At 45.6% G+C, this 60,170-nt stretch overlaps 2 protein-coding genes and 11 non-coding genes across 13 annotated transcripts; 6 read left to right on the top strand and 7 right to left on the bottom strand.

Annotated features, from left to right (window-relative positions):
* Window positions 1–1,633: 1,633 nt before the first annotated feature.
* LOC137309998 (zona pellucida sperm-binding protein 3-like) lies at window positions 1,634–5,202 on the top strand. The gene is made up of 9 exons (XM_067977997.1): window positions 1,634–2,033; window positions 2,925–3,040; window positions 3,128–3,231; window positions 3,323–3,500; window positions 3,586–3,712; window positions 3,794–3,873; window positions 3,956–4,077; window positions 4,149–4,283; window positions 4,370–5,202. Exons 1-9 carry the CDS (start codon window positions 1,848–1,850, stop codon window positions 4,486–4,488), a joined length of 1,167 nt encoding a protein of 388 aa, XP_067834098.1. The 5' UTR covers window positions 1,634–1,847; the 3' UTR covers window positions 4,489–5,202.
* Window positions 5,203–10,079: 4,877 nt separating this feature from the next.
* Window positions 10,080–13,866, top strand: LOC137309999 (probable G-protein coupled receptor 139). The gene is made up of 2 exons (XM_067977998.1): window positions 10,080–10,149; window positions 12,959–13,866. Exons 1-2 carry the CDS (start codon window positions 10,080–10,082, stop codon window positions 13,864–13,866), a joined length of 978 nt encoding a protein of 325 aa, XP_067834099.1.
* A 12,030-nt stretch (window positions 13,867–25,896) lies between these two features.
* Window positions 25,897–25,978, bottom strand: trnal-uag (transfer RNA leucine (anticodon UAG)). The gene has a single exon. It is a non-coding gene; the product is annotated as a tRNA-Leu (tRNA).
* A 2,796-nt stretch (window positions 25,979–28,774) lies between these two features.
* On the top strand, window positions 28,775–28,846 carry trnad-guc (transfer RNA aspartic acid (anticodon GUC)). The gene has a single exon. It is a non-coding gene; the product is annotated as a tRNA-Asp (tRNA).
* A 1,023-nt stretch (window positions 28,847–29,869) lies between these two features.
* Window positions 29,870–29,941, bottom strand: trnad-guc (transfer RNA aspartic acid (anticodon GUC)). Its single transcript has one exon. It is a non-coding gene; the product is annotated as a tRNA-Asp (tRNA).
* Window positions 29,942–30,902: 961 nt separating this feature from the next.
* trnad-guc (transfer RNA aspartic acid (anticodon GUC)) lies at window positions 30,903–30,974 on the top strand. The gene has a single exon. It is a non-coding gene; the product is annotated as a tRNA-Asp (tRNA).
* Window positions 30,975–31,997: 1,023 nt separating this feature from the next.
* Window positions 31,998–32,069, bottom strand: trnad-guc (transfer RNA aspartic acid (anticodon GUC)). Its single transcript has one exon. It is a non-coding gene; the product is annotated as a tRNA-Asp (tRNA).
* A 961-nt stretch (window positions 32,070–33,030) lies between these two features.
* On the top strand, window positions 33,031–33,102 carry trnad-guc (transfer RNA aspartic acid (anticodon GUC)). Its single transcript has one exon. It is a non-coding gene; the product is annotated as a tRNA-Asp (tRNA).
* A 1,023-nt stretch (window positions 33,103–34,125) lies between these two features.
* Window positions 34,126–34,197, bottom strand: trnad-guc (transfer RNA aspartic acid (anticodon GUC)). The gene has a single exon. It is a non-coding gene; the product is annotated as a tRNA-Asp (tRNA).
* Window positions 34,198–35,158: 961 nt separating this feature from the next.
* On the top strand, window positions 35,159–35,230 carry trnad-guc (transfer RNA aspartic acid (anticodon GUC)). Its single transcript has one exon. It is a non-coding gene; the product is annotated as a tRNA-Asp (tRNA).
* A 1,023-nt stretch (window positions 35,231–36,253) lies between these two features.
* On the bottom strand, window positions 36,254–36,325 carry trnad-guc (transfer RNA aspartic acid (anticodon GUC)). The gene has a single exon. It is a non-coding gene; the product is annotated as a tRNA-Asp (tRNA).
* A 6,334-nt stretch (window positions 36,326–42,659) lies between these two features.
* trnad-guc (transfer RNA aspartic acid (anticodon GUC)) lies at window positions 42,660–42,731 on the bottom strand. Its single transcript has one exon. It is a non-coding gene; the product is annotated as a tRNA-Asp (tRNA).
* A 15,745-nt stretch (window positions 42,732–58,476) lies between these two features.
* On the bottom strand, window positions 58,477–58,558 carry trnal-aag (transfer RNA leucine (anticodon AAG)). The gene has a single exon. It is a non-coding gene; the product is annotated as a tRNA-Leu (tRNA).
* Between the last annotated feature and the right edge of the window lie 1,612 nt (window positions 58,559–60,170).

Raw genomic sequence — 60,170 nt, 5'->3', positions numbered from 1 at the left:
CCTCCGCCCTCGCAGTTGACTCTCCCGACGCGGGGGCGGGGTTGGGGGGAGGAGCGGTGGCGGCGCCAGCCTCGGCCGCCGGAGCTGCTTTGGCGGCCTGGGAGGCGGGGCAGTTCTTCCTCAGGTGCCCCACCTCCTTACAGGCATGGCACCGCCCACCCTCTGCCGTCCAGAAGACGCGGTAGGCGGTCCCCTCATGGAGGGCGTTAAAGCCCCCCTCCGTCACCTCCTCCCGCGCCAGCTTGATAAACGCCTGGCGACGGAAGGAGTAAACATGACGGAGGCTGGTCTCCCTGAGGCCGAGCGACAGCGGCGTTACCCCCGACCTCACCTCCCCCAGTTGACGCAGGTGAGGGAGGAGGAGCTCATCCGGCAGGAAGGGCGGGACGTTTGATAAAATGACTCGCTGCGCGGTGGCCTCCAGCGGGTCCACCGGCAGGAAGGTCCCGCCAACCGTGAGCCCCTTACTAAGGGCCAGGGACACCGCCCGCTCGGACCTCAGGAAGACTACAGCCTTCCCGTACACTTTCGAGGCCGCGACGATGGCCGAGGGGCCGACAACCTCGGCCATGGCCTTCACGCAGGCCTCAATCGTCATGCCGGGGTGGGCATAGGCCTTGACCCCGTGCTTCCTCGTCACGAGGCGGAATGGCGCCGGGCCAGCAGGAGTAGCACGAGCAGCGGGAGCAGCAGCCGCAGTAACGCCCGCATACGTCCTGCTGGGTCCCGGCACTGGCGAAGATGGTGTTGCCATTCTCTTGTACGCCACGCCCACCCCAAATCTTAGGTCTTCCAGGTATTTTCCTTTTTTTTTTGTTGGACCAAAAGCCCAAGGAAACCTCCTCTCCCCAAAATGGTACTGATCTATTGGGAGAGGGGCTCCTTTTCTGGGGCGTTTTTCCTTTTTGTTTTTAAATGCGGAAACCACAAGAGAGAGAGGGAGGGATGTTCCTTAAAGAGGAAGGAGGGAGTCTGCAGGGGCGGGCCGCTGCAGAAATGTCTCTGGAGGGAAGGAACGTACACGTACACGGGTGGCCGATAACGTGGAGTCTTCCGGTGGGCAGGGGGAGGAGATGTCTTCTCCCAGACAGCCGGAGCTGCCTCGGCTCAGTCCTCCACAGATGGCAAAAGTTTCTTCACCCAGGCAGCTCCAGCTGTCCCGGGCCAGACACTTGGGGGCGGAATCCCCTGGTCGAAAAAGATCTTCTTAACTCCCCCTACCTTCAGTCGGCCACCCCGATCGCCGCCGACCACCTCTTCCTGCTGTTTAAGGCTGACAGCAGCAGCACACCCCTCGCAGCTGCTTGATATTTTTTTTTTTCGCCTCCTTCTTTCTTTCTCCCTCCTTCCCTCTCGATGGCTCTCCTCTCCTCTGTGCTCTGCACCTGCTTGCAGCACTTCCGCAGGGCCACACTCGATTGGCCGGCAAGTGGCTCGCCAATACCGACCGGCCCCAGCACTCTCCTCACAGGCTGGGAAGTTCAGTCAGGATGATCATGATTGCTTCCATGATCAGTCTGAAAGACATCCAATCGTATCACAACAGCGACTCATTGAATTGGAGTCAGGTGACTGCAGTGTATAAAAGGTGCTGGTTGGTGGGTAAAGTGATAGTTGAGTTGTTTGGTATCATGGGGGATTTTGTAGTGAGAGCTTTGTTCTCGGTGCTGGTGTTCGTTGGAGTGGTTTGTTGCTCTGATATTTGGGAACAGTTTAGAGGCCAGAGATTTCCATGGAGAAGAGTAAAACCCACCCCTGTGCCCCAGAGAGACCCTCCCCCTGTCCCTCCCTTTGGTTCCCATTTCAGTGTGTCTGAGGGGAGAAGTCTGTCTCCACTGCAGACTGTGATGGTGCAGTGTGGAGAGCAGAACCTGCTGGTGAGGGTCGACATGGATTTATTTGGAACCAGGCACCTGATTAAAGCTACTGACCTCACCCTAGGGACAGCAGGTTGTCGGCCAACTGGGATCCACTCTCAGAACCACACTGTCCTCTTTGACTATGGGCTCCATGAATGTGGCAGCAGATTGCAGGTAATGTGATTCCTCAATTCTTGCTCCAATTTCACTGTGTCGTTTACTGCCCACTCTGAACTCATTAACATCGGGTGAAACTCCAGCCACTGAGGAGATCCCTGAATGAAATCTGTGTATAAATTCTTGCCCACTGTTAAATATCACCCTGTGTGAAACAACTACTTTATATTGACCTGTTAATCTCAGCTTTATATTTAAAAAGAACTTCAACTTGTCACTGAGGGACTGCATCTTTCTTAAATGGGTCATTACTACTCTCTAGCTCTGAGATTCAATTCTATTGACCTTGAACCTTTACCGACATTCTTCCAAACCAGTCTGTTCTTTTGTGCCTCAATTGATTTATCTTTTCCTTGCCTTCTTGTGGATATTCAGGCCTGTTGCCTCAACTTGTGGTCAATGAATGTTCAATGTGGAAGTTCCTGTTGAGACTTCTCTTGAAAAATGAAACAAGTGGAATAATAATTGGGATACAATGTATTAAAGGGGAACTCCACTTTTGGTTATTTCTCCTGCCAATCCCCTTGATTCCACGGACACAGATGAGATTTAAGTGATGTTTTGTGCTCCATATCAGGGTTAACTTGAAGCCCCTTAAGGTGAAAGCTCTATTCTATATGGGAAAGAATGCTCATCAAATCTGGCAGTGCCAATCATTTCAGGGTTTCTGACTGCAGGCCTGAAGTCCCCTATGATAGAAAGTGGACTGAGCAGAGCAACAGAGGCTGCTCGAGGCAACTTCAACCAATGGTGGAGCTGCTTCAATCATGTGTCATTGAGGAACAGCTGAAACCCCTCAAACTGCTGCTTAACAGGGCAGGAAAATGACCAGAAATAGCTTTTGTCCAATGAGACCAGCTCTTCATTCCTTAACCTGATGTCTTTCAGATGGCTGGAGATTTCCTGGTCTACACCACCCACCTGAACCACACCCCAAATGCTCATGGATCTGTCATTGTGAGAACGAATGGAGCTATCATTCCCATTGAGTGCCATTATTTTAGGTAAGAAACTTTACTCTGTGGCAAATAAGGTCTACAGCAGGTGCAGTTCTCTGAAGTTGTCCTGAAATTACACTCCTGTCCTTCCAGGAAGCGCAATGTGAGCAGTGACCCTATCAAGCCCACCTGGATCCCATTCAGCTCTACCAAGTCTGGAGAAGGGCTTCTGTCATTCTCACTGCGTCTTATGAACGGTATGTGATGGGTGGATGGGGAGTGCTTTTCTGTGGTCTCCCACTGGGAGTTTCACCCACTGTCTCCAACCCTTGTCCTCTTGTACTTCAGATGACTGGTTTACAGAGCGCACCTCGACTGTCTACTACCTGGGTGACCTCATTCACATTGAGGCCTCTGTTTCAATGACCAACCACATGCCCTTGAAGCTCTACATTGACAGCTGTGCAGCTACATTGAGCCCAGACAAGGATTCCACCCCAAGATACAACATCATTGACTACCATGGGTAAGGAGCTCTCTGCTTTCTCCAGCTGGTTATGTCTCAATGGGTTCACTAAATTCACTTTGTCCCTTTTTTAATCTATCTTCAGTTGCCTCCTGGACAGCAAAGCTGAGGACTCCTTTTCAACCTTTGTGTTGCCAAGAGGTGAACGTGAGCTGGACAAACTCCAGTTTGACCTGGATGCGTTCCGCTTTTTTGGAGATGACCGTTCCTTGGTAAGAGGAAGCCAAACATTGGGGTTCCCCATGTTGGGAGGAGGTCACTAAACAACAACTTGTATTGAATGTGTCCCTCAGATTTTCATCACCTGTCACCTGAAAGTTGCTGCAGTGGATCGGAGAGATTCCATGAACAAAGCTTGTACTTTCCAGAATATGTAAGTTCCCTCTCTTGCTCAGGGATGTGTTGTATTAAAGGGTGATGGACAACCTGGTTGATAAACGGATTCTCTGGTTTAGCTGGACCCCATTGGAAGAATCCAACAATGACGTGTGTGCCTGTTGTCATCTGGGTAACTGCAGTGCCACGAGGGAATTCCGACTTGATTCCAGAGGAAGGAGGGATCTTGTATCTGGACCTGGTAGGACATTGATCCTCTATATGTTGGAGGTCACCCTTTACCCTCTCTAACTGGAATGTTTGATATTGCAGAGAGTGATGCTGAATTGAAGTGGGAGGGTGAGGCCTTACTTGGACCCCTAGTCATTCTGAATCCTGATGTGACAGACCTGGCAATTGAGCCCCTTAATGAGGTTGAGCAAAGGATGCAGCAGAGGTCTCCGGGTGGTGAGTTGGCTGACTGCTGGTTTCCATTTTCCCCTCAGTATTTCCTTCACTCACTCTGACCTTTGGTTTCTTGTTCTATTTTTTAGGTGTGGAGTCTGAGGTGGTCCTGATTTTGGCCCTGACTGTGACCGCTGTCTCTCTGATCTCTGCTTCTTTGATCGCCTTGTTCCTGTACAGGAAACACAAGCAAACCCAGTTCAACTAGTTATCAAATGACCAATAAAGCAGTGACTACTGGTATCTTCTAATGGCTGGTTGCTCATTTTTCATTATCTGGCTCCAATCAGCATGCAATGAGTGCTCAATACTGTTCGTAACACTCCACACTCCTCCACAGTTCCTCCTGTTCGTGAAATTGTTTTTAATGGGTCCATGTAAGTCGTGGCAGACTGGCTGGTAATAATGTATCCAGGCCCAGTCCAGGGATGGCTGCAGCAATGGGTGAAGGCTTGCCAGGCCCTCATTGTGCAGGTCAATGAGCTCTGAAGGAACAGTGGGACTGGCCTGAGGGACTGGTGCCGGCTGGTTGACGGCCCAATCTCTCCCTTGGTGCTCCGCAGCCATTGATAACTCGAATCCCCACACGGGCTCAAAACTCCAGTTAAACTCTCCCTTTTGGAGCTAATTGTCCAAACACCAATCGGATTGAGAGTCGGTGGACTTGGAACTCTCTTCCAAGATTGAAGATCCCTGCCCCTGATGTGAAGATTCTTGTTTAGTGGGGGTGGGGCTCCAGGTAGATTTCAAATGCTCAGTGTAAAGGTTAATGTACACAGGGGGCAATGATGTGCCTATTGGGTACAGGCACAGTGAGAGGGCGAGGGATGGGGAGCCCAGAGGTTGTGACTTAACTCTGTTGGATTTGAATTTCACCTGTCTTCTTGTGAGCAGACAGAAGTTTCTCATCTTCAGCTTCCCCTCACGACAGGTCCTGAAGATTTTATTGCAATTTGAAAATAGGATGAACTATTTACATTATTATCATTCACTGTATTTGAAGAGTGATCATAGGAACAGGAGAAGGTCATTTAGCCCCTCGATCCTGGTCCACCATTCAAAGAGATCATGGTTGATCTATGACATAACTCCATATACCTGCCTTCGTCATATCCCTTACCTTTTGGGTCACAATTTTAATCTGAGATAATAGATTTAACAATTGAGCTAGCATCAACTGCCATTTGTGGAAGAGTGTTCCTAACTTCTCCCACTCTTTGCGTGTCGAAGTGTCTCTTCACTTCACTCCTGAAAGTCCTAATTCTAACTTTAAGGTTATGTCCCCTGGTCGCTAAACTGGCTGTGGTTTTCATAACTTTACAGTGAATTGGGTACAATCCATATCTGGGCCACCCTTGCCTTATGAAATACTGAAATTTGTTCATAAAATGTTCTTCCGATTAATGAGAATGTTTAAATTTACAAAGCTGGCTTTCTTTTTGGTAAATCAGACATTCAGGGGGTCTATTAAACAGGATGTTAGCAGCAAACACCCTCGCTTCAGACAACATTCTTTGGCAGGTGGAAACCACGCCTCCATTTAAATCAAATCATAGTATTATTTTACTTAAGCTATAATCACTGAAGTTTAGTGTTTAAACATAGCAGATCCAGGCTCATTCTGTTAAAGTAGAATAACAATAAGTTAGTGGGAACTTTTAACAATAGCAATTCATTTCTGCTCACTGTACACACTGAAGGTGAATTTCCTTCCAGTGGAAACTGCAGTCAGACGGCCCCTCCTCACTTTCACTCTGAGCTTCCTCACACTATTGACAAATAGTGTTCGGAAACTTTAAACCCAATAGATGACAATACATTCAAGTGTAGTGTACGTCCATCCTACCCTCTTCTGACTGTTTGATTTACATGTAAATATTTCAGGGAGATTTTACAAACTGGATATACTGGGCAAGAGAACTACTTTGGGCTATTTTACAATGTTGCAAAAAATACCATGTAGAAATGCTTCATGAATTCATTCTCAATGAAGCTTAGGATCTTACAGGACAGAAACAGGTGACTTTCCTCTTGCTCCTCGTCCACTTTAATGTTCCTCTGTTCCAAGGTCCCTGTGCACGACCCAAAGCTGGGGTGAAATGTGAGCTGTGAGGAGGATGCAAAGAGGTTCCAATATGATTGATATAAGTTGGGTGAGTGGGCAAAAACATGGCAGATGCAGTATAACGTGGTTAAATGTGAAGTTATTCACTTTGGTTGTAAAATCAGATTATTATCTGAATGGTGATAGATTGGGAAAAGGGGAGGTGCAACGAAACCTGGGTGTCTTTGCACACCAGTCGCTGAAAGCGAGCATTCAGGTGCAGCAAGCAGTTCGGAAGGCGAATGGTATGTTGGCCTTCATTGCAAGAGGATTTGAGTATAGGAGCAGGGATGTTTTACTGCAGTTATACAGGGCCTTGGTGAGACCACATCTGGAGTATTGTGTGCAGTTTTAGTCTCCTTATCTGAGGAATGAAGTCCTTGCCAGGAGGAAGTGCAACAAAGGTTTCCTGGACTGATTCCTGGGATGGCAGGACTGACTTATGAGGAGAGATTGGGTTGACTAGACCTGTATTCACTCGAGTTTAGAATAATGAGAGGTGATCTCAGTGAAACATATAAAATTCGAACAGGACTGGACAGACCAGATGCAGGGAGGATGTTCCCAATGGCTGAGGAGCCCAAAACCAGGGGTCACAGTCTCAGGACAAATCCAATCCAGCCAATTACTGCCCCATTAGTCTACTCTCAATCATCAGCAAAGTGATGGAAGGTGTCGTCGACAGTGCTATCAAGCGGTACTTACTCACCAATAACCTGCTCATCAATGCTCAGTTTGGGTTCCGCCAGGACCACTCGGCTCCAGACCTCATTGCAGCCTTGGTCCAAACATGGACAAAAGAGCTGAATTCCTGAGGTGAGGTGAGAATAACTGCACTTGACATTAAGGAAGCATTTGACCAAGTGTGGCACCAAGGAGCCCTAGTAAAATTGAAGTCAATGGGAATCGGGGAAAACGCTCCAGTGGCTGGAGTCATACCGAGAACAAAGGAAGATGGTAGTGGTTGTTGTAGACAAATCATTTCAGCCCCAGGACATTGCTGCAGGAGTTCCTCAGGGCAGTGTCCTCGGCCCAACCATTTTCAGCTGCTTCATCAATGACCTTCCCTCTATCATAAGGTCAGAAATGGGGATGTTCGCTGATGATTGCACAGTGTTCAGTTCCATTCGCAACCCCTCAAATAATGAAGCAGTCCGAGCCCGCAGGCAGCAAGACCTGGACAACATCCAGTCTAGGGCTGATAAGTGGCAAGTAACACTCGTGCCAGACAAGTGCCAGGCAATGACCATCACCAATAAGAGAGAGTCTAACCACCTCCCCTTGCCATTCAACGTCATTACCATCACCGAAGCCCCACCATCAACATCCTGGGGGTCACCATTGACCAGAAACTTAACTGGACCAGCCATACAAATACTGTGGCTACAAGAGCAGGTCAGAGGCTGGGTATTCTGCGGCGAGTGACTCACGTTCTGACTCCCAAAACCTTTCCACCATCTACAAGGCACAAATCAGGAGTGTGATGGAATACCCTCCACTTGCCTGGATGAGTGCAGCTCCAAAAACACTCAAGAAGCTCGACACCATCCAGGACAAAGCAGCCCGCTTGATTGGCACCCCATCCACCACCCTGAACATTCACTCCCTTCACCAGCGGTGCACAGTGGCTGCAGTGTGTACCATCCTCAGGATGCACTGCAGCAACCCGCCAAGGCTTCTTTGACAGCACCTCCCAAACCCGAGACCTCTACCACCTAGAAGGACAAGGGCAGCAGGCACATGGGAACAACACCACCTGCACGTTCCCTTCCAAGTCACACACCATCCCGACTTGGAAATATATCGACGTTCCTTCATTGTCGCTGGGTCAAAATCCTGGAACTCCCTTCCTAACAGCACTGTGGGAGAACCTTCACCACACGGACTGCAGCGGTTCAAGAAGGCGGCTCACCACCACCTTCTCAAGGGCAATTAGGGATGGGCAATAAATGCCGGCCTCGCCAGCGACGCCCACATCCGATGACCGAACAAAAAAAAACTGACCTTGACCATTTCCATTGTAAGGCAAGACAGCTATGGACAATGACTCAGGAAAAGCAGCAGGGATGGTGATAAGAACACAATGCGGGCAGGCAGCTCGATGTATGAGGAGCAATCAGTGGTCACTTGGCCTCTGTGACAAACCATTTTGCAGAGGGTTTTGTGACAAGATGAGTTAAGCTGACCACTTAAATTCTATTTTAAAAAAAATTTATTTCGGAGGATTTTGTGACCGGATGGGTCAAGCTGGCAACATTATATTTTGTGGTCAAATAACCTCATAAATCGAGAAGAGTTTTATGAATAAGAACGCCGCATATGTTGTGAGGCTCCTACCACGGAGCTTTAAAAACCCAACATCTTTTGAGCTCAGGGGAGAGGATGGTGCAGAGCAATTAGCGAAGTTCACCCAGCTGTCAGAAGACTACAACCTCTGTCCAGAGATCGACCAAGCTGTAAAAAGACTTCGAAACTGTCAGAAGACTTGAGAGGATTACACCGCCAACTTAATTACAAACTCTGCCCAGAGACCAAACGGTGTGATATTGTTTTAATATCTGTATGATAAGTGACTTCACTATTATTACTGTCTTATAATATTGGATACTTTCACATGTTTGATTTGACTATTAAAAAAGAAGACATTGATTACCATTTGGCGTCACATCCGAATCTGTTCGAATGACTGAGCACTAATTTATAAAATTATGTCTCCTCGTTCTTCATTCCGCCATCAGAGGAAATTGATTCTCAATCTAATCTATCAAATAATTTTAACATTTTAAACACCTCAATTAGATCGCCCCTCAAACTTCTATATCAACGCAATACAAGCCACGTTTATGCAACCTGCCCTCATAACTTAACCCTCTCAGCCCGGGTATCATTATGGTGAATCTGCATTGCACCACCTCCAAGGCCAACACATCCTTCCGAGGATGTGGTGCCCAAAACTGAATGCAGTACTCCAGATGGGGTCTGACCAAAGATCCATACAGCCTGTGAAAGTAGCCGGGAGGGGAATAGAAATGGTGGTGAGGATACGCGTTGGTGGCGGGGCTGAACACGATGGCTTCAGTCTTCGCCATGTTAAACTGGAGGAAATTGGGGCTCATCCAAGATTGGATGTCGGACAAGTATCCTGACCACACACAGGTAGTGGAGGTAGAGTTAATGCACATGGCTCGGGCTGAATTGGGCACGTTGCACACTGAATGTAACCGTGCTGAACTGGACCTGTCCACATAATACGCAGAGATGTGGGTTAAAGTGGGTGTACGGCCAGGATCGAGAAATTGGCTGCGTTTTCCGGTTGCAGAAGGAGAGTGTCTCTGATCAGTTATACCTTGTGCTGAGATCTGTTAATTCAGCATTAAGAGGTGTTTAAACCCGGGGTCTTCCTCGTGTACAAGGCTCACCCTCACCAATGGCAGCTGCCTGTCAAGCTTTTCATTATCTTTTCTGAAGAAATGTAATCGGGATCATACTGTGGTTTCTCGGTATTTCACTTTAGAGCTGTGTCAGATCCAATTTCATCAAAACAAAAACACGAGCCTGGCAACGGCTGCACTAATCTGTTTGTATCAATTACTGTAATTAATATAAAAGACCAAAGCACCGAATTGTCTCCCTGGAGGCTGACATCAGGTATAAAAGTGTCAACCCTTGAATGTAGAGCAGAGCTTCTTATAGAAATGCACGGTTCACCTAAAGGACTGTTATTTGCCATTTATTATCCCATCCTTGCAGCTATCAGTGTTCCAGGTAAAGTAATGTAGTTAATTATTAGTTATGGAAATCGTTGTTTAACTGTATCACTGCTCTAGTTTACTGGTATCGTTTCTCCCTTTTAATTGTATCGTTTCTCCCCTTTAATTATATAATTTCTCCCCTTTACCGGTATAATTTCTTCTCTTTAACAGTATAATTTCTCTCCTTTAACTGTATAATTTCTCCCCTTTACCAATATTTCTCCCCTATAATAGTGCAATCTCTCCCCTTTAAATGTATAAATTCGCCACTTTTACTATCACTTCTCCCCTGTGACTGTGTAATTTCTCCCCTTCAACAGTATAAATATCTGCCTTTTATGTGTCACCTTTAATGATATCATTTCTGCTCTTTACCGGTGTAATTTATCCCTTTAATGGTATCATTTCTCCCCTTCAATGGTATAATTTCTCTCCTTAAACGGTATCATTTCTCTGCTTTAACTGTTTCGTTTCTCCCCTTTAACTGTGCGCTTCTCGGCTTTACCAGTACCACTACCTGATGTGTTATTGGCCCTGTTACTGTAGGAGTGCAGAGATCTCGGAGGATTGTAGGGCTGGAGGAGGCTACAGAGATAGGGAGGAGCGAGGCTGAGTATTTGAGTACAAGGATAAGAATTTTAAAATTGAGGTGTTGTCGGAAAGGGAGCCAATGTAGATCATCGAATTCAAGGGTGATGGGTGAACAGGACTTGTTGCGAGTTATGATACCAGCTGCAAAATTTTGGATGCGCTCAAGTTTACGGAGGGTACAAGGCAGGAGGCCAGCCAGGAGAGCATTGGAAGAGTTGAGTTTAGAGGTCACAACAGCATGGATGAAGGTTTCAGCAGCAGATGAGCTGAGGCAGGGGCAGAGACCAGTAGTTACGGAGGTGGAAGGAGGTGACCTTGGTGGTGGAGAGGATATGGGTCCGAAACTGCACTCAGAGTCAAATAGGACGCCAAGATTGTGAACAGTCTGGTTCGGCCTCAGAAAATGGCCAAGAACAGGGATGGAGTCGATGGCGAGGGAATGGAGTTTGTGGCTGAAAGGAAGACAATGTTTTCATCTGTTATCACGGTGTACATGTAGGTCTATTGTGTTATTGTAAGTGAATTGTCACACTGTTCTCACCGTGTAGATGTAGTTCTATTGTGTTATGAACATTATTACTGTGGGTGAATTATCCCACTGTTATTCCGGTGTATATGTAGTTATGTTGTGTTTATTGGTGCTGCACTGTGGAAGGTGTACTCTGTTATATCAGAGAATATATTGTATTGCTGCCGTTGTGTTGTGAATGGTATTATCACGTTATTATAAGATATGTAGGAAATTATTTTGTTCCTTGCTGCAGACTGACTGGTGGTGGGGTTCGGTTCTACAGACGCTCTCAACCCTCGGGTACCGTGACCATTCCTTTTTCCTCAGGGCATTTCCACTCTAATTGTGAAGTTGCCCCTGAAGATATATCGGAGCCTCTACAGATGAATAAGAAGTGGAACCGCTGGCGATCCGCTAAACAGCAACATCAGGGTGAAAATTCTCTGCGTTTGATGCCAGCATTCCAGGCACCAATACGGGATGGTTCACTGATAGTTACGGTTTCATTAATTAAAGCAAATTAAATCAAAAATATGTAATACTGATTGGATGTATTAATAATTCAACCAATTACAGACGTAACTGTATAATCGTGAAGCTACTGGTTGAATTTAATCTCTGGATTTATTCATTACTGACTGGGTTTATTAAATGATTCATTTACTTGTCTTTGTTTTGATAATTATTTACAGCACGGAGTAATTTCAACAAGTTCTTTATCGATTGAGATTATTCAGTGATTAAATAATTCCCGACTGAATTTAATAACTGACTTGATTGAAGGGACATTATTGGGCAGCCAATTATTGACAAAAATATAAACAATGTAACAAGTGTCCGTTTTATGAATGAATCTGGATTTGCTCCAAACTTAGACCGCGCTGTGTTTGTGCTTCCAACAGTGAATAATTCGACAGCTTGGATTGTAGGTAATTGGTAGAAGGGCTAGACTGGAGCTGAGGAGAAATTATTTTCACCCAGAGGGTGGTGGGAGTCTGGAACTCAGTGCCTGAAAGGGTGGGAGAGGCAGAAACCCTCAACTCATTTAAAAAGTCCTTGGATGTGTACTTGAAGTACTGCAACCCACAGGGCTACAGACCGAGTGCTGGAAAGGGAGATAAAGCTGGATAGCTCTTTTTCAGTCGTCACGGACATGATGGGCCGAATGGCCTCCTTCTGTGCCGTAACTTTCTATGATTCTATGAATTCATCGGATGAGAGCGATTTGGGCTCCGACAGGACATGGTCGGTTTTAAATGCAAGTTTTTTGTACTTTATTGGTTGTTTCCAGTTTCATTGTCAATTCTTTTATTGTTGATTCTCTTAAAAAATCTTCTGTAATACGTTTATTTTCCTGTCACCTAATCTTCGCATTTATTATGAACCATTTTACTGATTCTTTAAGATTTGTTTCTTTTCTTGTCTATTTGACGTTCCCGCATTGGTTTTAATGGGTTTCTTGTTCCCATTATGTTTTATTATATTCATTTACATTCTGAAGTCTTTGGTCTGTCTGATTTCAATGCGGATGATTATTTTAGCACAGATACAGGTGTCCAGAGGGTAAGGATCGGTTTTCAACTCAGGATCAAGTGTCAAAGCTATAAGTTTCACACAGAATCCTGTCAATTGGATTATTTTGCTGGGAGTCGGATCATTAACGCTCCTGTTCTCTCTCACACACGTACACATGCTCTGTCTCTCTCCTTCTCTCTTACAGCTAACTTGGCGGTGATTGTGATCCTGTCCCGAGGAAGGTGCGGTCTCTCCAGATGTATCACTTCCTACCTGGTGTCCATGGCGGTGACGGATCTCCTGGTCATTATCACGGCTGTGATATTAAACCGCATTGTTGGTATTTATTTCCCATTCAGTTTCCTGTCCATCACTCCGGTCTGTTCTCTCAGTTTTGTGTTAATTTATGCAATCAGAGACAGTTCTGTCTGGGTCACGGTCGTGTTCACCTTTGATCGATTTGTAGCCATTTGCTGCCAGAAGCTGAAAACAAAATATTGCACCGAGAAAACGGCGGCTGTGGTTATCGGAACGGTCTGTGTCCTGAGCTGTTTAAAAAATACATTCTGGTATTTTATATATGAACCTTTGTATACAATTAACAACATACCCTGGTTCTGCAACATCAAGTTAATATTTTACACCTCACCCGCATGGGCTGCATTTGACTGGATTCACCGCATTTTAACCCCTTGTCTCCCATTCATTGTGATTTTATTGCTCAATGCTCAGACCGTCAGACACATTTTAGCGGCCATTAGAATCCGCAGAAGACTCCAGGTCCGCAGCAACGTTGAGAATCAGAGTGACCCAGAGATGGAGAACCGGAGGAAATCCATCGTTTTGCTCTTCTGTATCTCGGGCAGTCTCATCCTGTTATGGTTGTTGTTTCTTATAACTTTCCTCTATGTGCGAATTGCGAACGTTAGTTATTTCTCAGGTTCCAATTTCGATGATTCAAATTTTATTCTGGAGGAAAGCGGATTTATGCTTCAGCTTTTGAGTTCCTGCCTAAACCCGTTTATTTATGCAGGGACCCAGAGTAAATTCAGAGACGAGTTAAAGAATATGGTGAAATATCCACTGACTCTAATTGTTAAATTATTTAAATAATGAAAATAGTAAAATCCAGCCTCAATTGCTCCTTATATTCCATCCTGTACACCTCTCGTTCCTCTCACACACTGCCTGCCCTCTCAGATACACAGTCACTCACTCTGAGATCCTTTCCCACTGTAAATTTACGAAAGTATAAGGAAAACTACATCATTGCACAATTCAGTGTTGTTTCCTGTTCTGTTAGTTTCCAGTTCTCTTGTCGGTGCTGACTCAGGCCTGGTGCATTCCCACCAGCCCCGAGGGCCCTCGAGTATCTCCACATTCATGTGGGAGACAGAGTCCGAGCTCTGTTCTGTTGTTGGATATCAAGTTTAACTGTTTAATGAAGGGACCTCAATATCCCCCCTGGGAATAGTTTGGATTTTGAGGATAGTATACTCTCTGAAATGGCAACACACACTGTGCCCACCCATTGTTCTCCACTCACTGGGCACCGCCCCACAGCCACACTCGTGTGTCCATAAACATAAGAATTGCTGGATGGAAAAAGACCAAGGTCCATCCAGCTCGCCTTCCACTATCCGGTTAGTCACATGATACAACGACAATGGGGTTGTTGACTAATCGTTGCAATCAATCTCTATCAATGAATCCACAACAGACCCTGACACAAGGCCAGGAATCCCCCAGTCATCGAGAGCTTTGGGAACCATAGGCCCAAAGGCACCTGTTCCTCCCAAACATGTGACACTTACCACATGTCATGTCTCAAATTACTCAGATACTGAAATGAGAAATGTTATTTTCTGTAAGATTCTATCTAATTTGCATTTGAATGATTCAATATGAACTGCTTTCACCACCTCCCTGGGGAACCTGTTCTATAGAGTGACCACTTGCTCACTGAAATATTCTTTATGGAGCTTAGTTTTGAATTTACCTGGCTTCAAGTGCAGGCCGTCTCCTCTGGTTCTACTCTTCTGGACATGGTGAAATATTTTGTCACAGTCTACATTATCCAGTCGATTTAGAAACCTAAAAACAGCAATAGTATCACCTCTAAACATTCCCGTTTCCAGTGAGAACATGCCCAATTTACATAATCACTCAACATAATTCAATCTCTCCACCCGCTCAATCATTCTGATTGCTCTCTTCTCTGTCCTCTCAATAGCTGCATTATGCTTTTTGTACTGTGGTGACCAGAACTGTACACAGCATTGTAAGTGCGATTGCACCTATAATTTTACAGTAGCAGGATTCCCAAACTATTTCGGCTCAATATTGACCTTTAAATGCATCTCAGCATCTGATTTGCTTTACTCACTGCCGCCGAGCATTGATGCGACAGCTTCAATTTATTATCAATCTACTCCCCCCGATCTTTTTCATTGCCATGGACATTATTTTCTTTCCAGTTAAGTAATGGATTCCCCCAGTGATCTACGCTTGGCCCCCTCCTATTCTTCATTTACATGCTGCCCTTCGCCGATATCATCCTAAAACACTACATCAGATTCTACATGTACACTGATGACACACAGCTCTACCTCACCATCACCTCTCTCCACCCCTCCACTGCCTCTGAGTTGTCATATTGCTTGTCCACCATCGAGCAGTGGATGAGGAGAAATTTCCTCCAATTAATTATTGGGAAGACCGAATCCATTATCTTCAGTCCCTGTCACAAACTCCGTTTCCTCCCCACCAAATCCATCTCTCTCCGTGGCCACTCTCTGAGGATGAACGAGACTGTTAGCAACCCAGGCGTCCTAATTGACCCTAAGCTGACCTTCTGACCACATATCTTCTCCATCACCAAGACCGCCTGTTTCCACCTCCTGTAAAATTGTCCGTCTCCACCCCTGCCTCAGCTCATCTGCTATTAAATCCTCATCCATGCCTTAGTTATATCTGGGCTCCACTATTCCAATGCTATCACTGCTGTCCTTCCAGCTTCCACCCTCCGTAATTTTGAGCTCATCCAAAACTCTGCTGCCCATATCCTTACTCGCACCAACTCCCATTCACTCATCACCCCTGTGCTCGCTGTCCTACATCGGCTCCTGGTCCGGCAACACCTCGAATTAAAAATTCTCACCTTTATGTTCAAATCCCTCCATGGCCTCGCCCCTTCCTATCTTTAGCCCTACAGCCCACCAAGAACTCTGCGTTCATCCAACTCTGGTCTCGTGTGCAGCCCGATTTCCATTGCACCACAATTGGTGGCCGTGGCTTCAGTTGTCTCAGCCCTAAGCTCTGGAACTTCCTCCCTAAACCTCTCCACTTCTCTCTCCTCCCATCTAACACGCTTCGTAAAACCTACCTCTTTGACCAAGTTTTTGGTCACCTGTCCTAATATCTCATTATGTAGCTTGGTGTCAAATTTTGTCTGATAACCATCACATGAAGCATTTTATTGTGTTAAAGGTGATCTATAAATGGACGTTGTTTTTATTGTTGTTGCAATAGTTCATTCCTGGTTTTTTTTGTCCCCGTGTGAAGCACTTTGCATTCCTCTACATTAAATTTCATCTGCTACCTGTCTGTCCGATGCCCAAGTATTTAAATCCTCCTGTAGCTTATCCTGTTCAGTTTTGCAGTCTACCATCTTCATCAGCTTTGCATCATCTGTAAATTTACGCTTAGTTCCAGATCACTTATGAAGATATTAAACAAAAGAGGTCCAAAACAGATCACTGTGGAACCCCACTGGTAACATTCTCGCACGCTGATGACAATCCCTCACCACTGCCCTCTGGATTCTATCGGTGAACAAATTACACACCCACTGAAAAACATTTCCACTCATTTCCGCATTCTTTGTTTTCAGTACCAGACTTTCGAGAGGAACTGTATCAAAGGCCTTCCTGAAATCCATGTACACCACATCCACTACCTTACCAATATCACACTCCTTTGCCACACATTCAAAGAAAACTAGTGAGCTAGATTGGCAAGACTTCCCCTTTCATGAACGCAAATTGTCTATCTTTTAAGGTTATATTTCTATTCACAAGCTCCTTGAACTTACCTTTAATAAGCATTTCCATAACTTTACCCACAATGGACGTTAAACTCACTGGTCAGTAGTTTCCTTGGTGAATTTTGCTGCCTTTTTAACAATAGGGGTAACATCTGCCTTTCTCCAGTCCCCATCATATTGGAAATTAGCAAATGTAACTCCTCTGTTCAAGAAAGAATGGCGACAGAAAGCAGGAAACTACAGGCCAGTTAGCTTAACATCTATCTTAGGGAAAATGTTAGAATTTGTTATTAAGGAGGTTGTAGCAGGGCACTTAGACAATCTCAATGCAATCAGGCAGAGTTAATACGGCTTTGTGAAAGGGAAATCGTGTTTGACTAATTAATTAGAGTTCTTTGAGGAAGTAACAAGCAACGTGGATAAAGGGGATCCTGTGGATGTGGTGTACTTTGATTTCCAGAAGGCTTTTGACAAGGTGCCACATCAAAGGCTACCACACAAAATAAGAGCTCATGGTGTAGGGGTAATATATTAGTATGGATAAAGGATTGGTTAGCTAACAGGAAACAGAGAGTAGGCATAAATGGGTCATTTTCAGGTTGGCAAGGTGTAACGAGTGGAGTGCCACAGGGATAAGTGCTTGGAACTCAACTATTTACAATCTATATCAATGACTTGGATGAAGGGACCGAATGTATGATTGCTAAATTTTCTGATGACACAAAGGCAGATAGGAAAGTAAGTTGTGAAGAGGACATAAGGGGTCTGCAAAAGGATACAGATAGGTTAAGTAAGTGGTCAAAAATTTGACAGATGGAGTCCAATGTGGGAGAATGTGAACTTGCCCACTTGGCAGGAGGAATTCAAAAGCAGTACATTATTTAAATGGAGAGAGATTGCAGAACTCTGAGGTACAGAGGGATCTGGGTGTCCTAGTACATGAATCACAAAAAGTTGGATTGCAGGTATAGCAAGTGATTGGGAAGGTAAATGGAATGTTGTCATTTATTGCAAGGGGAATGGAATATAAAAATAGAGATGTTTTGCGACAGTTGTACAGAGCATTGGTGAGATCACATCTGGAATGCTGTATGCAATTTTGGTCTCCTTATTTAAGAAAGGACAATAATTGCTTTGGAGGCGGTTCAAAGAAAGTTCACTCGATTAATTCCTGGGATGACGGAGTTATTTTATGAGGAAAGGTTGGACAAGTTGGGCCTGTTGGAGTTGGCGCTGAGAAGAATGAGAGGTGATCTCAGGGGACTAGAAGGGGTAGATGCTGAGGTGATGTCTCCCCTTGTGGGAGAGTCTAGATCGAGGGCCCTCAGTTTAAGAATAAGGGGTCTCCATTTAAGACGGAGATGAGGACACATTTTTTTCTCTCACAGGATCGTAAATCTGTGGAACTCCCTTCCCCAAAGAGCGGTGGGGGCAGGATCATTGAATATTTTTAAGGCTGAGTAAGATAGATTCCTGCTTAACAAGGGAGTCAAAGGATCTGGTCGGTAGACGGGAAAGTAAGGTTGAGATCACAATCAGATCGCCATGAGCTTATCAAATGGCAGAGCAGGCTCGAGGGTCCGAATGGCCTACTCGTATGTTCGTAAAGGATGGTGGAGCTAGATTCAATCGTAACTTTAAAAGGATAATTCGATAAATACTTGAAAAGGAAAAAAATTGCAGAGTTTATGGGTAAAGAGCACGGGAATGGGAGTAATTGGGTACCTCCTTCAAAGAGCTGGCATTGGCACGATGGGTCGAATGGCCTCCTTCCATGCTGTGAGATTCTAGGATTGTTTATCTTCCATATATTTGTTTCTCTAAGAAGAACAATGACAGGCTGTCTAAGCAAAGCAGATGGTCAAAAGGCCCAAACGCACGAGGCACCAAAGAATCAGGCGTAGATTTCAGCACAAGGATGTTTTTTCTGCTCCAGTCATCAGCACAGCACAGACCTCTGAAACACAACCAGTCACTCCTTACAATATCACAGAGCCAGAAGCAGACCAGCTCTCAGTTTGCTTAAGAGTGAGTGCTGAACTCATCACATGGTGTCTGCACTAAACTGGCAATTAGAATCTCCTGATCACTTGGCTGTTTGTTAATACGGGAAAAAAAATCAGATTTTAACTGACCTGCCCTTTTCAATCCATCGATTGATCATTCACAGAGGCCCAAAAGAGACCTCTTAGAGTGTCTGAATCAGCTGTACTAATGATGATCTCTTAATTCTTAGCGATGAACGTGATGAAAACATATGTCGCTCATTGATTTTGGTGTCAGAGGGTGAGATATTTATCTCACGGTGGGGGAGAGATGAATAAGATGAAATAAAGCGAGTGTCTGTGGTAATGTTTGAATGACCGACACCAATCCGTAATTTGTACAATGCTGAATGTGTCAATTCAAAATGTGGATTTCCAATGGATATTCTGCAATGTTAACACAAATCCGTTTGTTCCACAGGAGGTGGTCGGGGTTCTGGTCACAGGAAATGTTTGAATTCAGAAAAGTTATTCTCTTGAATTTCTATATACTTCAGTTCCCAGAACGAATAATTTCAGACTCTCTGGTACATTTTCTGCTTGGCGAGCTGGCATATGACTGGCCTCGCAGATTGACCGCTCGTTATTAAATTCACTTCAACTGCTCCGACCAGCAGTCGGTCCACACACTGATGGGCATCTGCATCCATTTCGAGCTGGCCTCGGGGGCCAGGGTGAGCCAAAGTAAGAGTGAGGCCATGTTCTTTGGCAGTTGGGAGACCCGGTCCTTTGTCCCCTTCACTGTCAGATCCGACTACCTGAAGGTTTTGGGGATCTGGTTCAAGGGGCCCCTGGCCGGTAGAAAGAACTGGGAGGAGCGGATCACTAAGGCCAAACAGAAGCTTGATATGTGGGTGGGGTGATCCCTCTCCATAACCGGCAGGAACCTGGTGGTAAGGTGTGAGGTACTCACCGTGTTGCTCTACATGACCCAGCTCTGGCCCGTTCCCCAAAACTCCGCCGTCACAGTCACCCGAGATATCCTCCACTTTCCCTGGAGGTCCAAGGTAGAATGTGTCCGCAGGGTCACCATGTACAAGCTTCCAGACAAATGGGGAAAGAGCGTCTACAATGCTGCTCTGATCCTGACAGCCACCTTTGTGTGTGGCTGCCTCAGGATGTGTGTAGAGCCCCAGTACGCAGATACCAAGTGTCATTACGTGCTGAGTTTCTACCTGGCCAACACACTGAGAAGGCTGGGTCTGGCTGTGCTGGCCGAGCAGGTGCAGGATGTCCCATCAAGCTGGACCGCTCCCCCCCACTATCTGTCCCAGGTGTAGAAGTTCCTGAGGAGTAACCCCTTCGAACACAAGGCCGTCAGACCGTGGTCAACGTGAAACGTCCTGAGAACCCTTTCTTAAATAAGGAGACCAAAACTGCAATTCCAGTTGTGGTCTCACCAAAGCCCTGTACAATTGCAACAAAATCCTTACTCATGTATTCCAAACACTTGAAATAAAGACCAACATTTCATTTGCCTTCCTAATTGCTTGCTGTACCGACATGTTAACTTCTTGTGTTTCTTATACCAGGACACTCAAGTCTCTCTGAACACGAACATTTAATAGTTGCTCATCATTTTAAAAATATTCTGTTTTTCTATTCTTTCTACTAAAGTGAATAACCTCAAATTTCCCCACATTATACTCCATCTTCCACTTTCTTGCCCATTCACTTAACCTGTCTATAAACTTTGCAGACTCTTTGTGTCCTCCTCACAGATGCTTTGCATCGTCAGAGATCTTCAATACATTACACTCATATAGATTGTAAATAGCTGAGGCCCAGTAACGGTCGGCATTGCTCGCTGATAAGACAAGGGTAACATCCCTGAGGGGACATTGGTCCCAGCACCGTTGAGGTGCAACCCGTCCATCTTGTACAGGTCTTTAGTATCAATAAAAGTGAACAATGACGCCCTGGTAATGATGTTTCCTGACCTGCTGAGTGTTGCCAGCAGTTTCTGGGTTTATTTTTCAGCTTTCACTGTCGCAGTTTTCCTGGTAACATGCAACTCGCCTCAAGGGCGTGGCTTCAAGCACAACTTTCTTGTGCTCTTCTCACACACAAGATCGCACTTTACTTTCCGACACACGCGCTTTAAAATCTGCCGTTTCCGCACACAGCGCCCTGCGTCACGAGAATTTTGAAAGACCTTCCGCTCATGACCTGTCATCGCTCCTTTTTCCCCACAGGCGCTCTTTACATCTACTCGATTCAATCGCATGTTTCAACAGAACTATTAAGATCAAGGCGGAACACTTCCGATCTTACTGCACCGCCCCAACTTGCCAAATGTGCACCTTTCAACCGCCATTCACAGCTCTGTAGCGCTGCCCGTCACTCACGCAACTCAACTGCTGAGAGAAAAGAGCCAACAAGCATCAAAACAATAACCAGTTCTTCAGTTACCATCCCCTGGATCACAAGATTCCCCAAGTAAATTTCGTGAACAATCGGGCGGCTGTCTTTCCAGAGACCAGCCCTGCTTTCGTCGTGTTTGTCTGTCGAGCGGTCACGCAGATCGAAATGTATCGACTGGTTTCAAGGCACAAATGAACATTGGTGTGAATGGGACATGTGCCCAATAGAAACAGCGGTCGGAGCAGAACAAACTGAAAGGCGTGAGATCGTGAAAGTGAATGTTAGAGTCGGCAATGGAGCAGGAAAGTGTCCATGAAATGGAAGGAGGAAAGGAAAGGCGGCCTATTGACTGTGGAAGGAAGAAAAAGCTGGGAGAAGAGGCGGGTTTGAACTGTGGAACATCAAGTACAGGCATGTGAGAGTGCTGGGATTTGATGGAATAAATAGGTTTTCGACACCAACAAAAAATATGTTTGTTATGTATTAAAGATTGGGAAATTGTTGCATTATATTTGCTCGCGCGGTCGAGAACAAAAGGAGCAGCGCACACTATGCCGTGACTCGGATTCGAACCGCGGTTGCTGCGGCCACAGCGCAGAGTACTAACCACTATACGATCACGGCACCATACGTCAGGTGATGACATGGTTGCCCGAACAATTTAAATAGCGCCTTTAACGTAGCGAAACGTCCCAAGGCGCTTCAGAGGATCGTTTTTGAACAAAATTTGACCCCGAGCAACAGAAGGAGATATTAGAAGCAAAATACTGCGGATGCTGGAAATCTGAAATAAAAACAGAAAATGCTGGAAATAATCAGCAAGTCAGGCAGTGTCTGTGGAGAGAGAAACAGAGTTAACGTTTCAGGTCGATGACCCTTCGTCAGAACTGGAAAAAGTTGAAGATTAAACAGTTTTTAAGCAAGTCCAGCGTCAGGAAAAGGGATGGGGGAGGAAGGGGAGGGGAGGAAAGAACAAAAGGGAAGGTCTCTGATAGGGTGGAGGGCAGGAGTGATTAAATGACAAAAGGAATGATGGTGCAAGGCAAGGAGGGTGGTAATGGGACTAGTAAAGAAACAAAAGATGGGTCCAGAGGAGCTGTTAATGGCAACATTAGAACCACAATCAGCACTTGATCTCCGAAAAAATGTGATCAGTGTTTATGATCTGAAGTTATTGAAATCAATGTTGAGTTCAGAAGGTTGTAAAGAGCCTGATCGAAAGATGAGGTGCTGTTTCTCGAGCTTATGTTGAGCTTCATTGGAACGGTGTAAGAGGTAGGGGACAGAGAGGTCAGAGTGGGATTGGGACGGGGAATTAAAACGGCAAGCGACCGTAGGTCAGGGTCACGCTTGTGGACTGAGCGGAGGTGTTCAGCAAAGCTATTACAAATAAATCACTGTTTCACCTGGAAGGAATGTTTGGGGCCCTGGAAGGTGGGAAGGGAGGAGGTGAAAGGGCAGGTGTTGCATCTCCTGCACTCGAATGGGAAGGTACCGTGGGGAGGAGAGCGAGTGTTGGGGGTGATGGAAGAGTGGACCAGGGTGTTGTGGAGGGAGCGGTCCCTTCGGAAGGCTGAAAGGGGAGGGGAGGGGAAGGTGTTTTTGGTGGTGGCATCGCGCTTGGACGTGGTGGAAATGGCGGAGGGTGATACTTTTAATGTGGAGGCTGGTGGGGTGGAAGCCAAGGACAAGGGGGACCTACCGTGGTTCTGGGAGGGAGTGGAATGGGAAAGGGCAGAAGTGAAGGAAATAGGACGGACACAGTCGAGGGCCCAGTCAACTACAGTGGAGGGGAGTCCTCTGTTGAGAAAAAAGGAAGACATATCGGAAGTACTGGTGCGCAAGGTGGCATCGTCAGAACAGACACAATGGAGACGGAGAAACTGGGAGAAGGGAATAGAGTCCTTACAGGAAGCGGGGTGGGAGGAAATGTAATCAAAGTAGCTGTGGGGGTCGGGGGGCTTATAATAGATTTTGGTTGACAGCCTATCCCTGAAAATGGAGAAAGAGGAATGGAAGGGAAGGTTCGGAGATGGACCGTGTGAGGGGAAGGGTGAAAATTGGAAGCAAACTTGACTGGGGCGAGAGCAGGAAGCGACATCGATACAGTCATCAATGTACCGGAAAAAGAGGTGAGGGAGGGGAGCTGAGTAGGACTGGAACAAAGAATGTTCCACCTCTCCCACAAGTTCAGCCAGGCAGAGGAGGGTGGTGGAGGATGGGGATTGGTTAGGCCATCTTTCGTGGAAGAGGCAGGGGGCCCGCAGGCCGTCCTGGTGGGGGATGGAGGTGTAGATGGACTGGACGTCCTGGGTGAAAAGGAGAGGGTTAGGGCCGGGGAACTGGAAGTTGTTCAAGTGGCGGAAGGCATCGGATGAGTTGCGGATAGAGATCGGAATAAACTGGACAACGGGAGAGAAAGTAGAGTCGAAATAGGAAGAAGTTTGTTCCGCGGGGCAAGATCAGGCTGAGACGATGGATCTCCTGGGACAGTCCAGTTTTTGGATCTTGGGAAGGAGGTAGAAGCGGGCTTGGGGGACTATGAGGTTGGAGGCCGTGGGGAGAAGTTCTACACAGGAGATAAGGTCAGTGATGGTCTGCGAAACTATGGATTGATGTTGGGTGGTGGGATCACGCTCCTGGGGAAGGTAGGAGGATGTCGGAGAGTTGGAGTTCAGCCTCCACTCGTCGAGGTCCATTCACCTCACAGCAACAACAGTGCCGCCCTTGTCAGCAGGTTTAATGACAATGTCAGGATCGGACTCGAGAGAACGGAGTGCTGCGAGTTCAGAGGGAGGGAGGTTAGAGTGATTGACGGGAGCAGAGAAATTGAGACGGCCGATGTCACGCTGGCAGTTCACAATGAAAAGATCAAGAGAGGGTAAGAGGATAGAGGGAGGGGTCCAGGTGGAACGAGAAATCTGAAGATGGGAGAAAGGGTCCGCTGTGCGGGGGGAAGACTCCTGGCCAAAGAAATGGACGCGGAGGTGAAGGTGATGGAAGAAGAGCTCAGCATCGTGTCGAGCTCGAAACCCATTGAGGTGGGGGCGTAAGGGGATGAAACTGAAGCCTTTGCTGAGGACTGACGTTCGGGGTCAGAGAGGGGAAGGTCAGAGGGAATGGTGAAAACACGACAAAGAGATTGGAGGGAGGGATGGGGTCAGAGGAAAGTGAAGGGGAAGAAGGATCGGGAGGGGTGTTGGTATCTAAGAGTTGTTGAAACTTGCGGTCCTTGACACCTGAAAGGAAGAAAAAAAGTTTTTTGTTCAATCGCCGGATGAGGCGAAGGATGAAATGGAACTGCGGACCAGGACAGCTCTGAAGTAGAGAGAGTCGGTGCTGCTGAAGAGAGAGTGTTTGATCAGGTTTCTACTAAAACTCACTTTCACAGACACATCTCCTTCCTCAGCAACTGTGTCCGGCTCCGACTTATTCCACGTGGATTCCAACTTAAATTCCACCCTTCATGTTTCGGATCCACCCATGATTCCAGATATCTCCATGATATTCAGCGTTCCTCCAACCACTGCTCCCGCCGCTTCCTGAGATCCACGCTCAACGCCACGCACCGCCACATGCTCACTCTCGACCTCTCTCTCCACGCATGGTTTTTATCCCATCCGCGCCATTATTGCATTTACCGTTTGATGTGTTGGTTCCTTCATTATATTCATCCAGAAGACTTGGGTTTCAGTCCAATCCGAAGCCACGGTGGATGAATTTTGCATTGCTCGCTGAACTCTGCTCAAATCAGCAAAGTCCTGATTGCCGCCCGGAGGTGCTGCGAGTGTAAGATGTGAATAACGTGAAGTATCAATCAAAGTGCACAATGACGCCCCGGGAAAGCGAGTATCTCTCATCGGATATTACTGCACCGCCCCAACTTGCCGAATGTGAACCTTTCAACCGCCATTCGCAGCTCTGTAACGCTGCCCGTCGCTCACGCAACTCAACTGCTGAGAGAAAAGAGCCAACAAGCGTCAAAACAAAAACCAGTTCTTCAGTTACCATCCCCTGGATCACAAGATTCCCCAAGTAAATTTCGTGAACATTCGGGCGGCTGTCTTTCCAGAGACCAGCCCTGCTTTCGTCGTGTTTGTCTGTCGAGCGGTCACGCAGATCGAAATGTATCGACTGGTTTCAAGGCACAAATGAACATTGGTGCGAATGGGACATGTGCCCAATAGAAACAGCGGTCGGAGCAGAACAAACTGAAAGGCGTGAGATCGTGAAAGTGAATGTTAGAGTTGGCAATGCCGCAGGGAAGTGTCCATAAAATGGAAGGAGGAAAGTAAAGGCGGCCTATTGACTGTGGAAGGAAGAAAAAGCCGGGAGAAGAGGCGGGTTTGAACTGTGGAACTTCAAGTACAGGCATGTGAGAGTGCTGGGATTTGACGGAATTAAAATGTTTCACCAAAATAATATTATTTCTTGTGCTAAAGATTGATTTCTTGCTGCATTCTCTTATTATATGTGACAGAGGCGAAAATCGGTAAATGAAACTCTGTGGAGACTCGGATTTGCTCCGATTTTACTGCGACCACAACGCAGAGTATTTACCACAAAACGATCACGACGAAGTGCATCAGGTGTGGCAGTTGTGCCCAAACAACAGCAATGGCGCGCATGGCACTGCTTCAAACAGAAGGATTCTTCGTGTGAGGCCAAAATAATTAGCACTTCAAATTATGGTAGCGGTGGGATTCGAACCCACGCCCCCGCAGGGACTGGAGCCTAAATCCAGCGCCTTAGACCGCTCGGCCACGCTACCTTGTAACAAGCCGTCTGCTCAGGATCTGGGAACGGGCGATTGAAAGGTGGCTTTCTTACTCTGACCGATGAGTCCAAGATTTTTGCCTTGAAACAATAAAATAAAAGGGCTTTCTTTGCACTGTTCATGCGACGAGGTGGCCGAGTGGTTGAGGTGATGGACTGTTCTACATTGTGCTCTGCACGCATGGTTTTTTATCCCACCGGTGCCATTATTGCATTTTTTTAATCGTTCATGGGATGTGGGCGTCACTGGCAAGGACACCATTTCTTGTCCATCCACTAATTGCCCTTGAGAAGGTCGTGGTGAGCCGCCTTCTTGAACCGCTGCAGTCCGTATGGTGACGATTCTCCGACTGTGCTGTCAGGAAGGGAATTCCAGGACTTCGACCCAGTGACGATAAAGGAACGGTGATATATTTCCAAGTCGGGATGGTGAGTGACTTGGAGGGGAACGTGCAGGTGGTGTTGTTCCCATATGCCTGCTGCCCTTGTCCTTTTAGGCGGTACAGGTCACGGGTTTGGGAGGTGCTGTCAAAGAAGCCTTGGCAAGTTGCTGCAGTGCATCCTGTGGATGGTACACACTGCAGCCATGGTGCGCCTGTGGTGAAGGGAGTTAATGTTTAAGGTGGTAGATGTGGTGCCAATCAATTGGGCTGCTTTGTCCTGGATGGTGTCGAGCTTCTTGAGTGTTGTTGGAGCTGCACTCATCCAGGCAAGTGGAGAGTATACCATCTATAAAGAGTACTTTATAGATGGTAGAAAGGCTTTGGGGGGGTCAGGAGGCGAGTCACTCACCACAGAATACCCAGCCTCTATCTGCTCTTGTAGCCACAGTATCTATGTGGCTGGTCCAGTTATGTTTCTGGTCAATGGTGACCTCCAGGATGTTGATAGTGGGGGACTCGTCGATAGTAATGCCATTGAATGTCAAGGGGATGTGGTTGGACTCTCTCTTGTTGGAGATTGTCATTGCCTGGCACTTGTACAGCCTAAATGTTACTTGCCACTTATCAGCCCAAGCCTGGATGTTGTCCAGGTCGTGCTGCATGTGGGCACGGACTGCTTCTTATCTGTGGGGTTGCGAATGGAACTGAACACTGCGCAATCGTCAGCGAGCATCCCCATTTCTGACCTTATGATGGAGGGAATGTCATTGATGAAGCAGCTGAAGATGGTTGGGCCAAAGACACTGCCCTGAGGAACTCCTGCAGCAATGTCCTGGGGCTGAGATGATTGGCCTCCAACAACCACTACCATCTTCTTTTGTGCTCAGTATGACTCCAGAAACTGGAGAGTTTTCAACTGGAGCGGCAGCTGAACGGATGGTCTCAATCTTAGTGACAAAATAGTCCATGAGCTCATGGCAATTTTTGTGGTGAGGGTGGAGGAGGCAGGGGGTGCAAGAAGTCGGTTTGGAGTCGAGAAGAGATACCGGGTGTATCTTTACATTCCAGGATGATCCTGGAATAGTGAGTAGTTTTCTGTCTCTCTCTGTTTCGGGTTGGTGAATTCGCCCGGGTCTGTTCACAAGGCGATTCTGCGTTTTATTTCTTCCTCATTATTGTGGTTCTGACATCGAGGTGAAGAGTGAGGCAGAGAACAGATTTTAAAATTGCTGGAATATCAGTGAAATTAAATCGTGGAAAGTGGAAAAGTCCGAGTCAGTTTTTCACCGTATTTTCCTCATCCGATGTTGCAGATAAATGAAAGTAAAGCTTCGAAAGGCAGACCTTCCCGTCGGGGAATTGACCCCAGTCTCCAGGGTGATGGACACTGATACTCACCATGATACTAACGAGGAACTGGTGCCGGAAGGGGATGTACGTTCACCACAGATGCTTCAGGTTTCAGTGAATCTGTTTGAACTGTTCATTTGATGACAGTTTGTTTAACTTTCCACGGACCACTGTTGAAAGAAAAATTGCCGACCACTTTTCCATCTCATGTTGGATCATGATGTGGGGAGTGCGGGAGAGAGTGAGACAGAGGAAGAGACAGAGACCTTCTCAGGAAAACATAGAAAATATGAGGCACATACACAGACAGACAGACAGACACAGACACACAGAAACAGACACACAAACACATGGGGTGACTCAGAAATACGGAAAGTCAGAATATGGATAATTTGGCTGATTTTTGTTCTATTTCTGTCGTAGATTTCGTGAAATCTTGCAGATCAATTAAAATGAGCATAAAACTCGAGGTACTCAATGCTGTGGAATTTTAATTCACTTCAGAATTATTAATTCTACAAGAAACTTGTTGAATTTTGAAACTCAGAGATGAAACGGGTTGATAAATGACGGGATCTGAAGTCTGTCAGATTCGAACCTGCGCGGGGGAAATGAATGAATTTCGAATCTGTCACCTAACCCACCAGTTAGTAAAAATCACAATTGCTCTGCATCCAGTCCTCAAATAGTCTCCGTACAATAATATTCTGAAAGTGACAATCACCTGTTTTTTTGCTCTGTAGTTTTTGTTTAGGAAGAAGGTCGGCGAAGACATAAAATTAAAAGTTAGCGTCTGAAAACTGCTACCTCCCAGTCGGGGTATTAAACCCCGGACTAAGGTGGGGCAACTCACCACGATAAGAGAGAAAGAAAGAACGAAAGAAAGACAGAGTCAGTTGTCGTTGTCTAACAAAGAGATGGAAATGTAAATGGTTCTTTCAAGAGTGGCCCGTGGAAAATGAAACAAACTGTCATCAAATAAATAGTTAAAAGAAATGCACTGATACGTGAAGCATGTCTAACACCATCTGGGATGAGTGCACAGTCAACGCAGCAGTTCCTCGTTAGTATAGTGGTGAGTATCCCCGCTTGTCACGCGGGAGACCGGGGTTCAATTCCCCGACGGGGAGTTTAAACTTTTGCCGCCTTTTAAAGCTTTTTCTCTCATTCATCTCTAATATTCGATGCGGAATATACAGTGTAAAACTGACTCGGAGTTTCCCACTTTCCCCGATTTAATTTCACTGATATTCCAGCGGTTTTAAAATCTGCTCTCAGCTTCACTCTTCACCTCGATGTTCGACTGGTTTCTGTGATGTTGGGGATTTCGGGAGGAGGCCGAGATGGATCATCCACTCGGCACTTCTGGCTGAAGACGGTTTCTAAAACTTTGCACTCACACGCTGGGCTTTACCATCATTGAGGATGGGGATGTTCATAGAGCCTCTTCCCATTAGTTGTTTAATTATCCACCATCATTCACAAATGGGTGTGGCAGGACTGCAGAGCTTTGATCTGATCCGTTGTTTGTGGGATCGTTTAGCTCTGTCTACAGCATGCTGCTTCCACTGTTTGTCAAGTAGTCCTGTGTTACTTTCAGGTTATTGGTGTGTGTATATGTCTGTGTGCGAGTGTTTATGTAGCTCGGAATGTGTGTGTTTGTGTATGTGTGAATATGACTATGTCTGTCTCACTTGTTATATGCGTTTCTGAGTGTCCCTCTCTTTCTTTCTATCTGTCACTTTTAACCTGCTCCCCAAATAATTTTTCTCTGGACCTTGACGAACAAAGAGATAGAAAGTAAGTCTTCTTTCAGCAGTGGCATGTGGAAAGTTAAACAAATTGTCATCAAAGAAGTAGTTAAAATAGATTCACTGAAACATGCATCCTTTTCATTGCTGCATGTGAGATCTTTCATGTCTGCGCCTGTTCCGAGACCTGTCTCTCTCTGGTGACAGCGCGATTCTGCGTTTCATTTCTTGCCCATCATTGTGGTTCTCACATCGAGCTGAAGCGTGAGGCAGAGAGCAGATTTTTAAAATCGCTGTGAAATCAATTTGTGGAAGTGGGAAAGGCCGAGTCAGTTTTTCATTGTATTTTCAACATCCAATATTGCAGATAAATGAAAGTGAAGCTTCGAAAGCAGCAATAACCTCCTCGTCGGGGAATTGAACCCCGGTCTCCCGCGTGACAGGCGGGGATACTCACCACTATACTAACGAGGAATTCGTGCAGACATTTGCCGTATATTCACCACAGATGCTTCACGTTTCAGTGAATCTGTTTGAACTGTTCATTTGATGAGAGTTTGTTCAACTTTCCACGGACCACTGTTGAAAGAAGAATTACCGACCACTTTTCCATCTCATGTTGGATCATGATGTGGGTAACGCGGGAGAGAGTGAGACAGATATTCTCAGGAAAATATAGAAAATATGAGGCACATACACAGACAGACAGACACAGACACACATACACATGGATTGACTCAGAAATACTGAGAGTCAGAATATGGATAATTTGGCTGATTTTTGTTCCATTTCTGTCGTAGATTTCGTGAAATCTTGCAGATCAATTAAAATGAGCATAAAACTCGAGGTACTCAATGCTGTGGAATTTTAATTCACTTAAGATTTATTAATTCTACAAGAAACTTGTTGAATTTTGAAACGCAGAGATGAAACAGGTTGATGAATGACGGGATCTGAAGTCTGTCAGATTTGAACCTGCGCGGGGGAAATGAATGAATTTCGAATCTGTCACCTAACCCACCAGTTAGTAAAAATCACAATTGCTCTGCATCCAGTCCTCAAATAGTCTCCGTACAATAATATTCTGAAAGTGACAATCACCTGTTTTTTTGCTCTGTAGTTTTTGTTTAGGAAGAAGGTCGGCGAAGACATAAAATTAAAAGTTAGCGTCTGAAAACTGCTACCTCCCAGTCGGGGTATTAAACCCCGGACTAAGGTGGGGCAACTCACCACGATAAGAGAGAAAGAAAGAACGAAAGAAAGACAGAGTCAGTTGTCGTTGTCTAACAAAGAGATGGAAATGTAAATGGTTCTTTCAAGAGTGGCCAGTGGAAAATGAAACAAACTGTCATCAAATAAATAGTTAAAAGAAATGCACTGATACGTGAAGCATGTCTAACACCATCTGGGATGAGTGCACAGTCAACGCAGCAGTTCCTCGTTAGTATAGTGGTGAGTATCCCCGCCTGTCACGCGGGAGACCGGGGTTCAATTCCCCGACGGGGAGATTAAACTTTTGCCGCCTTTTAAAGCTTTTTCTCTCATTTATCTCTAATATTCGATGCGGAATATACAGTGTAAAACTGACTCGGAGTTTCCCACTTTCCCCGATTTAATTTCACTGATATTCCAGCGGTTTTAAAATCTGCTCTCAGCTTCACTCTTCACCTCGATGTTCGACTGGTTTCTGTGATGTTGGGGATTTCGGGAGGAGGCCGAGATGGATCATCCACTCGGCACTTCTGGCTGAAGACGGTTTCTAAAACTTTGCACTCACACGCTGGGCTTTACCATCATTGAGGATGGGAATGTTCATAGAGCCTCTTCCCATTAGTTGTTTAATTATCCACCATCATTCACAAATGGGTGTGGCAGGACTGCAGAGCTTTGATCTGATCCGTTGTTTGTGGGATCGTTTAGCTCTGTCTACAGCATGCTGCTTCCACTGTTTGTCAAGTAGTCCTGTGTTACTTTCAGGTTATTGGTGTGTGTATATGTCTGTGCGCGAGTGTTTATGTAGCTCGGAATGTGTGTGTTTATGTATGTGTGAATATGACTATGTCTGTCTCACTTGTTATATGCGTTTCTGAGTGTCCCTCTCTTTCTTTCTATCTGTCACTTTTAACCTGCTCCCCAAATAATTTTTCTCTGGACCTTGACTAACAAAGAGATAGAAAGTAAGTCTTCTTTCAACAGTGGCATGTGGAAAGTTAATCAAATTGTCATCAAAGAAGTAGTTAAAATAGATTCACTGAAACATGCATCCTTTTCATTGCTGCATGTGAGATCTTTCATGTCTGCGCCTGTTCCGAGACCTGTCTCTCTCTGGTGACAGCGCGATTCTGCGTTTCATTTCTTGCCCATCATTGTGGTTCTCACATCGAGCTGAAGCGTGAGGCAGAGAGCAGATTTTTAAAATCGCTGTGAAATCAATTTGTGGAAGTGGGAAAGGCCGAGTCAGTTTTTCATTGTATTTTCAACATCCAATATTGCAGATAAATGAAAGTGAAGCTTCGAAAGCAGCAATAACCTCCTCGTCGGGGAATTGAACCCCGGTCTCCCGCGTGACAGGCGGGGATACTCACCACTATACTAACGAGGAATTCGTGCAGACATTTGCCGTATATTCACCACAGATGCTTCACGTTTCAGTGAATCTGTTTGAACTGTTCATTTGATGACAGTTTGCTTAACTTTCCACGGACCACTGTTGAAAGAAGAATTACCGACCACTTTTCCATCTCATGTTGGATCATGATGTGGGTAACGCGGGAGAGAGTGAGACAGATCTTCTCAGGAAAATATAGAAAATATGAGGCACATACACAGACAGACAGACACAGACACACATACACATGGATTGACTCAGAAATACTGAGAGTCAGAATATGGATAATTTGGCTGATTTTTGTTCCATTTCTGTCGTAGATTTCGTGAAATCTTGCAGATCAATTAAAATGAGCATAAAACTCGAGGTCCTCAATGCTGTGGAATTTTAATTCACTTAAGATTTATTAATTCTACAAGAAACTTGTTGAATTTTGAAACGCAGAGATGAAACAGGTTGATGAATGACGGGATCTGAAGTCAGTCAAATTTGAACCTGCGCGGGGGAAATGAATGAATTTCGAATCTGTCACCTCACCCACCAGTTCGTAAAAATCACAATTGCTCTGCATCCAGTCCTCAAATAGTCTCCGTACAATAATATTCTGAAAGTGACAATCACCTGTTTTTTTGCTCTGTAGTTTTTGTTTAGGAAGAAGGTCGGCGAAGACATAAAATTAAAAGTTAGCGTCTGAAAACTGCTACCTCCCAGTCGGGGTATTAAACCCCGGACTAAGGTGGGGCAACTCACCACGATAAGAGAGAAAGAAAGAACGAAAGAAAGACAGAGTCAGTTGTCGTTGTCTAACAAAGAGATGGAAATGTAAATGGTTCTTTCAAGAGTGGCCAGTGGAAAATGAAACAAACTGTCATCAAATAAATAGTTAAAAGAAATGCACTGATACGTGAAGCATGTCTAACACCATCTGGGATGAGTGCACAGTCAACGCAGCAGTTCCTCGTTAGTATAGTGGTGAGTATCCCCGCCTGTCACGCGGGAGACCGGGGTTCAATTCCCCGACGGGGAGATTAAACTTTTGCCGCCTTTTAAAGCTTTTTCTCTCATTTATCTCTAATATTCGATGCGGAATATACAGTGTAAAACTGACTCGGAGTTTCGCACTTTCCCCGATTTAATTTCACTGATATTCCAGCGGTTTTAAAATCTGCTCTCAGCTTCACTCTTCACCTCGATGTTCGACTGGTTTCTGTGATGTTGGGGATTTCGGGAGGAGGCCGAGATGGATCATCCACTCGGCACTTCTGGCTGAAGACGGTTTCTAAAACTTTGCACTCACACGCTGGGCTTTACCATCATTGAGGATGGGAATGTTCATAGAGCCTCTTCCCATTAGTTGTTTAATTATCCACCATCATTCACAAATGGGTGTGGCAGGACTGCAGAGCTTTGATCTGATCCGTTGTTTGTGGGATCGTTTAGCTCTGTCTACAGCATGCTGCTTCCACTGTTTGTCAAGTAGTCCTGTGTTACTTTCAGGTTATTGGTGTGTGTATATGTCTGTGCGCGAGTGTTTATGTAGCTCGGAATGTGTGTGTTTATGTATGTGTGAATATGACTATGTCTGTCTCACTTGTTATATGCGTTTCTGAGTGTCCCTCTCTTTCTTTCTATCTGTCACTTTTAACCTGCTCCCCAAATAATTTTTCTCTGGACCTTGACTAACAAAGAGATAGAAAGTAAGTCTTCTTTCAACAGTGGCATGTGGAAAGTTAATCAAATTGTCATCAAAGAAGTAGTTAAAATAGATTCACTGAAACATGCATCCTTTTCATTGCTGCATGTGAGATCTTTCATGTCTGCGCCTGTTCCGAGACCTGTCTCTCTCTGGTGACAGCGCGATTCTGCGTTTCATTTCTTGCCCATCATTGTGGTTCTCACATCGAGCTGAAGCGTGAGGCAGAGAGCAGATTTTTAAAATCGCTGTGAAATCAATTTGTGGAAGTGGGAAAGGCCGAGTCAGTTTTTCATTGTATTTTCAACATCCAATATTGCAGATAAATGAAAGTGAAGCTTCGAAAGCAGCAATAACCTCCTCGTCGGGGAATTGAACCCCGGTCTCCCGCGTGACAGGCGGGGATACTCACCACTATACTAACGAGGAATTCGTGCAGACATTTGCCATATATTCACCACAGATGCTTCACGTTTCAGTGAATCTGTTTGAACTGTTCATTTGATGACAGTTTGTTTAACTTTCCACGGACCACTGTTGAAAGAAGAATTACCGACCACTTTTCCATCTCATGTTGGATCATGATGTGGGTAACGCGGGAGAGAGTGAGACAGATCTTCTCAGGAAAATATAGAAAATATGAGGCACATGCACAGACAGACAGACACAGACACACATACACATGGATTGACTCAGAAATACTGAGAGTCAGAATATGGATAATTTGGCTGATTTTTGTTCCATTTCTGTCGTAGATTTCGTGAAATCTTGCAGATCAATTAAAATGAGCATAAAACTCGAGGTCCTCAATGCTGTGGAATTTTAATTCACTTAAGATTTATTAATTCTACAAGAAACTTGTTGAATTTTGAAACGCAGAGATGAAACAGGTTGATGAATGACGGGATCTGAAGTCTGTCAGATTTGAACCTGCGCGGGGGAAATGAATGAATTTCGAATCTGTCACCTAACCCACCAGTTAGTAAAAATCACAATTGCTCTGCATCCAGTCCTCAAATAGTCTCCGTACAATAATATTCTGAAAGTGACAATCACCTGTTTTTTTGCTCTGTAGTTTTTGTTTAGGAAGAAGGTCGGCGAAGACATAAAATTAAAAGTTAGCGTCTGAAAACTGCTACCTCCCAGTCGGGGTATTAAACCCCGGACTAAGGTGGGGCAACTCACCACGATAAGAGAGAAAGAAAGAACGAAAGAAAGACAGAGTCAGTTGTCGTTGTCTAACAAAGAGATGGAAATGTAAATGGTTCTTTCAAGAGTGGCCAGTGGAAAATGAAACAAACTGTCATCAAATAAATAGTTAAAAGAAATGCACTGATACGTGAAGCATGTCTAACACCATCTGGGATGAGTGCACAGTCAACGCAGCAGTTCCTCGTTAGTATAGTGGTGAGTATCCCCGCCTGTCACGCGGGAGACCGGGGTTCAATTCCCCGACGGGGAGATTAAACTTTTGCCGCCTTTTAAAGCTTTTTCTCTCATTTATCTCTAATATTCGATGCGGAATATACAGTGTAAAACTGACTCGGAGTTTCGCACTTTCCCCGATTTAATTTCACTGATATTCCAGCGGTTTTAAAATCTGCTCTCAGCTTCACTCTTCACCTCGATGTTCGACTGGTTTCTGTGATGTTGGGGATTTCGGGAGGAGGCCGAGATGGATCATCCACTCGGCACTTCTGGCTGAAGACGGTTTCTAAAACTTTGCACTCACACGCTGGGCTTTACCATCATTGAGGATGGGAATGTTCATAGAGCCTCTTCCCATTAGTTGTTTAATTATCCACCATCATTCACAAATGGGTGTGGCAGGACTGCAGAGCTTTGATCTGATCCGTTGTTTGTGGGATCGTTTAGCTCTGTCTACAGCATGCTGCTTCCACTGTTTGTCAAGTAGTCCTGTGTTACTTTCAGGTTATTGGTGTGTGTATATGTCTGTGCGCGAGTGTTTATGTAGCTCGGAATGTGTGTGTTTATGTATGTGTGAATATGACTATGTCTGTCTCACTTGTTATATGCGTTTCTGAGTGTCCCTCTCTTTCTTTCTATCTGTCACTTTTAACCTGCTCCCCAAATAATTTTTCTCTGGACCTTGACTAACAAAGAGATAGAAAGTAAGTCTTCTTTCAACAGTGGCATGTGGAAAGTTCATCAAATTGTCATCAAAGAAGTAGTTAAAATAGATTCACTGAAACATGCATCCTTTTCATTGCTGCATGTGAGATCTTTCATGTCTGCGCCTGTTCCGAGACCTGTCTCTCTCTGGTGACAGCGCGATTCTGCGTTTCATTTCTTGCCCATCATTGTGGTTCTCACATCGAGCTGAAGCGTGAGGCAGAGAGCAGATTTTTAAAATCGCTGTGAAATCAATTTGTGGAAGTGGGAAAGGCCGAGTCAGTTTTTCATTGTATTTTCAACATCCAATATTGCAGATAAATGAAAGTGAAGCTTCGAAAGCAGCAATAACCTCCTCGTCGGGGAATTGAACCCCGGTCTCCCGCGTGACAGGCGGGGATACTCACCACTATACTAACGAGGAATTCGTGCAGACATTTGCCGTATATTCACCACAGATGCTTCACGTTTCAGTGAATCTGTTTGAACTGTTCATTTGATGACAGTTTGTTTAACTTTCCACGGACCACTGTTGAAAGAAGAATTACCGACCACTTTTCCATCTCATGTTGGATCATGATGTGGGTAACGCGGGAGAGAGTGAGACAGATCTTCTCAGGAAAATATAGAAAATATGAGGCACATGCACAGACAGACAGACACAGACACACATACACATGGATTGACTCAGAAATACTGAGAGTCAGAATATGGATAATTTGGCTGATTTTTGTTCCATTTCTGTCGTAGATTTCGTGAAATCTTGCAGATCAATTAAAATGAGCATAAAACTCGAGGTCCTCAATGCTGTGGAATTTTAATTCACTTAAGATTTATTAATTCTACAAGAAACTTGTTGAATTTTGAAACGCAGAGATGAAACAGGTTGATGAATGACGGGATCTGAAGTCTGTCAGATTTGAACCTGCGCGGGGGAAATGAATGAATTTCGAATCTGTCACCTAACCCACCAGTTAGTAAAAATCACAATTGCTCTGCATCCAGTCCTCAAATAGTCTCCGTACAATAATATTCTGAAAGTGACAATCACCTGTTTTTTTGCTCTGTAGTTTTTGTTTAGGAAGAAGGTCGGCGAAGACATAAAATTAAAAGTTAGCGTCTGAAAACTGCTACCTCCCAGTCGGGGTATTAAACCCCGGACTAAGGTGGGGCAACTCACCACGATAAGAGAGAAAGAAAGAACGAAAGAAAGACAGAGTCAGTTGTCGTTGTCTCACAAAGAGATGGAAATGTAAATGGTTCTTTCAAGAGTGGCCCGTGGAAAATGAAACAAAGTGTCATCAAATAAATAGTTAAAAGAAATGCACTGATACGTGAAGCATGTCTAACACCATCTGGGATGAGTGCACAATCAACGCAGCAGTTCCTCGTTAGTATAGTGGTGAGTATCCCCGCCTGTCACGCGGGAGACCTGGGTTCAATTCCCCGACGGGGAGTTTAAACTTTTGCCGCCTTTTAAAGCTTTTTCTCTCATTTATCTCTAATATTCGATGCGGAATATACAGTGTAAAACTGACTCGGAGTTTCCCACTTTCCCCGATTTAATTTCACTGATATTCCAGCGGTTTTAAAATCTGCTCTCAGCTTCACTCTTCACCTCGATGTTCGACTGGTTTCTGTGATGTTGGGGATTTCGGGAGGAGGCCGAGATGGATCATCCACTCGGCACTTCTGGCTGAAGACGGTTTCTAAAACTTTGCACTCACACGCTGGGCTTTACCATCATTGAGGATGGGGATGTTCATAGAGCCTCTTCCCATTAGTTGTTTAATTATCCACCATCATTCACAAATGGGTGTGGCAGGACTGCAGAGCTTTGATCTGATCCGTTGTTTGTGGGATCGTTTAGCTCTGTCTACAGCATGCTGCTTCCACTGTTTGTCAAGTAGTCCTGTGTTACTTTCAGGTTATTGGTGTGTGTATATGTCTGTGTGCGAGTGTTTATGTAGCTCGGAATGTGTGTGTTTGTGTATGTGTGAATATGACTATGTCTGTCTCACTTGTTATATGCGTTTCTGAGTGTCCCTCTCTTTCTTTCTATCTGTCACTTTTAACCTGCTCCCCAAATAATTTTTCTCTGGACCTTGACGAACAAAGAGATAGAAAGTAAGTCTTCTTTCAGCAGTGGCATGTGGAAAGTTCAACAAATTGTCATCAAAGAAGTAGTTAAAATAGATTCACTGAAACATGCATCCTTTTAATTGCTGTATGTGAGATCTTTCATGTCTGCGCCTGTTCCGAGACCTGTCTCTCTCTGGTGACAGCGCGCTTCTGCGTTTCATTTCTTGCCCATCATTGTGGTTCTCACATCGAGCTGAAGCGTGAGGCAGAGAGCAGATTTTTAAAATCGCTGTGAAATCAATTTGTGGAAGTGGGAAAGGCCGAGTCAGTTTTTCATTGTATTTTCAACATCCAATATTGCAGATAAATGAAAGTGAAGCTTCGAAAGCAGCAATAACCTCCTCGTCGGGGAATTGAACCCCGGTCTCCCGCGTGACAGGAGGGGATACTCACCACTATACTAACGAGGAATTCGTGCAGACATTTGCCGTATATTCACCACAGATGCTTCACGTTTCAGTGAATCTGTTTGAACTGTTCATTTGATGACAGTTTGTTTAACTTTCCACGGACCACTGTTGAAAGAAGAATTACCGACCACTTTTCCATCTCATGTTGGATCATGATGTGGGTAACGCGGGAGAGAGTGAGACAGATCTTCTCAGGAAAATATAGAAAATATGAGGCACATACACAGACAGACAGACACAGACACACATACACATGGATTGACTCAGAAATACTGAGAGTCAGAATATGGATAATTTGGCTGATTTTTGTTCCATTTCTGTCGTAGATTTCGTGAAATCTTGCAGATCAATTAAAATGAGCATAAAACTCGAGGTACTCAATGCTGTGGAATTTTAATTCACTTAAGATTTATTAATTCTACAAGAAACTTGTTGAATTTTGAAACGCAGAGATGAAACAGGTTGATGAATGACGGGATCTGAAGTCTGTCAGATTTGAACCTGCGCGGGGGAAATGAATGAATTTCGAATCTGTCACCTAACCCACCAGTTAGTAAAAATCACAATTGCTCTGCATCCAGCCCTCAAATAGTCTCCGTACAATAATATTCTGAAAGTGACAATCACCTGTTTTTTTGCTCTGTAGTTTTTGTTTAGGAAGAAGGTCGGCGAAGACATAAAATTAAAAGTTAGCGTCTGAAAACTCCTACCTCCCAGTCGGGGTATTAAACCCCGGACTAAGGTGGGGCAACTCACCACGATAAGAGAGAAAGAAAGAACGAAAGAAAGACAGAGTCAGTTGTCGTTGTCTAACAAAGAGATGGAAATGTAAATGGTTCTTTCAAGAGTGGCCCGTGGAAAATGAAACAAACCGTCATCAAATAAATAGTTAAAAGAAATGCACTGATACGTGAAGCATGTCTAACACCATCTGGGATGAGTGCACAGTCAATGCAGCAGTTCCTCGTTAGTATAGTGGTGAGTATCCCCGCCTGTCACGCGCGCGACCGGGATTCAATTCCCCGACGGGGAGATTAAACTTTTGCCGCCTTTTAAAGCTTTTTCTCTCATTTATCTCTAATATTCGATGCGGAATATACAGTGTAAAACTGACTCGGAGTTTCCCACTTTCCCCGATTTAATTTCACTGATATTCCAGCGGTTTTAAAATCTGCTCTCAGCTTCACTCTTCACCTCGATGTTCGACTGGTTTCTGTGATGTTGGGGATTTCGGGAGGAGGCCGAGATGGATCATCCACTCGGCACTTCTGGCTGAAGACGGTTTCTAAAACTTTGCACTCACACGCTGGGCTTTACCATCATTGAGGATGGGGATGTTCATCGAGCCTCTTCCCATTAGTTGTTTAATTATCCACCATCATTCACAAATGGGTGTGGCAGGACTGCAGAGCTTTGATCTGATCCGTTGTTTGTGGGATCGTTTAGCTCTGTCTACAGCATGCTGCTTCCACTGTTTGTCAAGTAGTCCTGTGTTACTTTCAGGTTATTGGTGTGTGTATATGTCTGTGTGCGAGTGTTTATGTAGCTCGGAATGTGTGTGTTTGTGTATGTGTGAATATGACTATGTCTGTCTCACTTGTTATATGCGTTTCTGAGTGTCCCTCTCTTTCTTTCTATCTGTCACTTTTAAGCTGCTCCCCAAATAATTTTTCTCTGGACCTTGACTAACAAAGAGATAGAAAGTAAGTCTTCTTTCAACAGTGGCATGTGGAAAGTTAATCAAATTGTCATCAAAGAAGTAGTTAAAATAGATTCACTGAAACATGCATCCTTTTAATTGCTGTATGTGAGATCTTTCATGTCTGCGCCTGTTCCGAGACCTGTCTCTCTCTGGTGACAGCGCGATTCTGCGTTTCATTTCTTGCCCATCATTGTGGTTCTCACATCGAGCTGAAGCGTGAGGCAGAGAGCAGATTTTTAAAATCGCTGTGAAATCAATTTGTGGAAGTGGGAAAGGCCGAGTCAGTTTTTCATTGTATTTTCAACATCCAATATTGCAGATAAATGAAAGTGAAGCTTCGAAAGCAGCAATAACCTCCTCGTCGGGGAATTGAACCCCGGTCTCCCGCGTGACAGGAGGGGATACTCACCACTATACTAACGAGGAATTCGTGCAGACATTTGCCGTATATTCACCACAGATGCTTCACGTTTCAGTGAATCTGTTTGAACTGTTCATTTGATGACAGTTTGTTTAACTTTCCACGGACCACTGTTGAAAGAAGAATTACCGACCACTTTTCCATCTCATGTTGGATCATGATGTGGGTAACGCGGGAGAGAGTGAGACAGAAAGAGACAGATCTTCTCAGGAAAATATAGAAAATATGAGGCACATACACAGACAGACACACAGACAGACAAACACAGACACACATGCACATGGATTGACTCAGAAATACTGAGAGTCAGAATATGGATAATTTGGCTGATTTTTGTTCCATTTCTGTCGTAGATTTCGTGAAATCTTGCAGATCAATTAAAATGAGCATAAAACTCGAGGTACTCAATGCTGTGGAATTTTAATTCACTTAAGAATTATTAATTCTACAAGAAACTTGTTGAATTTTGAAACGCAGAGATGAAACAGGTTGATGAATGACGGGATCTGAAGTCTGTCAGATTTGAACCTGCGCGGGGGAAATGAATGAATTTCGAATCTGTCACCTAACCCACCAGTTAGTAAAAATCACAATTGCTCTGCATCCAGCCCTCAAATAGTCTCCGTACAATAATATTCTGAAAGTGACAATCACCTGTTTTTTTGCTCTGTAGTTTTTGTTTAGGAAGAAGGTCGGCGAAGACATAAAATTAAAAGTTAGCGTCTGAAAACTCCTACCTCCCAGTCGGGGTATTAAACCCCGGACTAAGGTGGGGCAACTCACCACGATAAGAGAGAAAGAAAGAACGAAAGAAAGACAGAGTCAGTTGTCGTTGTCTAACAAAGAGATGGAAATGTAAATGGTTCTTTCAAGAGTGGCCCGTGGAAAATGAAACAAACCGTCATCAAATAAATAGTTAAAAGAAATGCACTGATACGTGAAGCATGTCTAACACCATCTGGGATGAGTGCACAGTCAATGCAGCAGTTCCTCGTTAGTATAGTGGTGAGTATCCCCGCCTGTCACGCGCGCGACCGGGATTCAATTCCCCGACGGGGAGATTAAACTTTTGCCGCCTTTTAAAGCTTTTTCTCTCATTTATCTCTAATATTCGATGCGGAATATACAGTGTAAAACTGACTCGGAGTTTCCCACTTTCCCCGATTTAATTTCACTGATATTCCAGCGGTTTTAAAATCTGCTCTCAGCTTCACTCTTCACCTCGATGTTCGACTGGTTTCTGTGATGTTGGGGATTTCGGGAGGAGGCCGAGATGGATCATCCACTCGGCACTTCTGGCTGAAGACGGTTTCTAAAACTTTGCACTCACACGCTGGGCTTTACCATCATTGAGGATGGGGATGTTCATAGAGCCTCTTCCCATTAGTTGTTTAATTATCCACCATCATTCACAAATGGGTGTGGCAGGACTGCAGAGCTTTGATCTGATCCGTTGTTTGTGGGATCGTTTAGCTCTGTCTACAGCATGCTGCTTCCACTGTTTGTCAAGTAGTCCTGTGTTACTTTCAGGTTATTGGTGTGTGTATATGTCTGTGTGCGAGTGTTTATGTAGCTCGGAATGTGTGTGTTTGTGTATGTGTGAATATGACTATGTCTGTCTCACTTGTTATATGCGTTTCTGAGTGTCCCTCTCTTTCTTTCTATCTGTCACTTTTAACCTGCTCCCCAAATAATTTTTCTCTGGACCTTGACGAACAAAGAGATAGAAAGTAAGTCTTCTTTCAGCAGTGGCATGTGGAAAGTTAAACAAATTGTCATCAAAGAAGTAGTTAAAATAGATTCACTGAAACATGCATCCTTTTCATTGCTGCATGTGAGATCTTTCATGTCTGCGCCTGTTCCGAGACCTGTCTCTCTCTGGTGACAGCGCGATTCTGCGTTTCATTTCTTGCCCATCATTGTGGTTCTCACATCGAGCTGAAGCGTGAGGCAGAGAGCAGATTTTTAAAATCGCTGTGAAATCAATTTGTGGAAGTGGGAAAGGCCGAGTCAGTTTTTCATTGTATTTTCAACATCCAATATTGCAGATAAATGAAAGTGAAGCTTCGAAAGCAGCAATAACCTCCTCGTCGGGGAATTGAACCCCGGTCTCCCGCGTGACAGGCGGGGATACTCACCACTATACTAACGAGGAATTCGCGCAGACATTTGCCGTATATTCACCACAGATGCTTCACGTTTCAGTGAATCTGTTTGAACTGTTCATTTGATGACAGTTTGTTTAACTTTCCACGGACCACTGTTGAAAGAAGAATTACCGACCACTTTTCCATCTCATGTTGGATCATGATGTGGGTAACGCGGGAGAGAGTGAGACAGAAAGAGACAGATCTTCTCAGGAAAATATAGAAAATATGAGGCACATACACAGACAGACAGACACAGACACACAAACACATGGATTGACTCAGAAATACTGAGAGTCAGAATATGGATAATTTGGCTGATTTTTGTTCCATTTCTGTCGTAGATTTCGTGAAATCTTGCAGATCAATTAAAATGAGCATAAAACTCGAGGTACTCAATGCTGTGGAATTTTAATTCACTTAAGAATTATCAATTCGACAAGAAACTTGTTGAATTTTGAAACGCAGAGATGAAACAGGTTGATGAATGACGGGATCTGAAGTCTGTCAGATTTGAACCTGCGCGGGGGAAATGAATGAATTTCGAATCTGTCACCGAACCCACCAGTTAGTAAAAATCACAATTGCTCTGCATCCATTCCTCAAATAATCTCCGTACAATAATATTCTGAAAGTGACAATCACCTGTTTTTTTGCTCTGTAGTTTTTGTTTAGGAAGAAGGTCGGCGAAGACATAAAATTAAAAGTTAGCGTCTGTAAAATGCTACCTCCCAGTCGGGGTATTGAACCCCGGACGAAGGCGGGGCGACTCACCACGATAAGAGAGGAAAAAAAAGAAAGAAAGACAGAGTCAGTTGTCGTTGTCTCACAAAGAGATGGAAATGTAAAGGGTTCTTTCAACAGTGGCAAGTGGAAAATGAAACAAACTGTCATCAAATAAATAGTTAAAAGTAATGCACTGATACGTGAAGCATGTCTAACACCATCTGGGATGAGTGCAAGATCAATGTAACAGTTCCTCGTTAGTATGGTGGTGAGTATCCCCGCCTGTCACGCGGGAGACCGGGATTTAGTTCCCCTCCGGGGGGTTTAAACTTTCGCCGCCTTCCAAAGCTTTTATCTCCAATATTGGATGCGGAATATACAGTGTAAAACTGACTCGGAGTTTCCCACTTTCGCCAATTTAATTTCACTGATATTCCAGCGGTTTTAAAATCTGCTCTCAGCTTCACTCTTCACCTCGATGTTCGACTGGCTTCTGTGATGGTGGGGATTTTGGGAGGAGGCCGAGATGGATCATCCACTCGGCACTTCTGGCTGAAGACGGTTTCTAAAACTTTGCACTCACGTGCTGGGCTTTACCATCATTGAGGATGGGGATGTTCATAGAGCCTCTTCCCGTTCGTTGTTTAATTATCCACCATCATTCACAAATGGGTGTGGCAGGACTGCAGAGCTTTGATCTGATCCGTTGTTTGTGGGATCGCTTCGCTCTATCTGCAGCATGCTGTTTGTCAAGTAGTCCTGTGTTACTTTCATGTTATTGGTGTGTGTATGTTTGTGTGTATATGTCTGTGTGTGAGTGTTTATGTCGCTCGCATGTGGGCTTCCATTTTTACAGCTTTTTTATTTTAAACTCTTGGGGGCCGGGATTCCTGGGCCTTCTCCTTCACACCACATGAGAGGAGGCGAGAAGGCCCGAAACAGCAGGTAAATGCCTTTATCGCACAGCTTGTGGGCCCGGAGGAGCAGGAGTGCTTCCCCCTGGCCCAACAAGCCAACCGGCCGTGATCCCACACAGGCGATCGGCCGACCCCCTCCAAATCTCCGACACCCCTGCACGAGCGACAAACCCCATGATCTCCGACCCCCGCGATGACCCCCGACCCCCGATGACTGACTCGCCGATGCCCCCGATGAGTGACCCACCCATGACCTCATGACCCCCGTGACCCCCATCCCCGATAAAATCATGCCCAATGGGTTTGATTCCCGTTGTGTTATCTCTCTGTCGGTTTGCTGATAAACGTTTAACTCGCGGCCTGTTCCCGTCAATGGTCACAAGTCGTAACAGACAGAGCGGGTCTGACCGCCCCGAGATGTGGAAAAGACATCAGTTTAGGACAAATGCCTCAAATCAAATGGTCTCCCGGCACCGAGAGAGAGAAATTCCAGAGAAAAAAGCAGAAGAGAAAAGAGAAATAAAAACTCAATAAAGACACTATCAATATTTCCCATTCTTGATGCCTGTCTATTTCTTCCCCAACCTTTCTGTGCCGGTTAAAATTTCAGTGAAATAAATGCGAGAATCGACTCAAAGAACGAGAACAGAGCAACAAAAATCACCGAACACAGAATCAAACCCAGAGACCTTCAGATCTTCAATCTCACGCTCTCCAAACTCAACTATTTCGACTCCACTGGAAATTGGACTTTGTGACATCTCCTTGGACAAAAATATAAACCGGGTGGAATTTCCCCTCCCGCTCATTCCTCCCTCTGGGGGAATGGGACCCGGTCAGATCTCGGAGCTCAGGTTATGTTAATGTTCAGCTGATGATATCTTAATATTATCTTGTGTTTGGCCTCATTTAATCAGGTTCATGGGCACGTTCTTCCATCATCCCTTCTCCCTGAAAGGAATGTGGTGCAGCGGTAGCCAAATTTAACAGGAAAAATCAATTATCGCCCGCTTTTCACTGGAGAAGAAACTCATCCTGGAGATTCACGCGGAGCAATTTCCCAAATAATGGTCCCGCCCGGGATTGAATCAGAGACTTTTCATGAGTGATGTAAACATGATAACCGCTGCACTCGGGAAACCACTGCTCAATTTAAGGCATCGTGTGCCTTCTCCGTTAAACAACTTCTGTCCCACACTTAAAGCTCTCATTCCATCTCTTTCTCAAACATTTCACTGACCAAAACTTCACAAGTCACAGAGGAAAAAGACTTAATTTCAAAATCATTAAACTCCCGAAGGAGCTGCGGGGACAGACTGAGCGGTGTCACTGAGTGCAGAGATCCAGAGAGACACCAGCAGAGGGAGGTAGAGAGCGGTGTAACTGAGCACATAGATACAGAGAGACACCAGCAGAGGGAGGTAGAGAGCGGTGTAACTGAGTACAGAGATACAGAGAGACACCAGCAGAGGGAGGTAGAGAGCGGTGTAATTGAGTACAGAGATACAGAGACACACCAGCAGAGGGAGGTAGAGAGCGGTGTAAATGAGTACAGAAATACAGAGAGACACCAGCAGAGGGAGGTAGAGAGCGGTGTAACTGAGTACAGAGATACAGAGAGACACCAGCAGAGGGAGGTAGAGAGCGGTGTAACTGAGTACAGAGATACAGAGAGACAACGGCAGAGGGAGGAAGAGAGCGGTGCAACTGAGTACAGAGAGACAGAGAGACACCAGCAGAGTGTCCAGGAAACCAACCTTTTATCTGAAATCTGAGGCGAGATATAAACTGCACAGAGTAGAGGAAGCATTACTGTGTATCTAACCCGTGTTTTACCTGCCCTGGGAGTGTTTGATTTGACAGTGTGGAGGGAGCTTCATTCTGCATCTAACCCGTGCTGTACCTGTCCTGCGAGTGTTTGATGGGGCAGTTCAGATGGAACTTTAATCAGTCTCTCCACATAACTGAAGTCCCTCATCCCTGGTACCATTCTAATAAATCTCCTCTGCACCCTCTCTAAGGCCTTGACATCCTTCTTCATGTTAAGTGCCCAGAATTAAACACAATACTCCAGCTGAGGCCTCACCAGTGTTTTATAAAGGTTTTGTATCAATTCCTTGCTTTTGTATTCAATGCCTCAATTAATAAAGCAAAGGGCCCCATTTGCTTTTTTAACTGCCTTCTCAACTTGTCCTGCCACCTTCCAAGATTTGTGTAACTACACCCCCAGTTCTCTCGATTCCTGCACTCCCTTTAAAATTGTGCCATTTCGTTTAAATTGCCTCTCCTCATTCTTCCTACCAAAATGTATCAATTCACAATTCTCTGCATTAAATTTCATCTGCCCATTTCACCAGTCTGTCTATGTCCTCCTGAAGTCTGTTACCATCCTCAACATTGTTTATTACATTTCTGAGTTTCGTGTCATCTGCAAACTTTGAAATTATACCCTGTACTCCCAAGTCCCGGTCATTAATATATATCAAAAAGAGCAGTGGTCCTAATACCGAGCCCTGGGGGGCACCACTGTATACTTGCCTCCAGTCTGAAAAACAACCGTTCACCACTCCTCTCTGTTTTCTGCTCCTTAGCCAATTTTGTGTCCATGCTGCCATTGTCCGTTTAATCCCATGGGCTTCAATTTTGCTAACAAGTCTATTGTGTGATACTTTATCCTCCCTTAATCTCTCCCTGCATAGAAACTCCACGACCCATATTCATGGCCACCCCCTCGACCTTGCCATCTTACGTGGTCTCTCTTCTCCTGATCGTGTCAATCATGGATAAGGCCATCTCTGATCACTTCCTTGTAACCCTCTCCACCCACATGGAATCAGAGAATCATAGAAAGGTCACAGCATGGTTTGAGGCCATTTGGCACATCGAGTCCATGCCAGCTCTATGCAAGATCAATCCATGTGGTCCCACTCCCCCAATGCACATCACAGAATGAACTCAGGAATCCCACGCCACTTTCTATGAGCGGTAACAGGCTGCGGTTATGGTGCAGACCGGGACCCAGGGCTGAGGCTGTGGTCATCAGTTACTCTGGGAGTGGCACAGTCTGGTTCATGACTAGCCGGGGGTGAGAGTAACACCAGAGAGTCAGGATGGTGTTTAGAAGGGTGTGGGTTCCAGCTCCAGTTCCAGGACTGGGACACATGATCCAGACTGACTGTGTCGTGCTGAAAGGGAGCTGCATCGTGAGAGGTGCTGTCCTTTGAATGAGGTGTTTAATGGGGGTCCCTTCTTTCTGCTCCGAGGTGTAAACGATCCCGTGGCAATTTGTGAAGAGCAGGGAGTTCTCCCGGTGTCCTGGCCAACATTCTTCCCTCGACCATCAGCACCCAACAAACAGGAGATCGGCTCAATATCTCATCACTGTTTGTGGGATCTTGCTGTACACAACTTGTCTGCTACCTTCTCTTAAAAACGATAGTGACTGAACTTCTAGTGAAGTGCGTTGGGATGTCCTGAGGATGTGAAAGGTGCCATACAAATGCAAGTTCCTTGTTTCTCACAGGGGGCCGTGTCTCGCTCCTCGTCTCATTGAGACTCTCAGTTGATTGGTCCGTTCTCTGCGCAGATGGGGCCCGACTCACTGAGTGTTTCCCGAATGTTCTGTGTGTGTTTCACTCAGACTCGGGCTTTACAGTAAATAATAAAAGGACTGTAGTCAAACACTTGGCCATGAGCTGCTGCCCAACCTGTCGTGACATTGTTGCTTGCTTCCCTTCAGTTTTTGGTGCACTGTTGCCTCATTTCTCAGTGTGATTGTGGGACTGACACAGAAATGAGAGAGAAAGCAGCAGCCACAGCCTGGACTGCAGGCAAATTGGGAGGCTGAAACTAAAAGTTAACTATTCCCACACCGGGAATCGAAGCCGTGCCACCTGGGTAAAAACCAAGAATCCTAACCGCTGGACCACATGGGAACTAAAATAAAGCACTAGCAGGAAGGGCACTGAGAATACAACCGGAAAGTTAACGGACGATTCAAAGGAGGTATTCACAATTATGAAAGGTTTTGACAGAGTGTGTAAAGAGAAATTGTTTCCAGTGATGGAATGGTTAATAACCAGAGGACACAGATTTCAGATAAATTGAAAGAAATCATTGGGGGATTTGGAGAGATTTTTTTACACAGCGAGTTGTTATGATCTGGAATGCACTGCCTGAAAGGGAGGTGGAAGCAGGTTCAATAGTAACTTTCAAAAGGGAATTGGATAAATAGTTGACGTGTAATAAATTGCAGGGCTGTGGGGAAAGAGCCGGGGAGTGGGACTAACCCACTTCCTTCTGTGTTCATCCCTGGAAAAAACCCTCCCCCAGGTCACTTACAACGGCACTTTCAAATTCCCAACTCTCTGGACTTTGTCCCTCCATTCACCACGACATTTCTGCAGCTACTGATTTGCTCAATCACACCCTCACCTCCACCTTTGACGCCCTTGTACCCATTAAAGCCATCACTCTCCCTCACCCTGGTCAATCCCCCTGGGTCTGCCCTCATTTCTGCTTCCTTAAGTCCAAGGGACACAGCTTTGAAAGTTTATGGTGGACAACTGGTTTGGCCATTCATCGCCAGATCTGGCTGGACCACATAAAGTACTATCGGGTCCTGTCTCCTCTGACAAAACTGCTCACTATTCCAGGATCATCCTGGAATGTAAAGATAACCTCCGGCTTCTCTTCTCCACTACAAACCGTCTTCTTAAACCCCACTCCCCTCACTCCTCCACCCTCACCTCCAACAAAAAGTGCGAGGAGCTCATGGACTTCTTTGTCACTGAGATTGAGACCATCCATTCAGCTGCCTCTGCCGCTCCCCTCCCTTCCCCGAGCTCACCAAGTTTCTCTCCTATCTCCCCTCATGCCCTCTCTGAGCTCATCTTGACCATGAGACGCACCTCCTGCTCCCTCGACCCTATTCCCAACAATCTGCTGACCACACAACCTCCCTTCCTGGCCCCATGTTAGCTGACATTGTTAATGGTCTCCTCTCCTCAGGTACTGTCCCCCTCCCCATCAAATCTGCCGTCATCACCCTCCTTCTCAAAAGACCCACCCTTGACCCCTGTGTCCTTGTAAACTATCACCCCATCTCCCACCTCCCTTTCCTCTCCAAAGTCTTGTCACCTCCCAAATCCATGTCCATCTTTCCCACAACACCATGTTTGAATCCCTCCAATCAGGTTTCCACTCCTGCCACTGTACTGAAACGGCCCTTGTCAAAGTCACAAATGACATCCTCTGTGACTGTGTAGAGGGAGATTTAATCTTCATCTAACCCTTGATGCACCTGCCACCGGAATGTTTGATGGCACAGTGTCGAGGGAGCTTTACTCTGCCATGTACTGTACAGTATCAGTCTGTGATGGAGCAGAGCCCTGCTCTTTAATGGAAATTATTCTTTCGATGAGCCACTGAGCCCCTAAAGCAGCCACCGAGACCCAAAGTCTGATTTCCATCCCACAGTTCCAGCAGTTAGCGAGGGCTGGGCCACGTTAACAGCAGCTCTCTGTTCCTGGTCTGGAGCTGAGGTGTTGTGTATTGTCCCTGACACAGGGACCAGACGGTGAGCTGCTGGCTCCTATTGTTCTGGGATCATTCCCTGCTGCTCTGTTCTCACCTCTTCACTGGGTCTCAGATTATTACCAGCCATCTTCCTGATCAATAAACAATCGGCAGTCTGACCGCGGAGATTTGAAATGTGTGAAACATTTCATGTGTCTCATCCCTCTCCCTGGACACAAATAAATCGGCCGTCATGAAATGTTCACAGTCCATTTCTTGAGCCTTCTCCTTCTTAGAAGAATCTTCTAAACTCCTTGCTAAAGTGACCTTTGATCATAATGTCTTGTTTTGCGGTATGTTCTAGATTGTTCCAGGTCAGCATTGTAATAATTCGGGGTAGTTGAAAAGTGGGATCATTATATTAAATCGAGATATTGATCACAGCCCCGCCCCCCGAACATTCAAACCACCGTTCAGGAGGAGAACCCCTCTGCTCGCTGACCGACATTGGCTCCCAGTCCACCAACATCTCAAATTTTAAATTATCATCCTCGTGTTCAAATCCCTCCATGACCTCGCCCCTCCCTATCTCTGTAACCTGCTCCACCCCGACAACCCTCCGAGATCTCTGAGCTCCTCCAATTCAGGCCTCTTGCGCATCCACGATTTTCATCGCTCCACCATTGGCGGCCGTGCCTTCAACCGTCTGGGCCCAAAGCTCTGGATTTCCCTCCCTAAACCTCCCGCCTCTCTGCCTCTCTCTCCTCCCTTAAGACACTTAAAACCTACCTCACCTGTCCCAATATCTCCTTATGTGGCTCCGTGTCACATTTTGTTTGATAATCGCTCCTGTGGCTTGGGACGTTTTACTCCGTTAAAGGCGCGATATCAATGCAAGTTGTTGTTGTTGGGGTGGAGAAAGCGTTTTCTTTCTTTTTATCACTCTTTTCTATCTCTCTATTTCTTTCCTTTCTCGGACTCTGTTTTCCGGGTCTGTTTACTGACACACATTACAATCTGTGTCACTCGGTGTCTAACAATGTGAGGCAATGTGTTTTATTCCCGCTGTGTTGTCTCTCTGGCGGTTTGCTGATAAATGTTTAACTCGCGGCCTGTTCCCGTTAATGGTCACAAGCAGTAACAGACAGACAGAGCGTGTCTGACCGCCCTGAGATGTGGAAAAGGCATCAGTTTAGGACAAATGCATCAAATCAAATGTTCATCGGGCACCGAGAGAGACAAAAACCAGAGAGAAAGGCAGAAGGAAATAGAGAAATAAAAGCTAAATACAAACATCCTTGATGTCTCTCTGTTCCATCCCCAACCGTTCAGTGTCGGGTAAAAATGTCAGTGTAAATAAATGTTTGAGAATCGGCCCAAAGAAGAAGAAACAAAATAACCCAAAACTGCCAAAACCCAAGATCGAGTGAGGGACCTTTAGATCTTCAGTCTAACGCTCTCCTAACTGAGCTATTTCAGCCCCACATCAAACTGGTCTTTGGGTCATCCTCTTGGAATAAAATATAACCCCGGGTGGAATTGCCCCTCCCGCTCATTCCTCACTTCGGGAGAATGAGACCGACCATCAAGGAGAGATTTTCTGAGACTGTCGTTGAATCTCATTTATATTAAACATTCCTTGAACTGTCTGCCGGGGGGATTCAGAGCTGGGGTTCGCCATGAACCAGCTTCCCCTCAATTCCCAGTTTTATCAGTGAATCGACCAACAAACGCACGACAGAGCTCAGGTTATGTTAATAATAAAAACAGAAAATGCTGGAAATACTCAGCAGGTCAGGCAGCATCTGTGGAGAGAGAAACATCCTTTCAGGCCGATGACCTTTCATCAGAACTCTCTCCACAGATGCTGCCTGACCTGCTGAGTATTTCCAGCATTTTCTGTTTTTACTTCAGATTTCCAGCATCTGCAGTATTTAGCTTTTGTTTTACAGCTTGTATTAATGTTCTGCTGATGATATCTTAATATTATCTTGTTTTTGGGCAACTTAAATCAGGTTCATGGACAAATTCTTCCATCATCCCTTCTCCCACATCGCTTCTCTCTCTCATTCATTCTTTTCTCCTTTCAATCTAGAAGAGGGCGGGAATCAGATCTCACCCCCCGAACCCTCCGCACACAGACCCCCGTCGACCACCCCGTGTGATCCAAGAGACAATTCAATACATTGCACTCTGTCTGAATACAGGGGAGATCACACTGTTCTGGACACGGAGTGAAATAAAGTGGTGTTTATAAAAAGTTACGTATCACAACACGTGTCTCTGTCTCTCTCCGCCATCCCGGCCCGTGCTGTGTTATCCGTTCTCACCCAATGTGTTACTGGTAATTTTGTGGAAGTGCATGAAGGGATACGTGACCATATTAACTCTTTATTAACTCACATGATAGGATTAGCCACAAACACAAAGTAAGCACAATTGTGTAATTGCGTTTGAGCCTTGGTATGTCGATAATTAGGCCTAGCACAGCCTGGCCTTCCTTGAGATAAGGACAGAATATAATAATAATAGAGTTGATGAATGGCCATGAAGCCTTACTTATAACAAGGAACAGGAATGTAGAGAGAAAGAAAGTAGCTGAAATCTGCTCAGGCCTACGTGATGGCTATGGATGTTCCGGGGCTGGCTCACTACTTGATTGACCAACTACCTGAGCAAATAAAGAATGTACGTGTACGCCCATATTCTGTAACAGGTGGGCGTTGCCGAATGAATTGTATAAACATGAGCTGTTTCATTGACTCGGCGAAGTTGCACCCTCAACCATTGTTTGAGGTGCACTTCCACTTGTATACAAGTTGGGGTTCAATAAAGTTTCTCCTTGTACTACTTGTTTGGGTGTTAATGCATTTGCATAGTGTTAAGTTTCGACAGTTTTCATCAACATCTTTGAATGTGGCAGCACAAGTTTGTGAAACCGTTGAAACAGCATCCGGTTCCTTGGCTTAATAATAGAGAAATAGAGCACAAGAGCAAGGAAGTTATGTTAAACGTTTATAAATCATTGTTCAGGCCTCATCTGAAGTATTGTGTCCAATTCTGGGCACTATAATTTATTAAGGAGGTCAAGGTCTTGGAGAGGATGGAGAGGAGATTTCCCAGAATTATACCAGGGATGGGGTTTAGTTGTGTGGAGAGACTCGAGAACCTGGGATTGTTCTGCTTCGAGCAATGAAGGTTAAGGGTAGAAGTAATCCACGTGTTCAAAATTAAGAGGGGTTTTGATCGAGTAAATAAGGAGAAACTTCACCCACTGGCGGGAGGGTCGGCAACCAACGGACGCAGATTTAAGATAATTGGCAAAAGAACTAGAAGGGAAATAAGGAGATTTTTTTACACAGCGAATTGTTATGATCTGGAACGCACTGCCTTAAAGGATGGTGGAGCTCGATTCAATCGTAACTTTAAAAGGAGAATTGGATAAATACTTGAGTATCTCCCCACAGATACCACCTGACCTGCTGAGTGTTGCCAGCAGTTTCTGGGTTTATTTTTGAGCTTTCACTGGAGCAGGTTTCCTGACAACCTGCAACTTGCCTCAAGGGCGCAGCTTCAAGCACAACTTTCTTGTGCTCTTCTCACACACAAGATCGCACTTTACTTTCCTACACACGCGCTTTAAAATCTGCCGTTTCCGCACACAGCGTCCTGCCCCACGAGAATTTGAAAGACCTTTCGCTCATGGCCTGTAATCGCTCCTTTTTCCCCACAGGCGCTCTTTACATTTATCCGCAATTTGATTCAATCGCACGCTTCAACAGAACTATTAAGATCAAGGCGGAACACTTCCGATCTTACAGCACCGCCACAACTTGCCAAATGTGAACCTTTCAACCGCCATTCGCAGCTCTGCAGCGCTGCCCGTCACTCACGCAACTCAACTGCTGAGAGAAAAGAGCGAAAAAGCATCAAAACAAAAAACAGTTCTTCAGTTACCATCCCCTGGATCACAAGATTCCCCAAGTAAATTGCGTGTACAATCGGGCGGCTGTCTTTCCAGAGACCAGCCCTGCTTTCGTCGTGTTTGTCTGTCGAGCGGTCACGCAGATCGAAATGTATCGACTGATTTCAAGGTACAATTGAACATTGGTGCGAATGGGACATGTGCCCAATAGAAACAGCGGTCGGAGCAGAGCAAAATTAAAGGAGTGAGATCGTGAAAGTGAATGTTAGAGTCGGCAATGCCGCATGAAATGGAAGGAGGAAAGGAAAGGCGGCCTATTGACTGTGGAAGGAAGAAAAAGTTGGGAGAAGAGGCGGGTTTGAACTGTGGAACATCAAGTACAGGCATGTGAGAGAGGTGGGATTTGATGGAATAAATAGGTTTTCGACACAACAAAAAATGTTTTTCTCATGTGTTAAATATTGATATATTATTGCATTATATTCGCAAGCGCGGGAGAGAACAAAAGAAGCAGCGCACACTATGCCGTGACTCGGATTCGAACCGATGTTGCTGCGGCCACAACGCAGAGTACTCACCACTATACGATCACGGCGCCACACTTATGTGGTTGAGTTTCTCCCTGAACTATTTAAATAGTGCCTTTAACGTAGCAAAACGTCCCAAGGCGCTTCACATGAGATTTTTTTAAACAAAATTTGACACCGAGCCACAGAAGGAGATATTAGAAGCAAAATACTGCGGATGCTGGAAATCTGAAATAAAAACAGAAAATGCTGTAAATAATCAGCAAGTCAGGCAGCGTCTGTGGAGAGAGAAACAGAGTTAACGTTTCAGGTCGATAATCCTTTGTCAGAACTGGAAAAGGTTGAAGATTAAACAGTTTTTAAGCAAGTACAGAGTCAGGAAAAGGGATGGGGGAGGAAGGGGAGGGGAGGAAAGAACAAAAGGGAAGGACTCTGATAGGATGGAGGGCAGGAGTGATTAAATAATAAAAGGGGTGATGGTGCAAGGCAAGGAGGGTGGTAATGGGACAAGTGAAGAAACAAAAGATGGGTCGAGAGGAGCTGTAAATGGCAACATTAGAACCACAATCAGCACTTGGTCTCCGAAAAGAATGTGATCAGTGATTATGATCTGAAGTTATTGAAATTAATGTTGAGTTCAGAAGGTTGTAAAGAGCCTGATCGAAAGATGAGGGGCTGTTTCTCGAGCTTATGTTGAGCTTCATTGGAACGGAGTCGGAGGCCGAGGACAGAGAGGGCAGAGTGGGATTGGGACGGGGAATTAAAATGGCAAGCGACCGGAAGCTCAGGGACACGCTTGTGGACTGAGCGGAGGTGTTCAGCAAAGCGATTACAAATAAATCGCTGTTTCACCTGGGAGGAATGTTTGGGACCCTGGAAGGTGGGAAGGGAGGAGGTGAAAGGGCAGGTGTTGCATCTCCTGCACTCGCATGGGAAGGTGCCGTGGGGAGGAGATCGGGTGTTGGGGGTGATGGAAGAGTGGACCAGGGTGTCGTGGAGGGAGTGGTCCCTTCGGAAGGCTGAAAGTGGAGGGGATGGGAAGGTGTTTTTGGTGGTGGCATCGCGCTTGGACGTGGTGGAAATGGCGGAGGATCATACATTGAATGTGGAGGCTGGTGGGGTGGAAGGTAAGGACATGGGGGACCTACCGTGGTACTGGGAGGGAGTGGAATGGGAAAGGGCAGAAGTGAAGGAAATCGGATGGACACAGTCGAGGGCCCAGTCAACGACAGTGGAGGGGAACCCTAGGTTGAGAAAAAGGGAAGACATATCGGAAATACTGGTGCGCAAGGTGGCATCGCCAGAACAGACACAACGGAGATGGAGAAACTGGGAGAAGGGAATAGGGGCCTGACAGGAAGCGGAGTGGGAGGAAGTGTAATCAAAGTAGCTGTGCGGGTCGGTGGACTTATAATAGATTTTGGTTGACAGCCTATCCCCGGAAATGGAGAAAGAGGAAGGGAAGGGAAGGTTCGGAGATGGACCGTGTGAAGGCGAGGGGAAGGGTGAAAATTGGAAGCAAACTTGACTGGGGCGAGAGCAGGAAGTGACATCGATACAGTCATCAATGTACCGGAAAAAGAGGTGAGGGAGGGGATCTGAGTAGGACTGGAACAAAGAATGTTCCACCTCTCCCACAAGTTCAGCCAGGCAGAGGAGGGTGGTGGAGGATGGGGATTGGTTGGACCTTCGTTCATGGAAGAGGCAGGGGGCACGCAGGCCGTCCTGTTGGGGGATGGAGGTGTAGACGGACTGGACGTCCTGGGTGAAAAGGAGAGGGTTAGGGCCGGGGAACTGGAAATTGTTCAAGTGGCGGAAGGCATCGGATGAGTTGCGGATAGAGATCGGAATAAACTGGACGACGGGAGAGAAAGTAGAGTCGAAATAGGAAGAAAAAATTGTTCCGCGGGGCAAGAACAGGTTGAGACGATGGGTCTCCTGGGACAGTCCAGTTTTTGGATCTTGGGAAGGAGGTAGAAGCGGGCTTGGGGGACTATGAGGTTGGAGGCTGTGGGGAGAAGTTCTCCACAGGAGATGAGATCTGTGATGGTCTGCGAAACGATGGATTGATGTTGGGTGGTGGGATCACGGTCCAGGGGAAGGTAGGAGGATGTCGAGAGTTGGCGTTCAGCCTCCACTAGTTCGAGGTCTACTCACCTCACAACAACAACAGAGCCGCCCTTGTCAGCAGGTTTAATGACAATGTCAGGGTCAGACTCGAGAGAACGGAGTGCTGTGAGTTCAGAGGGAGGGAGGTCAGAGTGAGTGAGGGGAGCAGAGAAATTGAGACGGCCGATGTCACGCCGGCAGTTCCCAATGAAAAAATCAAGAGAGGGTAAGAGGATAGAGGGAGGGGTCCAGGTGGACCAAGAAATCTGAAGATAGGAGAAAGGTCCGCTGTGCGGGGGGAAGACTCCTGGACAAGGAAATGGGCGCGGAGGAGAAGGCGACGGAAGAAGAGCTCAGCATCGAGTCCAGCTCGAAACTCATTGAGGTGGGGGCGTAAGGGGATGAAGCTGAGGCCTTTGCTGAGGACTGACGTTCGGTGTCAGAGAGGGGAATGTCAGGGGGAATGGTGAAAACACGACAAAGAGATTGGAGGGAGGGGTGGGGTCAGAGAAAAGTGAAGGGGAAGAAGGATCGGGAGGGGTGTTGGTATCTCAGGGTTGTTGAAACTTGCGGTCCTTGACACCTGAAAGGAAGAAAAAAGTTTTTCGCTGAAGCGCCGGATGAGGCGAAGGATGAAATGGAACTGCGGACCAGGACAGCTCTGAAGTAGAGAGAGTCGGTGCTGCTGAAGAGAGAGTGTTTGATCAGGTTTCTACTGAAACTCACTTTCACAGACACATCTCCTTCCTCAGCAACTGTGTCCGGCTCCGACTTATTCCACGTGGATTCCAACTTAAATTCCACCCTTCATGTTTCGGATCCGCCCATGATTCCAGATATCTCCATGATATTCATCGTTCCTCCAACCACTGCTCCCGCCGCTTCCTGAGATCCACGCTCAACGCCACGCACCGCCACATGCTCACTCTCGACCTCTCTCTCCACGCATGGTTTTTATCCCATCCGCGCCATTATTGCATTTACCGTTTGATGTGTTGGTTCCTTCATTATATTCATCCAGAAGTCCAGGGTCTCGGTCCAATCCGAAGCCACGGTGGATGAATTTTGCATTGCTCGATGAACTCTGTTTGCTCAAATCAGCAAAGTCCTGATTGGCGCCCGGAGGTGTTGCGAGTGTCAGATGTGAATAACGTGAAGTATCAATCAAAGTGCACAATGACGCCCCGGTTAAGCGAGTATCTCTCATCGGATATTACTGCACCGCCGCAACTTGCCAAATGTGCACCTATCAACCGCCATTCGCAGCTCTGTGGCGCTGCCCGTCGCTCACACAACTCAACTGCTGAGAGAAAAGAGCCAACAAGCATCAAACAAAAACCGGTTCTTCAGTTACCATCCCCTGGATCACAAGATTCCCCAAGTAAATGTCGTGAGCAATCGGGCGACTGTCTTTCCAGAGGCCAGCCCTGTTTGTCTGTCGAGTGGTCACGCAGATCGAAATGTATCGACTGGTTTCAAGGTACAAATGAACATTGGTGCGAATGGGACATGTGCCCAATAGAAACTGCGGTCGGAGCAGAACAAACTTAAAGGCGTGAGATCGTGAAAGTGAATGTTAGAGTCGGCAATGCCGCAGGATGTGCCCATGAAATGGAAGGAGGAAAGTCAAGGAGGCCTATTGATTGTGGAAGGAAGAAAAATCTGGGAGAACAGGTGGGTTTGAACTGTGGAACATCAAGTACAGGCATGTGAGAGTGCTGGGATTTGACAGAACAAATAGGTTTCCGCCAGCAACAAAAAATATTTCTTTCATGTGCTAAAGATTGATTTCTTGCTGCATTCTATTCGCAAATGTGGCAAAGGATGAAAGAGGTAAATGAAACAGTATTGTAACTCGTATTCGAGCCGAAGTTACTGTGATCATAACGCAGAGAATGAACCACGATAGGATCACGGCAACGCACATCAGGTGGGGCAGTCGTGCCCGAACAACAGCAATGTCGCGCACGGTGCTGCTCGGAAAAGAAAGATGTTTGGTCATCTGTTTAAAAAAAGCATGCACTTTAAACTCTGGCAGTGGTGGGATTTGAACCCACGCCCCCGAAGAGACTGGAGCCTTAATCCAGCGCCTTAGACCGCTCGGCCACACTACCACCTGATACTAATGTGTTCAGAATCTGCTACCTGGAGATTGAAATGTGGTTTTCTTGCTTTTTGACCTTTGAATCCAGGATTTTCCATTGAACGAATAAAATAAATGGGCTTTCTGAGCAATGTTCATGCGACGAGGTGACCGAGTGGTTGAGGTTATGGTCTGTTTATCCATTGTGCTCTGCACGCATGGTTTTGTATCCCATCCGCGCCATTATTGCATTTACCGTTTGATGTGTTGGTTTCTTCCTTATATTCATCCAGAAGTCTTGGGCCTCGGTCCAACCCGAAGCCACGGTGGATGAATTTTGCATTGCTCACTGAACTCTGCTCAAATCAACAAAGTCCTGATTGGCGGCCGGAGGTGTTGCGAGTGTCAGATGTGAATAACGTGAAGTATCAATCAAAGTGCACAATGACGCCCCGGTAAAGCGAGTATCTCCCCACAGATACTGCGATTTATTGATTTGTGCAACTGTCATTTGCGAAATAAACGAATGTATTTAATTATATATCTGTACGGATAAGGAAAAACCCACTTTGACCAATTCCTTGTTACTATCGTGCTGAGTATCCCCGCCTATCACCTGGGAGACTGGTGTTTAATTCCCCGATAAGGAGGTCATTGCTGCTTTGAGAAGCTTCACTTTCATTTATCTGTAATATTGGATGTGGAAAATACAATGAAAAACTGACTCGGCCTTGCCCACTTCCAAAATTTTGATCTCACAGCGATTTTAAAGTCTGCTCTCTGCCTCACTTTTCAGCTCGATGTGAGAACCACAATAATGGGCAAGAAATAAAACGGAGAATCGCGCTGTGAACAGACCGGGTCTCAGTCACCAGCCTGAAACAGAGAGAGGCCGACCGACAGAGAGAGGAACGGAGAGAGACAACCATCTTCAGCCAGAAGTGCCGAGTGGATGATCCATCTCGGCCTCCTCACGAGATCCCCACCATCACAGAATCCAGTTTAACATCGAGGTGAAGACTGACGCAGAGAGCAGATTTTAAAACCACTGGAACATCAGCGAAATTAAAGTGAGGCAAGTGGGAGTCAACTCCGAGTCAGTTCCAACTGTATTTTCTGCAAATAAACAAAAGTGAAGCTTTTAAATGCGATAAAATTATAAACTCATCATCGGGGAATTGAACCCGGGTCGCCCGGATGAGAGGCGGGGATACTCACTACGATGCTAACGAGGAACTGCTGCAGTGATTGTGCACTCATCCCTGATGGTGTTCGACATCCTTCATGTGTCAGTGCATTTCTTTTATTAATTATTTGATGACAGTTTGTTTAATTTTCCACGGTTATACTGTTAAAAGAACCTTTTACATTTCCATCTCTTTGTTAAACAACGAACTGACTCTGTTTTTCTTGCGTTCTTTCTTTCTCTCTTATCGTGGTGAGTTGCCCCGCCTTCGTCCGGGGTTTAATTCCCTGACGGGGAGGAAGCATTTTTAAGACGCCAACTTTTAATTTTATGTCTTCGGCTCGCTTCTTCTTACAAAACTACAGAGAAAAATATAACAAAAGAAAGAAATAAACAGGTGATTGTCACTTTCAGAATATGATTGAACGGAGACGGGTTGGGGGCTGGATGCACGCTG

Source organism: Heptranchias perlo, unplaced genomic scaffold, assembly GCF_035084215.1.
Source record: "Heptranchias perlo isolate sHepPer1 unplaced genomic scaffold, sHepPer1.hap1 HAP1_SCAFFOLD_199, whole genome shotgun sequence".
NCBI classification, from domain to species: domain Eukaryota; kingdom Metazoa; phylum Chordata; class Chondrichthyes; order Hexanchiformes; family Hexanchidae; genus Heptranchias; species Heptranchias perlo.
The sequence above is the reverse complement of the archived record's forward strand: the minus strand, read 5'-3'. Positions and strand labels throughout refer to the sequence as shown.

Coding starts and splice junctions, on each gene's coding strand:
- LOC137309998 (XM_067977997.1), top strand. CDS start 1,848: ATGGTGCAGTGTGGAGAGCAGAACCTGCTGGTGAGGGTCGACATGGAT. Junction 2,034..2,924: donor AATGTGGCAGCAGATTGCAG/GTAATGTGATTC, acceptor GATGTCTTTCAG/ATGGCTGGAGATTTCCTGGT. Junction 3,232..3,322: donor CTCACTGCGTCTTATGAACG/GTATGTGATGGG, acceptor CTTGTACTTCAG/ATGACTGGTTTACAGAGCGC.
- LOC137309999 (XM_067977998.1), top strand. CDS start 10,080: ATGCACGGTTCACCTAAAGGACTGTTATTTGCCATTTATTATCCCATC. Junction 10,150..12,958: donor TGCAGCTATCAGTGTTCCAG/GTAAAGTAATGT, acceptor TCTCTCTTACAG/CTAACTTGGCGGTGATTGTG.